The following is a 72,089-nucleotide window of genomic DNA, read 5'->3' as shown; positions in this document are numbered from 1 at the left end:
CTTGGGGTCCCAGCGGTCAGAATCCCAATGCCGGCATCCTCACAGGGTGTGGATAGCGACACCTGTCAGTAAGAATCCTAACCCTCCCTCCCTGCAACCTAAACCTAACCTCCCCCCTAGAGCCTAATCCTTACCCTCCCCCTAGTGCCTAACCGTAATCCTCCCCCTAACCCTGCTACTTACCATTGTGATGGCGTGGTCGGGATGCCGGTGCCGGGATTAGAACTGCATCCCGTAAAACTGGTTTTATATTTTGTTATATTCTTTTACTTTTTTAATCTAGTCTTCTCCAACTACGTATTTTCCCTTATAAAAGTAAACGAGGGCGGAGTGTCATGGGCATTTTTGTACCCTGAAGCACTACCCATAGAGTTGGGCATAGTCCTATTTGTTGAACAGGCCGCATCAAAAACTAAAAAAACTCTACTGTTAAACCCTATTCATGCTACTAATTTTCCATCAGTGCACACAAACATAAAACTTATCTAAAATTCTACCGTAGTGCACAGAAAATGGTAATGACTCTATTTGTCCATGTTTTTCTGGTGCCAGTTATTCTTTTTTTTCTATCAGCCCTGTCAACAGAACTATATACAAATATTATTGTCAACCCCAGCTAACTGCTGGTACAATATCTCCTATAACATGAGTGTCAGGAGGCCCTCGGCTCACATCCAGAAACTTTTTTTTCCGCTGCCGAGTAGTTAAAGTTCCACTTCTCCCTAATAAATCAACAGCCCATCTATTCCTAAGGCTCTACAATTTCCGTGGGCTTGCAGAAAAGCGTAGGGATAGCCATTATATGGCATAATTCAGAGAGGGGGGGGGAAACGTAGCTTCTAGTGACAGAATAGAAAGTAGCCTTTATTAGCAATCTTAAAACTCTGGAATATGATTTATATCTAATGTCAGTGTAATTACCAGAGGGGCAGAGGCGTGATATTAGAGATCTGGGCACTAAACTCACTTTATGATTTGTCCTATAGTTTTGCATTGTAGAATTTTCTTTCTCACTGTAGTCAGAATGGGCTGTTCCTGAAGCTAGTAATAAATATATGTGGTTACACCTAAGAAAAAATGTATTTATTCTCATATTCTACTATAATATTTTTCTTTTTTACTGTGTTTTATTTTCTTGAACTGAAGCTGTGATGGCCATCTATATATCTTTGTTTATAATAGTAGCGGACATCCTAGAAGTCACAATGGTAATTTCAGCCATATCTTCCAGCGAAATAATGCTTCTAGTAGTGGGGTGCTATTATATAGAATTAGGGGTGAGCGGGTTCGGATTTCTGAAATCCGAACCCCCCCGAGCCCCCCCGATCCGAGTCCGATCCGAATCAGGCTCGACTTTTCCCGCCTGACTCAGATCTGAAATCGAGGCAAAACGTCATCATCCCGCCTTCCGAGTCTTGCGGGTTTTGGATCCTATATAAGGTACCCGCGTCGGCGCCATTTTCTCACTCGGGTGTGGACAGTGAAGAGGGAGGGTGGGAGTTAGGGCTGTGTAGTGTAGTGTAGTGTAGTGCTGCTGTTGTCCACTACTTCAAAGTCCATAGGGGCTGGCTGTGTTGTGCTGTGCTGCTGTTGTTAATAGGGGCTGTGTCCACTACTTCAAAGTCCATAGGGGCTGGCTGGACTGTGTTGTGCAGTCAGTTCTCCATAGGGGCTGTGTCCACTCCAAAGTCCTGTGCAGTGTCCCAGTCCTAAAGAGGTGCTGTAGTGTTGTCCAGGGGGTGCTCTGTCCATCAGGGGTGCTCCCCCCAAGTGCTAAAAAAATAATATATTTTCTGTGTTTGTGAATTGTGTGCGCAGTAGCCGCACGTGCATCAACAAAGTAGTGCCAAGCGTGCGCCTGTGTCATAAGTAAAGGGCCGGCTGGCTTGACCGTTAAGGGTGCTGTAACCCCCGAAAGTACACTCCAGTCCAAACCAAAAAAAAAATTATTTTCTGTGTTTGTGAATTGTGTGCGCAGTAGCCGCACGTGCATCAACAAAGTAGTGCCAAGCGTGCGCCTGTGTCATAAGTAAAGGGCCGGCTGGCTTGACCGTTAAGGGTGCTGTAACCCCCAAAAGTACACTCCAGTCCAAACCAAAAAAAAAATTATTTTCTGTGTTTGTGAATTGTGTGCGCAGTAGCCGCATGTGCATCAACAAAGTAGTGCCAAGCGTGCGCCTGTGTCATAAGTAAAGGGCCGGCTGGCTTGACCGTTAAAGGGTGCTGTAACCCCCAAAGTACACTCCAGTCCAAACCAAAAAAAAAATTATTTTCTGTGTTTGTGAATTGTGTGCGCAGTAGCCGCATGTGCATCAACAAAGTAGTGCCAAGCGTGCGCCTGTGTCATAAGTAAAGGGCCGGCTGGCTTGACCGTTAAAGGGTGCTGTAACCCCCAAAGTACACTCCAGTCCAAACCAAAAAAAAATTATTTTCTGTGTTTGTGAATTGTGTGCGCAGTAGCCGCACGTGCATCAACAAAGTAGTGCCAAGCGTGCGCCTGTGTCATAAGTAAAGGGCCGGCTGGCTTGACCGTTAAGGGTGCTGTAACCCCCGAAAGTACACTCCAGTCCAAACCAAAAAAAAAATTATTTTCTGTGTTTGTGAATTGTGTGCGCAGTAGCCGCACGTGCATCAACAAAGTAGTGCCAAGCGTGCGCCTGTGTCATAAGTAAAGGGCCGGCTGGCTTGACCGTTAAAGGGTGCTGTAACCCCCAAAGTACACTCCAGTCCAAACCAAAAAAAATATTATTTTCTGTGTTTGTGAATTGTGTGCGCAGTAGCCGCACGTGCATCAACAAAGTAGTGCCAAGCGTGCGCCTGTGTCATAAGTAAAGGGCCGGCTGGCTTGACCGTTAAAGGGTGCTGTAACCCCCAAAGTACACTCCAGTCCAAACCAAAAAAAAATTATTTTCTGTGTTTGTGAATTGTGTGCGCAGTAGCCGCACGTGCATCAACAAAGTAGTGCCAAGCGTGCGCCTGTGTCATAAGTAAAGGGCCGGCTGGCTAGACCGTTAAAGGGTGCTGTAACCCCCGAAAGTACACTCCAGTCCAAACCAAAAAAAAAATTATTTTCTGTGTTTGTGAATTGTGTGCGCAGTAGCCGCACGTGCATCAACAAAGTAGTGCCAAGCGTGCGCCTGTGTCATAAGTAAAGGGCCAGCTGGCTTGACCGTTAAAGGGTTCTGTAACCCCCAAAGTACACTCCAAACCAAAAAAATATATATTTTCTGTGTTTGTGACTTGTGTGCACTGTGGCTGCACGTGCATCAACAAAGGAGCAGCGCCAAGCGTGCGCCTGTGTCCCATAAGTAAAGAGCCGGCTGGCTCATTTCTTAAAGGGTGGTGTAACCCACAAAGTGCACTACTCTCCAGCAAAAATAAAAAAATATTTTCTGTGTTTGTGTGCGCTTTAGCCGCACGTATATATATCAATATAACATAAATGGAGGACCAAACTTTCTCCGATAAAAATAAAATAGGGAAAGATCAAGAACCACTTCCTCCTAGTGCTGTTGCTGCTGCTGGGAGTTGTTCATCATCCCAGAGAGGAAGTAGGAACATCACTACTTTTACTAAACAATTGACCCTCCAACAGTCCCTAGCGATGAGGATGAAGTACGACAGCAGTCATCCTGAAGCAAAACGTATAACTGAGGCCTTGACTGCTATGTTGGAGTTAGACGTGCGTCCGGTATCCGACATTAGTGCAGTGGGATTTAGACAATTGATGGAGGTAGTGTGTCCTCGGTTCCAAATCCCGTCTAGATTCCACCTGCATCCTCAAAGCAGCAGCGACAAGCGTGCGTCTGTCTGTTAAAGGGTGGTGACACCCTCAAAGTGTGCTCCACAAACAATTAAAATATTGTTCTTTTTTTTTCTGTCTTTGTGAATTGTGTGGGCTGTAGCCGCACCTGCATCCTTAAAGCAGCAGCGACAAGCGTGCGTCTGTCTGTTAAAGGGTGGTGACACCCTCACAGTGTGCTACACAAACAATTAAAATATTGTTCTTTTTTTTTCGGTCTTTGTGAAATGTGTGGGCTGTAGCCGCACCTGCATCCTTAAAGCAGCAGCGACAAGCGTGCGTCTGTCTGTTAAAGGGTGGTGTAACTCTCAAAGTGCTCCAAAAAATAAAAAACTATTTTTTTAATGTGTTTGTGACTTGTGTGCGATGTAGCCGCACTTGCATCCTCAAAGCAGCAGCGACAAGCGTGCGTCTGTCTGTTAAAGGGTGGTGACACCCTCAAAGTGTGCTACACAAACAATAAAAATATTCTTCTTTTTTCTGTCTATGTGAATTGTGTGGGCTGTAGCCGCACCTGCATCCTTAAAGCAGCAGCGACAAGCGTGCGTCTGTCTGTTAAAGGGTGGTGACACCTCAAAGTGTTCTACACAAACAATTAAAATATTGTTCTTTTTTTTTCGGTCTTTGTGAAATGTGTGGGCTGTAGCCGCACCTGCATCCTTAAAGCAGCAGCGACAAGCGTGCGTCTGTCTGTTAAAGGGTGGTGTAACTCTCAAAGTGCTCCAAAAAATAAAAAACTATTTTTTTAATGTGTTTGTGACTTGTGTGCGATGTAGCCGCACTTGCATCCTCAAAGCAGCAGCGACAAGCGTGCGTCTGTCTGTTAAAGGGTGGTGACACCTCAAAGTGTGCTACACAAACAATAAAAATATTCTTCTTTTTTCTGTCTTTGTGAATTGTGTGGGCTGTAGCCGCACTTGCATCCTCAAAGCAGCAGTGACAAGCGTGCGTCTGTCTGTTAAAGGGTGGTGTAACCCTCAAAGTGTGCTCCACAAACAATAAAAATATTCTTTTTTTTTTTCTGTCTTTGTGAATTGTGTGGGCTGTAGCCGCACTTGAATCCTCAAAGCAGCAGCGACAAGCGTGCGTCTGTCTTTTAAAGGATTACATCGGTGACAGCATCCAAGTAGGCATGTCAGACAGTCCGTACCTGTACTGGCAGGAAAAAGAAGCAATTTGGAGGTCCCTGTACAAACTGGCTCTATTTTACCTGAGTTGCCCCCCCTCCAGTGTGTACTCCGAAAGAGCGTTTAGTGCAGCCGGGAACCTTGTCAGCGAAAGGCGTAGGAGGTTGCTTCCACAAAATGTGGAGAAGATGATGTTCATAAAATGAATTATCAACTCTTCCAGGGAGACCAGCCTCCAGAACGTACAGAGGGACCTGTGGTTCCAGCAGGGACGAATTAATACTCTGTGAGGATGAGGATGTACACACTGAAGAGGGTGAGGAATCGGTGGATGAGGAGGATGAGGATGACATCTTGCATCCGTAGAGCCAGTTTGTGCAGGGACAGATAAATTGCAAGCTTGTTTTGTGGGGGCCCAAACGAACCAATCATTTCAGCCACAGTTGTGTGGCAGACCCTGGCGCTGAAATGATTGGTTTGTTAAAGTGTGCATGTCCTGTTTATACAACATAAGGGTGGGTGGGAGGGCCCAAGGACAATTCCATCTTGCACCTCTTTTTTTTCTTTGCATTATGTACAGTTTGGGGCCTAGTTTTTCAATGCCATCCTGTCTGCCACTGCAGTTTCACGCCTAGATGGGTCACGTGTTTGTGCCGCCCACTCGTGTCGCTTAGCATAGTCATCCAGCTACCTCGGTGCAACCTTTTGGACATAAAAACACTATTGTGAGGTGTGAGGTATTCAGAATAGACTGGAAATGAGTGGAAATTAAGGTTATTGAGGTTAATAATAGCATAGGAGCAGAAAAACCTACAAATTCTGTGATTTTAGCTGTTTTTATGCTTTTTTTCAAAAAAATACAGATCCAAAACACAAAACCCAGAACCCAAAACACGGAAGGGTGGTTTTGGCAAAACCAATCCAGATCCAAAACACGAAGAAAGATCCAGATCCAAAACCAAAACACAAAACACGAAAAGTGGCCGGTGCACACCCCTATATAGAATGTACAATAACTTTTGTATTATGCTTCGTGCAGACCCCTGCAAGAGCGCTAATCTTGTAAGTGTATGTATACTGTACATACATACATACAATCACGGCACTATAACTATTACAGGAGCATATGTAATATTTATCTTGCATATGACCGCCCTCACACTATAAGTGGTCTTCTACCTAATTGGTTCCTGAAAATTACATCGCCGAGGATCTGGGATGGGGGTAGTGTAGTGTAGTGTGGGAGCGGGCAGCGGGAGCACTCAAAAAGAAATTGAAACCCTGCACCCAATTGAATACCAAAATTCTGGCACCTGTGGGAAAAACCCTGCAGGTGCGAGATTTTTGGTAAACTCACACCTAATTGGATACGGCCCCTAGTATACACTTTTCATGCGTGTGTGTGTATGTTAGTGTGTGTGCGTGTATAAATAAATATACATATATATATATATATATATATATATATATATACAGGGCCGGCTCCAGGGATCTGAGCACCCTGTGTCGGCCCGGTATGCTGCGCGCTGCTTACTGAATTACTGAAATTTGGGGCGTGGCCTCATTACCACAGGCCACACCTCCTAAGTGCCTACTCGATGGGTGGCGCCCCTGTTTGACCGCACTGGTCGAACACCCCTAGGGCCGGCCCTGTATATATATATATATATATATATATATTGTGGCAGTATCACCAGACATGGCGCTGGTGAGCAGCAGATTCTGTGTGGAGCAGGATAGACCTGCCCACACAGAGTAGAAATACTAAGTTTTGCCACACCTAATGGCTGCCTTGTGGAGAGAGCTCAGGTGAGGGCCAACATGTGGAAGCAGTCCAAGAATGTCAGCTACAGAGCCCAGTGTGCCTGGAGGCCATTTGGGGCCAGGGGGCCTAAGCCTAGACCTGCAGGAGGCAGGGAGGACTGAAAAACTCCAAACACTGTATACAATGAAGCAGCTAAACTGCAGACTGAGGAAGCCAGAGCCTATACCTGGAGCAGACAGGGAAGGCCACCAAGACTGACTGTGTTCATGTAGCTGTGGCAGCCAAGCCAAGCCAGGCTGGAGCCGGTGATAGACCTGCAGAGAAGCAGGCAGAGACTTTATTTGCAGCATAGCTGCCTAAAGGTAGTCAGGGGTCAAGAAGTGAGTTAGACGCCCTAAATAGGAGCTAGGCTGTTTATTGTTTTCCATTTTGATTCTTGCTGACAAGTAAAGCTCCATTTATTTGATTTTACCACGGAAGCTGTGTTTGTGGACCCTTTTTCAAGCACCTAAACACTGCACCAATCCACCCATCTACCAAGCTAATTACCCCACAACATCACTATATATATTGTAGCAGTATCACCAGAGGTGGCACTGGTGAGCAGCAGATTCTGTGTTGGGTAGAGTAGAAAAGGATTATGGGAAGATCTATAATGGCGGCCGTATGACCATAGCCCAGGTGAGGCTGCTGGTGGACACAGCCAGACAGTCCAGGTGGGGCTGCAGTGTGAATGAAGCAGACCAGGTGGTCAGGATCATACCTGCAAGGAGGCAGGCAGATCCATATACCTCTGACACTGTCCCTGTGAGAGATGGCAGCCAACAAGCTGAGAAAGCTATACCAGGCCAGGAGGCCAGTGTCCAGTCCTGCATGTGGCAGGCAGGATCACAAATCTCAGACTGTGAGAGACTTTCATGCAGATTAGCTGGTTATGTAGAGAGGGCTCAAGAAGTGAGCTAGTACCCTAAGAGAGGGTTAGGTTTGTTTATTATTTTTCTGTTTCCTCATTTCACATGCTGGAAGTAAAGCATCACTTATGTTTATTTAACTGGAATGCTACGTGTGGACTCTAATTCTGCACCTACTCACTGCACCACTGACCCCAGTCTACTGAGCTAATTAACCCCAAGTATCACATATGGTGGAGAATGCGGGCATAAAGATTCTATGCATACAGGTCTACGCAACAAGATCTGCACAGAAAGTGGATTACAGCAGCTAATGGAAATATGGATGTTTACTGCACCTGCATAGTGGGCTCAACAGTGCAAAGCTCATCAGGTTAGTGAGTGAAGATAAAATCTGTTTTGAAATATTTCATGGAAAAGTTGTATGCAGGGGCGCCGAGAGGGGAGCAGGTACAGATTACCTGTGGGGGCCCGGGTCCGGCACCACTCCCCCCCACTCAAAGCAGCCACAGAACACAGCGTGTGCTGAGCTGCAGTTGGAGACTGCTCGTGGCCGCTGAGCAGCAGCCACAGCAGTTTCCTATGCCTGTGCGAGGGGAGCGATCACACTGATCGCGCCCCCCCTGGCTTTGCGCCGGGCTGAGGGGGCTCAGAGCGCCCCCCCCTCCCCAGGGCACAGTGCCGCTTCGCGCCGCTGCAAATCTTTTTTTTAGTTTTTTTTTATGGGCAAGGGGGCATGGCCACGCCTCACGTGATTAGGCCACGCCCCCTATTACCGAGGCCCGCCACGGCTCTTGGCGGGCCTGGTTGTATGCATGTCTGAAAACCGTGCTACAAAGTTTGCTAAAAGTTGTGCACTTTCTTCAGCATTGGAAAGGTTAAAAGAAGTTGTGTGGTTTATTCTGTTGAAATCAAGCTCATCAAGACAAGGTGTGTCTAATTATGTGGCCTGGACATTTCTTTTGTAAAGAAAAGAGCAAGTGCTATGTTGATTGCTGGACAATGTAGTTACACAGAAGTGAAAGCAGGTGCTGTGTTATATTGTGTTGTAAATACATTTGAAAGTCAAGTGTTGTACAAGTGAAAGAACTGTGCTAGAGAAAAAAAAAAGTGTTTAAAATTTAAAGGGACAGACACCCAATTTATTTTGGGGAGAAAAGACTGTGGTGCTGACTTCATGGTGCTGACATCTATTCAAGCCGAACCCTGCCTCACGTCTAAATCACCAGACATGGATGACATGGTGAAGGCCTTGCGGATGGCTACAGCAGCTCCGCAAGAAGCCAACAAGCAACAGTGGGCAAAGCTCAAGTCCCAAAAAGAAAGTGGTCAGGGTATGGTGCAAGGTCCGTCCAGAAAGGACTATATCAGCCTGGAAGAATTTGACAATATGCGTAAAGGTTTGAATGAAGGTAATGCGTATTTTGCTGGGAACGTTGATAACTTAATGGAGCAATTAGCTGATGAGAGAAATGTTCATGAACAAGCCGAAAAGAAATTACGGAGTGAATTGTCCACTTTGAAAATGGCATTTGAGCAGCAAGAAATAAATAAACATGAAGTTCTTAAAGAGACAGACCTCAAATTTGCAGCTATGTCTGAACGCCTTGAGGAAGCTAAACTTTTCAGATGTGTTACAAAGTATGAGAATGATGTGCTGCTAGCAAAGAATGATGTATTACAGCAAGATATTGATGAATTGCAGCAAAAGTGTGGGGTACTTCAGCAGGTAGTGAAGGAATTGAAAGATGATGGTGTCCAGAGACATCGGAGTGATGCAGAGCGCGCACAAGTGAAAGTGGCGGATCTGGCTCTGCTGTTAAAGGAAAAAACCTCTTTAATTGTCTCCACACAAGTAAAGTTTAAAGCTTGTGAGTTGGAAAAAAGTTCTCTGGCTGAAGAGTAGTGTGAAGTAAAAGAGAAGTATCTCCAGATGCTGCAGACTCACGCTCAGTGGGAAAACGACAGTGAAGGAAAAGAGATGGAGATGGTCCGTGTTCAAGTCAACTGTAAAGAGCAAGTACAAACTCTACAAACTCTCCTGCCCCAGCGAGCCGGCTGTATATGTGATACCCCTAAAAGTGGTTACTGTCCCATTTATAAATATGTGTATGTATTCAATTAAAATACACCGTTGTTTTGATAAATAAAGTACCATTATTGTTCATGTGTGTACCCCCCCTCCTGAGGAGAGGATGGAGCGGGCTGCCCTCGCTGGACTGGGAGAGTTGATGGGCACGTGGCACTGGACGTTGGCAAGTGGCCCCTGAGAAGGGGAGAACTGTCCCTATAGAGAGCTCAGAAGAGTGAGGCAGGGAAGCGGCGCGTGCGGTCGGTGGGAAGCAGACCCGCACGCAACCGCTGGTGATATAAAGAGGACCCGCAGGGGGCGCCGGAACAAGTGTGTGCCTGAGGCGGCTGAGCAGTAAGGGTCTCCCGTGTCAGGGGCCCTTACCTCAGAGAAGCTGAGACGCAGCAAGAGCTGCCTGAGGAGAGCAGGAACCGGACTCATCACTGGGGGCGCACTGTGAGGAGCTGCCGCTGCCGTGAGATCGCTGGAGCACACAGAAGGCTACACCCGTGACCCAGAGAGGAGGAAGCTGCATCTATAGTGGAGCCGCACTACTACCTCCCCCTTCTTGTTGACTGACAGCCGGGAGCCTAAGGAGCAACCCCGGGGAGGAGATCAGAGCCATCACTTGTGGCTGAGCCGGCCTTGGAGGCGGAGCAGTGAGTACTATCACCACCCCTGTCTGGACATACACACCTCTCTGCTGTTCAGGCCAGGACAAACCCAGTGGCGTAACTATAAATTTTGCTCCCCCCTGCCAAAAATACTTCTGACGCCCCCCCATGGCATTTTGGTAAAATAATTACAGGGCAATTTGGCTCCCAGTGCAAAAGTTAAGAATGTGCCCCACCCCCCTAGACAGTTTGCAGTATTTTTCCTCCTTGTAGTAATGCCCCTTACACATTATACCACACACCGTAATGCCCCTTACACATTATTCTACACACCATAATGCCCATTACACATTATGCCGCACACTGTAATGCCTAATACCAAAGTGCCACTTACATATTTGCCCCCTGACACAATTTTATACCCCACAGTAAGGCTTCTAATTACTTTTAAATTACCTGCTCATTGTCAGGGGTCTTATACAGTGCCCCCAGTAGTGGCCCCCCTATGCAGTGCCCCTTATATAGTGCCCCAGGTAGTGGTCCCCCTATGCAGTGCCCCTTATATAATTCCCTAAGTAATAGTCCCACCAGTGCAGTGCCCCCAGCAGTAGTCCCACCAGTGCAGTACCCCCAGTAGTAGCCCCCCCAGCAATGCCCCCAGTAGTAGTCCCCACCCCCTCAGCAATGCCCCAGTAGTAGTTCCTCCCAGCAATGCCCCCAGGAGCAGTCCCCCCCAGCAGTGCACCCAGTAGTAGTCCCCCCAGCAGTACCCCTAGTAGCAATCCCACCCAGCAGTGCACCCAGTAGTAGTCCCCCCAGCAGTACTCCTAGCAGCAGTCCCACCCAGCAGTGCCTCCAGTAGTAGTCCCACCCAGCAGTGCCCCCAGTAGTCCCCCCAGCAGTGCCCCCCAGTAGTAATCCCCCCAGCAGTACCAGTAGTAATAACCCCCCAGCAATGCCCCCCAGTAGTCCCCTCCAGCAGTACCTGTAGTATTAACCCCCCCAGCAATGCCCCCAGTAGTCCCCCCCCAGTAGTACCAGTAGTAGTAACCCCCCCCAGCCATGCCCCCAGTAGTCCCCCCCAGCAGTACCAGTAATAGTAACCCCCCCAGCAATGTCCCCAGTAGTCCCCCCCAGGTGTACCAGTAGTAGTAACCCCCCTAGCAATACCCCCCAGTAGTAGTCCCCCCCCCAGCAGTACCAGTAGTAGTAACCCCCCCAGCAATGCCCCCCAGTAGTAGTCCCCCCCCAGCAGTACCAGTAGTAGTAACCCCCCCAGCAATGCCCCCCAGTAGTAGTCCCTCCCCCAGCAGTACCAGTAGTTAACCCCCCCAGCAATGCCCCCCAGTAGTAGTAACCCCCCCCCCCCCCAGCCAGACAGACACACACAAAAAAAAAGCTCCTCCGTCTGGCGTCCTCCCAGGCCGGCCCACTCTGCATGATGGGAGAGCTCTCCCATCAGCCACTGCGGGAGCCAGAAGATGCCCACCCCCGGCAGTGGGCGCAGCAGCCTATGAGAGTCTGTTTGACTCTCATCGGCTGCTAAAACAAACACACAGCAACCGGCGCCGGCGGCTGTGTGTTTGTTATACTAATATTGTAGTGCGGACGGCACTTATGTACTGTCCGCACTACCGCCCTGCCTGGGTGACTAACAGATGCTAGAGGTCCAGTAGGACCTCTAGCATCTGACTCCTCCGAGGCGGCGGCCATTTTTGGAGGGCCTATTTCTGCAGATTTCATGTGGACGGCTAGTCCGCATGGAATCTGCAGCCACAGTGCCCCACAAGCCCCTGCGCCCCCAAGCCACTGCGGGGTCTGCGGGGGCTGTAGTTACGCCACTGGACAAACCATAGTCAGCATATGGGATGCACCACAGCGCACCCCTAGAGAACTAGTTCACTGAGACTGTTAAAACAGCACTATATAGTCATAGACTGATATAGTAATTAAGGACCTCATTCAGAGCCGCTCGCTATTTGCGCTCGTTCGTTCAAAAAAAAGGGGTGGCTATTCAAATGATCCGTTCGCTCTTTGCGGTCTGTTCACGCCTATAAGTCTGAACGAGCGAGCACAACTTGCGGTCGAAATTTTGAAAAATACGCCCCCTGGCCGCTCGCATCATACGTCATGTCCGCTATTTATTAGATTAATCGAGTACATCGAACAGCGTATGAACTGCTCGCTATTCTTGTGGTTGGTGTTTCCTACCACTATATTGCGAGCAGTTCTGACTATAAAACAACCAAGTGACGTGGTCAATGATGCTGCTGTATTAATTATGCACACCCATAAAACGCCCGCTTTGACCTTTAAGCACGCCTGCGTTCTGATCTCCACTCCCCGTTTTCAAGCACCTTCCCCTGTTACCACCCACATACGCCTCATCCTGTCACTCAAAATAGCAGGCACTCGCTATATAGCGAACAAACGATTTTCGGCCGCACTGACTGGTTCGCGCATGCGTATTAAAAACCGTACGCATGCGCAGATGGTCAAACATCGCTCGGAACGAGCGTACTGCCGCTTACGAGCGGCTCTGAATCACGCCCTAAGTTCATAATCACAAGATTTGCAGTACCGGTGAGGAGTCAGCCTGAATAGATATATCCATTCAGCACAGTATAATTCTCCAGGTGATAACAACCTCAGTGTTATTGCTAAAATCCGTAGAGGACAAAAGTGAAAATAGTCAGCAGTGAATTTCCTTATCTACTGCTTGCGTTCCCACATTAACTCTGTTCATTTAACAAAGTGGCCACAGTATAGAACACTAAAGCATGAGAGCCAGGATATATAACCAAGAGGAATTGTATTCTAATAATCATCCGACAAGGATACATGTAATCTGCTAGGGATAACGTCTGACAGCTGCAAGCACAAGGTCAGGAAAATAAGGAGACAGGAAGCAATACACCTGTTCTTCAAACACAAATAAACTTTAATGCAGCCTGCAGTCTCATTAGGATTATTAGGACGGAGTGCATTTTATATGCAAGGAGTTAAAGTAAACACCCGAGCCTGTGGGTGTCGGCCTCTAGACAAGAAGGGGCTGGTTGTTTAAGGAGGTAGTGTTGTGGGGTGGGGTTAGGTTTGGTTAGCCTATAGGATTGGCAGGGGTTGGAGTTAGGCTTGGTTAGCCTATAGGATTGGCAGGGGGTGGGGTTTTCAGTGCTATTTCAGAGTTGCTGCTTGGCAGCCATTTTATAGAAATGTCTCTGGTCGGCTGTTTCCTGCCCGTGATTTATAACCCGGGCACCGTTTGCAAACATTTAATCTACTAGTCACTCACTTGCATGCAGAAGTGACAAGAAACTATTGTTTGTTTTGTGCACAAAATAATAGAGTAATATTTTATCTAGTATTGATATTTGCCAGTTTGCATATCTATTGATTAACCCTTCTTCTAGTATTCGGATCCGAGATTCCAGATTTCCAGCCATAATAAAAAAACGGATCAGAGGGTCTCATTCAGAAGCGAGTCGATGGTACCCAAATGCGCATGCGCGAGACCCGGCGAGCGACGGGGAAGCCGTCGCTCCGGGTCTCGCACCAAAGGGGGCGTGCTGTCGATGGTGAGTGACAGCACGCCCCCTTTGGTGGGCGTGCCGGGGACGTGGCTGCCAGACAGAGGCGTTCCCATGGGAACACCTTCCGTCTGGAGCCGGCCCCACTGACATCACTAGTGATGTCAGTGGGAGTGATTTTGGCTCTGATAGAGCCAAAATCACTCCAGGGCTTGTGGCAACGAGACCCTACCGCAGGGTCTCGTCGCAAGCCCGATGGTCGCGATGGTCTTGACCATCGCGACCATCGTAATGGACGCTCGCATAATCTGTGGGTGGTAACCCACAGCTATGCGAGCGTCCAAGAGGCCGCTCCAATTTTAGGTAGCCCGGCCCTGATTCAGAGCGAGCGCTCTGGTCAGAGCGTCCGGCTCTGAATCAGGCCCAGAGTATTTCCATTCTCTAAAAAAGTGTCAATTCTATTGCGATGTAATTGTTTAAATGTAAAGTTGTTATTGAACATTTGTCTTGTACCGTATATATTCTTTTTGGAACAAATACTAATTGTGTGAGTACCCTATTGCCTGTATCTACTACTTACCAACTGGATGAATTCAAGTCTTATCAAGACACATCAGGTATAGTGTTGCTCAGTAAGGGAACTCCCCAACACTACACTCAGAGATCAGTACACCCTTAGAGGGGTGTCACATATAAACCCCGACAGCAGCAGGGGGGCCGGTGACGGGATTCGCGCTGAATTGTGTCATCATATGCCCGCCCCCTGCATCACAATGCCATTAATCTCGCCATTAATTGCGCTGTATGCTCCAGGCCATGCCCCCTTTTCGCCGCAACACGCAGCCCATGTGGTTGCCCGACAGCTCCCTCCCAGAAGGAGGGAGCCAAATGTCGGCAACCATGGTGTAAATATGCTTCCCTCTGACCTCACATAGCTTGCTGTTCTGTGGACACGACCGTACATCCCGAATCTACAGCCTCAGGGCCTGATTCAGCAAGGAACGTAGCCGCGATTTCGCACACGCCCAGTCGATTGTTTCACACTGCGCATGCGTATGCATAGCAGTGCGCGTGCGCGAACCGGCCGCTGTGACCGGGTAGCGATCGCCAGGAGCACGCAGTCTGAGCACACATTGATTGGCAGGAAGTGACCTTTGGAGGTGGTGACGGGAGGTGGTCGGTGAAACGCAGCCGTGCCAGGGCGTTTGAACGCCGTTACAGGGGTGTACATAATTAAGCCCCTGCAACGGATGCTCTAGATGCACACAGGAAGCGTCTTAAATCCTGAGTGAGGTCAGGTCAAACACTATTATGCTAATGAGTTTGATGGTTCTCGATGTTACCGTAGTGATGGGCGTCTGGTTAATGTGCTGCGGAGTCATTGCGATTGGGTTCATTACCATATTTTCACAGCGGCCGTGTGCGTGCATATGCAGACTTGCGTTCCGTGCTGAATCAGGCCCTCAGTCTCAAGAGGAGAAGCATTACCCGTATATGTGTGTGCTCATTACAATGCATGCACATCGCTAAATTAGGCAAAATACGCTGGCCTGTGTCTCAGCATCAAAGTGTTACTGCTACAGATCTGCTCGAGGCACACTTGCTGACTATTACATTTTCCTCCCTGGGAGAAGCCCGGGGAGGTGAAGCAGATGGGCGGAGTTGGGGCGGGGCCGACTGGGTTGCGTCGTTAAGCCCCACCCCCTCACAAGAATTCACCGTGAGTATGCATATTTCAAATAGCGGTGGGACTAAATGGTGTGATTCTCATAGAATTCTATCATTAGGCCCCACCCCCAATGCTCAGAACGCCGATCCCCGCTAATCTTCTCCCCATTCTGCCCACTAGGAAGTGGGCAAAATGCAGGAGAAGTGCTTACCCTTCCAGGGGTGCTGAAAAATCGGGAGCCTCCCGCTAATTTCGGAAGGGTAGGCATGTATGGTTCTAGCTAGTCAGATATATAATAAATCAGTGGTCAAAATTGAAATTTTTAAGTGGGGGGTATGGAAATAGGTAGGCAAGCCCAAATCCTGAGCACCCATGATATCTCCATACCCTCACAGCGCAACCCTCCCTTACCCTCACAGCACAACCCTACCCTACCCTCACAGTGAACCCCTCATAGCGCACCCCTCCCCTATCCTCACAGCGCACCCCTCCCCTACCCTCACAGCGCAACCCTCCCCTACACTCACAGCACAAGCCTACCCTACCCTCACAGCACAACCCTACCCTCACAGCGACCCCCTCATAGCGCACCCCTCCCATACACTCACAGCGTACCCCTCCCCTACCCTCACAGCACACACCTAACCTTCCCTCACAGCACATGACTCACCTCACAGCATGCAGCCCAAAGCTCACTTCCCCACCAGCCAATGATTGGCAGCCAATTATGGGCAGGCATATAGCACACTTTGAGCACTGCAATAAATGCTATTGGGAACCACTTATCTAGTGGTAATAGAACAATGACCCCTCACAGCACATCCCTCCCCTATCCTCACAGCGCACACCTAACCTTCCCTCACAGTGCACACCTAACCTTCCCTCACAGTGCACACCTTACCTCAGAGCAGGCAGCCCAAAGCTCCCTTCCCCTCAGAGTCCTCACTCCTTTTCAGAGGCATTTTCAATTTGGTGCAGGCCACCAGCCAATGACAGGTCGCGGACTGGCAGCCAATTAAGGGTGCCACGTGACGGCCCCTGCCTGGCTTCCGGGCTGCGCGCAATGATTGGCTGGCGACCGGCATACAATTTCAAATGCCGCTGGTTGCCCCTGATTGGCCGCCGGCCTGTGAGCCGTCATTTGCTCTCGGCCAGGGCCAAATTAAAACTAGGAATGGCCATCGGTATGGCTACCATCAATGGTTACTATCGATGGCAAAATAGAAAGTGGCTATCGATGGTAACCAACTATGCAATGGATGACCATCGATGGCTTCACCTGTTCCATGACTGACTGGCCCGTGGCACAATCAGAACCAGGGGGCGTGGCTTCGCAGGTGTCAGAGGACGGAACTATGCTCCGTTTCCCGGCACCTTGGAAAAATAAATAAATATACGGTTATGTTCTTCCATCTATGGAGGGAGACCATCTGGTTCTCCCCCATCGATGAGAAAAACATTTGCCATCGGCCATAAACAATCGATGATTATGAATCATCGATGGTTCCTAATTAAAACAGACACCCGTAGCTGCTTGTTTACTGGTGCTGCGACAGTGACATTGTAATACAATGTAACATAGTAAAATATCAATTTAATCAGCTATTTGCCCAGCGAGCCACGTATTTTATTTGTATTTGTTTTGGAATTTGCATGGATGAATATCCTGGAGAATCATTGAGCTTTGTCTGAAAAAAAAAAAAATCCATTCCATTGATGGTTGGAGCTGTCAGTCTTTCCGTGCCGAAGGGGTGAGCATCTCATTGCACTGCACTCTCTTTACTGCCGGCGGGTATCACAACAAAGTGTAAATCTTCGCCCCCCCCCCTCCTCATTGCTGAGCACATCGTCATTCCAACAATGTGTTCAGGAATCCTTCACATGTAACTAAAGCGTACGAGCGCTCAATACGAGCACACACGTCTCCTGCATTTCCAGATATTGCTGTTAATTATTCCATTTGCATATTGCAAGAATAAAAGTTCAGCGGTGTGAAGACAGCGAACACTTATCAGTCCTGACAGTGAGACCCGACAAACAGTGACAGTTGTCTCTGCTATAAGAGCCGTGCTCTAGCAACGTGGAAGGATATGTTAAACACCATTAAACAGCATAGTTCCTTAGCAGAAATATCTCTTGGGTAGTGATATCTCCTATTTAAGAGCCGTGTTATGACAAGCATGACAGATTTGATAGCGATCTGTTCCGACTCATGACATTGCTGAAATTAAGTTAGATAGGATCAGTATAGTCCTTTGAAAAGACTCCACTGAGCCTACAAATTATTATTGCTGCTAATATCTGGAATTATCATTGACATAGATGAAGATTGGTAAGACCATGTAACTGCAAGGTGAACTTGTCGTTGAAGTTGGCCAGTGTCACTGACCTGGACTCTGTGCCGATTGCTTATTCTGTAGTTGTCCGTGCTACGTACTGTATGCTGCTGCTGTAATATGATGGTATGGATATAACAGTGGCATAACAATAGCATAGGAATAGCAGAGGCAGCAAGCAATATATTACCCAAGGGACCAGCTGCTACTCATGTATGTTACTCAGGCTCACAAGAGACACAGAGGAGTTCAATCATGACTAAAGAGATGGGGCAGGCAGAAAATAATAATTTGGTACAGAAACCGATTAAGACCCTATGGCGCAATAGGCGACATACTGTTCGGGGGCCCTTCTTCCCTCCATTTGTTAAAATAGAGAACATAAAACCTAGTTACAGGAATCTGGGCCCCTATCCGGGAGCCTAGATTGACTCATGAATGTCCCAGCTCTGATTCTGTGAGAGAACAGAACAGAGAAGACACCTTGGGGGAGAGGTACTAAGCCGTGGAGAGAGATAAAGTACCAGCCAATCAGCTCCTCACTGTCATTTTGCAGGTTGTAACAGTTTGAAAAAAGGCAGTTAGGAGCTGATTGGTTGGTACTTTGGGTCTTTTTCAGCGTTGGATGGAATTGCTAAGCAGCGCGCGAGCAGCTTATCTATTCCGCCTGTGCAGATATGGTAAGGCATCACTAGGCATCACGCCTCCTGCTGCATTACGTGTCCGAGTTGCGTTGTCCAACGCAGCATCGAATAATCTGTGGAACATATGCCGGCTAAGGTGACCTATGGGGTCACGCTGCCGGCCGCCGCAGATGAGAGGAAGAAGCAAGGAAATCTGCGTCAGTCGACAGAGATCCTGGCCTCTTCCCTCCCCCTCAACGGTGGCGACACACGGAACGGGGGAGGTGTCTGCACAGATTCCCGGTGCACTGTTGAATGAGGGCCTTTATCTCTCTCCACTTTGTCACTCTCCAAGGCTTGGTACATCTCCCCCCTTGTGTGAATCAGTTGTGACAGAAGGAGGTGTTTGTGGGTAGTACTGATGGTGGGGGAAAGTGAAAAGGATCCCAGGTCATAGTTTTCCCCTGGGTCTATTAGCTACGCCACTGGGATATATTACATGTAGAAACAAAATGACTATCATCACCAGCAGGGACGGTTCCTGCAGCTTTCCTGGAAGTTGGGTTACGCTCATCTCCATTAGCTTGTAGTCCCGATGCATGAGCTCAGCGCATTTGGCTGTGCAGATGACTGGCTCCTTCAGCAGCTTCATTGACACATGTTCAGCTTCAGCAGACACCAGGCCGTCCTTCCAGGTCTATTTGAAACTATTTTTAGGCCTGAACATTGACAATCTCTTCACCCACATAGTTTCCTGATACTATACTTGTCCTACTGGTCTACGCCGATTGCTGACTACAGGTGCCCTTTAGAACCAATACATGTTGACTGCTTCCTGGCCTGGAGGAGTGGGTGATTTGTAGACCCCCATGTGAAAGCACTGCATGTGGCTCAATGTCCGAGTGATTGAGCCATGTTACTGTTAGGTTATTTGAGAGGAAGAGGACAAGGGTCTGGGTTAGTCTGTAACAGACTAACAGAGGGGGTGAGTCAGCTTGGGATGGAATTGCAAAGCTGCACCCAGACTATAGATATATGATGTATGCACACAGGCTATAGATATGATGTATGCACACAGGCTATAGAAATTATGTATGCACACAGGCTATAGATATATGATGTATGCACACAGGCTATAGAAATGATGTATGCACACAGGCTATAGATATGATGTATGCACACAGGCTATAGATATGATGTATGCACACAGGCTATAGAAATGATGTATGCACACAGGCTATAGAAATGATGTATGCACACAGGCTATAGATATATGATGTATGCACACAGGCTATAGATATGATGTATGCACACAGGCTATAGATACTATATATGATGTATGCACCCAGGCTATAGATATATGATGTATGCACACAGGCTATAGATATGATGTATGCACACAGGCTATAGAAATGATGTATGCACACAGGCTATAGATACTGTATATGATGTATGCACACAGGCTATAGATATATGATGTATGCACTAGGGATGAGCGGGTTCGGATTTCAGAAATCCGAACCCCCCCGAGCCACCCCGATCCGAGTCAGGCTCGACTTTTCCCGCCTGACTCGGATCTGAAATCGAGGCAAAACGTCATCATCCCGCCTTCCGGGTCTCGCGGGTTTTGGATCCTATATAAGGTACCCACGTCTGCGCCATTTTCTCACTTGGCTGTGGACAGTGAAGAGGGAGGGTGGGAGTTAGGGCTGGCTGGGCTGTGTAGTGTAGTGTAGTGTAGTGCAGAGTAGTGTTGTGCTGTGCTGTGTTGTGCTTTGCTGTGCTGCTGTTGTCCATAGGGGCTGTGTCCACTACTTCAAAGTCCATAGGGGCTGGCTGTGTTGTGCTGTGCTGCTGTTGTTAATAGGGGCTGTGTCCACTACTTCAAAGTCCATAGGGGCTGGCTGGACTGTGTTGTGCAGTCAGTTCTCCATAGGGGCTGTGTCCACTCCAAAGTCCTGTGCAGTGTCCCAGTCCAAAAGGGGTGCTGTAGTGTTGTCCAGGGGGTACTCTGTCCATCAGGGGTGCTCCCCCCAAGTGCTAAAAAAATAATATTTTTTCTGTGTTTGTGAATTGTGTGCGCAGTAGCCGCACGTGCATCAACAAAGTAGTGCCAAGCGTGCGCCTGTGTCATAAGTAAAGGGCCGGCTGGCTTGACCGTTAAAGGGTGCTGTAACCCCCAAAGTACACTCCAGTCCAAACCAAATAAAAAAATATTTTCTGTGTTTGTGAATTGTGTGCGCAGTAGCCGCACGTGCATCAACAAAGTAGTGCCAAGCGTGCGCCTGTGTCATAAGTAAAGGGCCGGCTGGCTTGACCGTTAAACGGTGCTGTAACCCCCAAAGTACACTCCAGTCCAAACCAAAAAAAAAAATATTTTCTGTGTTTGTGAATTGTGTGTGCAGTAGCCACATGTGCATCAACAAAGTAGTGCCAAGCGTGCACCTGTGTCATAAGTAAAGGGCCGGCTGGCTTGACCGTTAAAGGGTGCTGTAACCCCCAAAGTACACTCTAGTCCAAACCAAATAAAAAAATATTTTCTGTGTTTGTGAACTGTGTGCGCAGTAGCCGCACGTGCATCAACAAAGTAGTGCCAAGCGTGCGCCTGTGTCATAAGCAAAGGGCCGGCTGGCTTGACCGTTAAAGGGTGCTGTAACCCCCAAAGTACACTCCAGTCCAAACCAAATAAAAAAATATTTTCTGTGTTTGTGAATTGTGTGCACAGTAGCCGCACGTGCATCAACAAAGTAGTGCCAAGCGTGCGCCTGTGTCATAAGTAAAGGGCCGGCTGGCTTGACCGTTAAAGGGTGCTGTAACCCCCAAAGTACACTCCAGTCCAAACCGAAAAAAAAAATATTTTCTGTGTTTGTGAATTGTGTGCGCAGTAGCCGCACGTGCATCAACAAAGTAGTGCCAAGCGTGCGCCTGTGTCATAAGTAAAGGGCCGGCTGGCTTGACCGTTAAAGGGTGCTGTAACCCCCAAAGTACACTCCAAACCAAAAAATATATATTTTCTGTGTTTGTGAATTGTGTGCACTGTGGCTGCACGTGCATCAACAAAGGAGCAGCGCCAAGCGTGCGCCTGTATCCCATAAGTAAAGAGCCGGCTGGCTCATTTCTTAAAGGGTGGTGTAACCCACAAAGTGCACTACTCTCCAGCAAAAATAAAAAAAAAATTTCTGTGTTTGTGTGCGCCTTTGCCGCACGTATATATCAATATAACATAAATGGAGGACCAAACTTTCTCCGATAAAAATAAAATAGGGAAAGATCAAGAACCACTTCCTCCTAGTGCTGTTGCTGCTGCTGGGAGTTGTTCATCATCCCAGAGAGGAAGTAGGAACACCACTACTTTTACTAAACAATTGACCCTCCAACAGTCCCTAGCGATGAGGATGAAGTACGACAGCAGTCATCCTGAAGCAAAATGTATAACTGAGGCCTTGACTGCTATGTTGGTGTTAGACGTGCGTCCGGTATCCGCCATTAGTGCAGTGGGATTTAGACAATTGATGGAGGTAGTGTGTCCCCGGTTCCAAATCCCGTCTAGATTCCACCTGCATCCTTAAAGCAGCAGCGACAAGCGTGCGTCTGTCTGTTAAAGGGTGGTGTAACCCTCAAAGTGCGCTCCACAAACAATAAAAATATTCTTCTTTTTATTCTGTCTTTGTGAAATGTGTGGGCTGTAGCCGCACCTGCATCCTCAAAGCAGCAGCGACAAGCGTGCGTCTGTCTGTTAAAGGGTGGTGTAACCCTCAAAGTGCGCTCCACAAACAATAAAAATATTCTTCTTTTTTTTCTGTCTTTGCGAAATGTGTGGGCTGTAGCCGCACCTGCATCCTCAAAGCAGCAGCGACAAGCGTGCATCTGTCTGTTAAAGGGTGGTGTAACCCTCAAAGTGCGCTCCACAAACAATAAAAAAATTCTTCTTTTTTTTTCTGTCTTTGTGAATTGTGTGGGCTGTAGCCGCACCTGCATCCTCAAAGCAGCAGCGACAAGCGTGCGTCTGTCTGTTAAAGGGTGGTGTAACCCTCAGAGTGCGCTCCACAAATGATAAAAATATTCTTCTTTTTTTTCTGTCTTTGTGAAATGTGTGGGCTGTAGCCGCACCTGCATCCTCAAAGCAGCAGCGACAAGCGTGCGTCTGTCTGTTAAAGGGTGGTGTAACCCTCAAAGTGCGCTCCACAAACAATAAAAAAATTCTTTTTTTTTCCGTCTTTGTGAAATGTGTGGGCTGTAGCCGCACTTGCATCCTCAAAGCAGCAGCGACAAGCGTGCGTCTGTCTGTTAAAGGGTGGTGTAACCCTCAAAGTGCGCTCCACAAACAATAAAAATATTCTTCTATTTTTTCTGTCTTTGTGAAATGTGTGGGCTGTAGCCGCACTTGCATCCTCAAAGCAGCAGCGAGAAGCGTGCGCCTGTCTGTTAAAGGGTGGTGTAGCCCTCAAAGTGCGCTCCACAAACAATAAAAATATTCTTCTTTTTTTTCTGTCTTTGTGAAATTTCTGGGCTGTAGCCGCACCTGCATCCTTAAAGCAGCAGCGACAAGCGTTCGTCTGTCTGTTAAAGGGTGGTGTAACCCTCAAAGTGCGCTCCACAAACAATAAAAAAATTCTTCTTTTTTTTTCTGTCTTTGTGAAATGTGTGGGCTGTAGCCGCACTTGCATCCTCAAAGCAGCAGCCACAAGCGTGCGTCTGTCTGTTAAAGGGTGGTGTAACCCTCAAAGTGCGCTCCACAAACAATAAAAAAATTCTTCTTTTTTTTTTCTGTCTTTGTGAAATGTGTGGGCTGTAGCCGCACTTGCATCCTCAAAGCAGCAGCGAGAAGCGTGCATCTGTCTGTTAAAGGGTGGTGTAGCCCTCAAAGTGCGCTCCACAAACAATAAAAATATTCTTCTTTTTTTTCTGTCTTTGTGAAATGTGTGGGCTGTAGCCGCACTTGCATCCTCAAAGCAGCAGCGACAAGCGTGTGTCTGTCTGTTAAAGGGTGGTGTAACCCTCAAAGTGCGCTCCACAAACAATAAAAATATTCTTCTTTTTTTTTCTGTCTTTGTGAAATGTGTGGGCTGTAGCCGCACTTGCATCCTCAAAGCAGCAGCCACAAGCATGCGTCTGTCTGTTAAAGGGTGGTGTAACCCTCAAAGTGCGCTCCACAAACAATAAAAATATTCTTTTTTTTTCTGTCTTTGTGAAATGTGTGGGCTGTAGCCGCACCTGCATCCTTAAAGCAGCAGCGACAAGCGTGCGTCTGTCTGTTAAAGGATTACATCGGTGACAGCATCCAAGTAGGCATGTCAGACAGTCCATACCTGTACTGGCAGGAAAAAGAAGCAATTTGGAGGTCCCTGTACAAACTGGCTTTATTTTACCTGAGTTGCCCCCCCTCCAGTGTGTACTCCGAAAGAGTGTTTAGTGCAGCCAGGAACCTTGTCAGCGAAAGGCGTAGGAGGTTGCTTCCACAAAATGTGGAGAAGATGATGTTCATAAAATGAATTATCAACTCTTCCAGGGAGACCAGCCTCCAGAACGTACAGAGGGACCTGTGGTTGTGGATTCCAGCGGGGACGAATTAATACTCTGTGAGGATGAGGATGTACACAACACTGAAGAGGGTGAGGAATCGGTGGATGAGGAGGATGAGGACGACATCTTGCCTCCGTAGAGCCAGTTTGTGCAGGGACAGATTAATTGCCAGCTTGTTTTGTGGGGGCCCAAACGAACCAATAATTTCAGCCACAGTCGTGTGGCAGACCCTGGCGCTGAAATGTTTGGTTTGTTAAAGTGTGCATGTCCTGTTTATACAACATAAGGGTGGGTGGGAGGGCCCAAGGACAATTCCATCTTGCACCTCTTTTTTTTCTTTGCATTATGTACTGTTTGGGGTCTAGTTTTTCAAACTGCCATCCTGTCTGCCACTGCAGTGTCACTCCTAGATGGACCACGTGTTTGTGCCGCCCACTCGTATCTCTTAGCATAGTCATCCAGCTACCTCGGTGCAACCTTTTGGATATAAAAACACTATTGTGAGGTGTGAGGTGTTCAGAATAGACTGGAAATGAGTGGAAATTAAGGTTATTGAGGTTAATAATAGCATAGGAGCAGAAAAACCCACAAATTCTGTGATTTTAGCTGTTTTTATGCTTTTTTAAAAAAAAATACAGATCCAAAACACAAAACCCAGAACCCAAAACACGGAAGGGTGGTTTTTGGCAAAAACCAATCCAGATCCAAAACACGAAGAAAGATCCAGATCCAAAACCAAAACACAAAACACGAAAAGTGGCCGGTGCACACCCCTAGTATGCACCCAGGCTATAGATATATGATGTATGCACACAGGGTATAGATATGATGTATGCACACAGGCTATAGAAATGATTTATGCACACAGGCTATAGATACTGTATATGATGTATGCACACAGGCTATAGATATGATATATGCACACAAGCAGCTTTGCAATTCTGTCCTTGCAATTATAGTAATCCCACGGGAGGCCTCACGCCTCCTCCAGGCATTACTTATCCGAGCTGCGTTGTACCGCATAGCATTGGATAATCTGCGGGAACATCGGCCGGCTAAGTGACCCATGTGGACAAGCAAACCTGCGGCCGCAGTTGAGAGAAAGAGTCCAGGAAATCTCCGACAGCCGACGGAGATCCTGGCCTCTTCCCTCCCCCCCAAAGGCGGCGACACACCTCCGTTTTGGGAAATGGAGGCCATTGCCGCCCCCTCCCCGCCCACACTTGGTAGCACACTGTCAATCAATGACAGTCTGCGTGTGGGATCGCAGACCCGTTCTGCAGATGTGCAGAATGGGTCAGGGGTCTCCGTAGATTCCCCGACCATCGGGCACTGCTGAATCAGGCAAGAGTCTGCACTCAATAGGACACTTTTATAGGATTTTGAAGGATGATGGAAGACGGGCGATGTGTTTAAAGTTTGATGATCTCTGTAGTGATCTCAGGGTCTGATTGAGAGACGGACGCAATTCCGATATTTACACAGAACAAGCGATTGTTTGCTACCGCGCATGCACAAATACAGCTCTGCATACGCACCGCGATTGTTTTGTGACTACGTTCTTACAGGGGAACCATTCGCAAAGTGAATGACAGGTAGTCAATGTTTGGGGGTGGTAACGGGTGCGTGGTTAGAAGAACGCAGGCGTGTCTGACTGTTTAAACTCCATTTTATGGGCGTGTATAAATCAGCCATTGCGTTTCCCTGTGCAGCATGAGAGCTCTTTGCGTGTCAGGGGAGCTGCAGTGTTTGCGGCTGGTCAGACTCGCCTAAAGGTGCGTACACATACACACTGGGCGATAAAGTGGACGACTGAACGATAACAATATCTTTATCGTTCAGTCGTCCACTTTATCGTCCATTTTTAACCCCAAAAAGATGAACGATAACGACGACGCGCGTTCCCGCGGGTCGTTCGTCATTATCGTTCATCGGGCTGACATGCAGGCCAACCCGACGATCTCGTCAAGTTGCTGCATGTCAGGGAATGGGGGAGAGAGCCCGGCGCTGAATGATATCGTTAATGATATCGTTCAGCGGCTGTGCTCAATGTCATGAACGACATTGAGCACAGCCTGCCGGGGACAACACTAGACGATATCGCTCAGGGAGCATATCGTGTAGTGTGTACCCACCATTACATGCTGTGTGACTGCCTGCTGTGCGTCCATGTTACCGATGTTTAGGCTGTGGCATGTCGTCAGGCGGATATGAGAAGGCAGCAGTGGGCGTCCAAAATGCCGGCTGTGCTTTGGAAGGCATTAGCATATTTTAGCAACTGCGATCCATGAGAGAACGCAGCTGCGATTGCTGTAGCGTCAGTCTCCGAATCAGACCCTCAATCAGAATAGTGAGGATAACAGATTAATAACATTTAAACGAAGGGAGGTATGAGCTGGTGGAAGCAGTGATATTTAAAAAAAAAAGCTGTGTTAATGGTTATGACAAAACTTACAACGGTGAAACAGTGTGATATTTTATTACAGATCATTTACAGCTAATTAGGATGTAGCAGTTTTAATTAAATAAATAACATATGCAGCACTCCAACTAACACCTACCTCAGTCTTACACGGTGTGAGCTTTATAAAAAGAAAAAGTAGTCAGTCTGTAGACAGATATAAAGTGAGTTCTTGCTCGCTCTTAAATAGGACAAACTAGGCCCCCTAATCTTTGACATTAAAAGTATGAACACCTAAAAAAAACCACCTAAACAGACTTAGGGGTAAATTTACTAAAGTGAGAGTTTTTAGAAGTGGAGATGTTGCCAAAAGCATTCAATCAGATTCTAGCTATTACCTTCTAGAAGGTGCTAGTGAAATGTTAAGTAGAATCTGATTGGTTGCTATGGACAACATCTCCATCTCTAAAAACTCTCACTTTAGTAATTAAGAGGGAGATGTACTAAAGGGGAAAATGCTGTAAAACCCCCGAAAATGCAGTTTTCGAGAGTTTTACCGCATTCCTCGTATGCACTAAGCGATGCATTCTGCTGCTTCGCGTCCCTAGGCAACGCCACCTTCGGGTGGCGTTACCCAATAGAAGCCTATGGGCTTCTTAACTCGACACTCCTGACTCCCATGAGCCCCGCGGCCCGTGTCTTTCTGCGCATGGGTGTTCAATTCGGAAGTCCCCCTGCCCGGCAGCATCGCAAAGGACAGCTCTTATTGGGAGAGCTGTCCTTTGCGAAATCCTTAGCACACACCACGGTAATGAACCGCGGTATGTACGCAAAGTCAGGGGGGAGGTACCGCATCGTGCATCTCCCCCTATACCCCTTACTGTTCAGGTATACGCTATCAGTATACTCGCTCTACTTAGGTGGCATCACTCAGTTTGAAAATGCTCTTTTATTTTGTGCTAAATTGCCAATTTTAACAGAATCATTGCTCCATGATGGTCTGTGAATTCTGTGGTGGGTTGTGGTTGGGGTAGGACTGGGAATACTTAGATTCTGCAGGTAAAATGTGCAACGTTTCGTGTCAAATGAAGATAATATATAGCTGAACAGTTCTGAAAATTTGGCTCATCTCTATTACCAGAGTGTCTCACTGAGCTGTCATTTAGGTGACATCGCTAATTAACCACCAGTGTAAATGTCAACATAGAAGTCTCCAAACATTTTTGCCATTGCCGCTTTTCCTTGCTGGTATACGTGGCAGCAACCGATCACTTCAAATTGCTTTAAGTAAGTACTATAGGGGGAGATGTGCCAAGCCTTGGAGAGAGATAAAGCGGAATAGTTGCCCATAGCAACCAATCAGCTTCTGTCATTTCAAAACGTGTGCTAGATAAATCACAGTTAGAAGCTGCTTTGTGCAACTTCTCCACTTTATCTTTCAAAGGCTTCATACATCTACTCCTATGAGCGGATTGCAACTCTAGTCGTGGGCTGAGTGTTGGTTATGGGGGTGTGATACGACATGCCAGCAGTCAGAGTGCCGCCCATCGAAAGACCGACAATGGCATACTGATCATCAGCATGCCGACAGGGGCTCCATAAGTACACTATCCTTCCCCTCTTCAACCCCCAACCCTCCCTTTCTGTACCCTAACCCTCCCCCCTTAGTACCTAACCCTCCCCACTAGTGCCTAAACCTAACCCTCCCCCCTTAGTACCTAACCTTCCCCCCTTAGTGCCTAAACCTAACCCTACCCCCTTAGTGCCTAAGCCTAACCCTCCCCCCTTAGTGCCTAAACCTAACCCTCCCCTCTTAGTGCCTAAACCTAATCGTCCCACCTTAGTGCCTAAACCTAACCCCCCCTGTGGAGCCTAAACCTACCCCCCCTGTCCACAGCCTAACCCTGCCCTCTCCCCCGGAGCCTAACCCTAAGCCCCCCCCCGTGGTGCCTGAACCTAACCCTCCCCCCTTAGTGCCTAAACCTAACCCTCCCCTCTTAGTGCCTAAACCTAACCCTCCCCCGTTAGTGCCTAAACCTAATCCTCCCGCCTTAGTGCCTAAACTTAACCTCCCCCTGTGGAGCCTAAACCTACCCCCCCTGTCCAAAGCCTAACCCTGCCCTCTCCCCCGGAGCCTAACCCTAAGCCCCCTGTGGTGCCTGAACCTAATCTCTCCACCACGGCGTAACAGTATCCTTACCTGCTATACCAACGTTCAGGGTGCCGGCTGTCAGATTGTTCAGGCGTCAAGATCTCAAACCATGTCGGGATTCCAATGCTGGTCTTCTGCCCGTGGTTCAGGATTCAGGCGTCGGGATTTCGATGCCCTGGCATCCCGAACGGCGGCATAATAACTACATCCCGGTTAGGGACATTGGGGAATACTATAAGGTGCCTAGATTGGGCATTATAGCATCTATGTAGACATCGGGGCTACCCTTTGGAAATATTGGGGGCAATGTTTTAAGACTAGTGGAGAGAAGTTGTGCAAAGCAACCAATCAGCTTCTAACTCATTTATCCACAACAATCTTTGAAATGACAGTTAGACACTGATTGGTAGCTGCATCTACTCCCCTTTATCTCTCTCCAAGTCTAGATATATCTCCCCTATGTATTGTCAGGGGTGCTGAGAAGGAGACAGGTACAAGGTAACTGCACCTAGGCCTGTTTGGATGTCTGGGCCTGCCAAGGGGCTGCAGTGGCCCCTCATTTATATGTCGGGTACAGTATTCGAAATAGAGGGTGTTTATGCCCCCACATGCTTAGTTAGTCCCCCTGATTCCAGGGGCCCAAGATCTCTAAATTCAGCCCTGGGTAATGTTTACATATTGGGGGCAGTACATTGGGGTTAGCCAGGGGTGTATAGCAGGTGAAGCTTGAGCTCCAGGCACCGGCAGGGATAGAAGGCGCCACATGTTGAAAAGAGATCAGTATCACTCAGCTCCATGGCTGCAATCAGAAATTGTGAGGTCCGGGACTGACAAAATAAGAAGGCCCCCCTCTGGGGGCGGAGCTGTGGATAATGTGGGTGGACCTACAGTGGGGGTGGGTTTATTATAACCTGTCAGTCTATCATATAACATATGATACCCTAGCACTGACACTAACATATACCCCAACCCCCTTCCTCTCACGCACATATACCCCAACCACCTTACACACACATATATACCCAGCCCTGTCCCAGCCACCTCTCTCACACACATATACCCAAAGCACCTACCTCTCACACATACCCCAGCCACCTACCTCTCACACACATATACCTCAACCACCTCACACACACATATATACCCAGCCCTGTCCCAGCCACCTCTCTCACACACATATACCCAAAGCACCTACCTCTCTTACTTTAAGTTCCTGCCCCAGTGACCTCCTAACCGACGGAATACCGAAGGTAAGTATCGGGGTGTTAGAGGGGCTTCAGTTTAGGGTGTGGGGTTAGGGTTAGGCACTGGGGGTTAGGGTTAGGCAGTAAGGGGGAGGGTTAGGGTTAGGCACTAAGGGGGGAGGGTTAGGATTAGGCACTAGGGGGAGGGTTAGGGTTAGGCACTAAGGGGGAGGGTTAGGATTAGGCACTAGGGGGAGGGTTAGGGTTAGGCACTAAGGGGGGAGGGTTAGGATTAGGCACTAGGGGGAGGGTTAGGGTTAGGCACTAAGGGGGGAGGGTTAGGGATAGGCACTAAGGGGGGAGGGTTAGGCACTAATAGGAGGGGGACATTAGGTTCAGGCACTAGGGGGGGGGAGGCTAGGTTTAGGCACCAAAAAGGGGGGTTAGGTTTAGGGTAGGGAGAGGGGAAGGGTTAGCATACCGACCAACAAGTATCGGTATGTTAACTCTTTCGAGATGCCGGCGTCGAGATTCTAACAGCTGGAATCCCGAGCGCCAGCATCTCATACCGATTCCGTTGTTACAAGGCATCAGAAATGTTCCACAAAGTTCCTGAATGGTCCCTCTCATGGTTGGAGGCTAACTTTGCAAAATATTGATTATCTTTACTTTTATAGAGGAATGTATTAAATAAAAGAATTATCACGATTGGATGGAAGACTAGACGAGATTGATGGTCATTTGAGCTGATGATATGACATTCACACCCAATCCAAGACACCCTCATCTACCAGGAACACCCAGTATAGAGCTAGAAATATTAGAGATGTGGATGAGGGTTCCCATCCCCTTTATATCATTACAATTGTGAAATTGCTTCATATTCAGAATATAATAGCAGTTCTTTAATGTCATTAAATATTGGCAAAAGTGAAACCATCTCATTAGATCATAATTATTTTTTGTGAATTACTCTGTATAAATGTCACCTAGACATTGTGAATAATTGTGGATCACCCTGAAATTAAACTAAGCATCAAAAATGAAAAAGCATTTTATACAAGTAAGTGTAACTGAATATTTTATGGTGACTGATTTTTATCCCTTCCACAGTCCATTTTTGCAGCCTGCCTGATTTCATGGCTTCACTCAAAGCGACTAATACTACGCTATATATATATATATATATATATATATATATATATATATATATATAAACTGGTTGGGTACAAGATGCGGGAACCTAACCCTTCCCCGCAACCTAAACCTAAAACTCACCCTTAACCCTACCCCTCCCCATAACCGCACTACTTAACGTTGGGGTGCCGACGGTCGGGATGCCGACGTTCGGGATGCTAGCACCATGATTCTGACTGGTGCCGGGATTCCAGTGCCGATATCACAACCACTGGGATTTAAACTACATCCCTGTATGACAAGAGACAAGGAAAATGACTGGATAATACTTTGCTATGTTTAATAGAATTATTTATTTTATTGACCAACGTTAAAAATGGTACATTATGGATTGAGGGGAAAGCGCCATAATTATTTAAAATTCTCACTGAGGGGTTAGTGCCTTAAGATGGAAGAATGAGGAATATTGTGCGGGTGAAAAGTTTTGGGGGTATATTTACTAAAGTGAGAGTTTTTAGAAATGGAGATGTTGCCCATAGCAACCTATCAGATTCTACTTAACCTTTAACTAGCACCATCTAGAAGATAATAGCTAGAATCTGATTGGTTGCTAGGGGCAACATCTCCACTTCTAAAAACTCTCACTTTAGTAAATGTATCCCTTGGTCCTTAGATGGGTGTATTACGTTTTTTACTGAATATGGATGCCATTAATGCGTCCAATTCTTCTGCTACTGTACATGCAAAATCCTTTTGTATAGTAAATAATGTCATTTTAAAAAAAATTATATTTCAGGAGAGATTTGTTATTTAACAAAACACATTGAAATAAATGATAGATAATGCATTAAAAAAATTCTATTGTAATAGCATAAACTTGGTTCCTAATCACTTCACTATGCTGCCAATTTAAAAGCAATTTTACCGCTACTGGGCAAAAAATTGAGACATTCCCAAGGATAGTTATAATAAAGTACTTTACGATATAAAAGTTAGAATTTTTCTAATATCATCCCATGGAAAATGGAACAATAAGTAGCCACTTTCAGTAGTCTTTGTATTACTGGCTTTAGATTGCAACAATCAGCGGAATGTTAGTATCTCATTATCTGCAATTGATTTCGAATCTTAATGTGTTACTGAAAGTCCATTGTGTATGGAAAGATTTCTATTATTTCCCGTACTTTGTACAGTAAGCTCAGCGCGGGATTTCCAAATACAAACTCCCGCTGTGTTCATGCATTATGTGGTTTAAATGTCTTCAGATGGGTTTATCACCCTGTTATTGAAAATTTATTAAATATGTTGTTCCCCATTAATAAAATACATTAGTCTAGTGGGTTAGCTTCAAGTCACCAGGCACGAGTCTGCAATAAAGACCAACAGGGGTTTTAATGTGGGAAAAACACAGCATAGCACATCACACGGGAATAGGAGTGTAACAGTATTTGTTATATTGGGCTCTATTTATTATCATTATTTTTACTAAAATAAAGTGAAAAAGGGTGTTTTCACACCCTTTTCACATTATTTTAGTTTCACCTAAACTTACTACAGGGCACTTGGAGTAGAATTCGTAAAATTGTACTCCAACCCCTAAGTAGCACTTATTTTTAGTAATCAGGTCACATTTCCCATAATTGTAATGGGAAATGTGATCTGTGTGCAAGTTACTAAAAATACCTGGGGAGGCCCTGTGACAATAACGCCACCTGGAGGTGGTGTTATCCAGAGTCTCCCCCGGTTACCGAGCTCCTGCTCCGCTCTAACATGCAGAACAGAGCCCGGGGCCGGCCCCAGTGATCAGCTGTGTGGTCTAAACAGACCACACGCTGATACACTGCAAAAAAAAAAAAATAGTCAAAAAAAAAATTAACTTACGTTAGGGACTGGAGTTTGGGGCTCCGGTGATGTCCTCCCTCTGCTCAGGTGGTCTCCCATACTGCACTGCAGCCCGGTCATCAGGTGACCGGGTCCCAGTGCAGTATGGGATGTCAGCTGACCGGAGTTATGGAGAACGTCACCGGAGCCCGGATCATGCAGGTAAGTGCAATTAAGGGAGGGGGGGTCGCGGGGGGTCCGCGATCATGGGGGGTGGGGCTTAGCACCACGGGGCGGGGCTTAGCACCGGCGGTGTAGCAGCAGCGGCCGGTCAGCGCATGCACGAGCACTTGTCACGGTAATTTTTGCAAAAATACCAAGATAAGGCTGCGGAGGGGATTCGCAGGGACAGAGCTTTATCGCAAGCTCTGTCCCTGCAAGGGATTTTTAGTAACTCCCTGTGATATTGCCTGAATATCACACTACAATCTGCATTCCCAATGCGGATTGTAGTAAATAGAGCCCATAATCTACTATGGTGTTGGTCTAGCACAGGCGTGCCGGACAGCTTACACATGGTGGCCCCCTAGTGGTGAAAATAAAGGAAGGTGCCCCCTCCCTGCCATCGCTGGGCCAGATGAGGTGCGCCTGGTGGCCCCGCTGGCTGCGACCCCCAGATGGGGGAGGGGATATAGCCCAGAGGACAATCGCCCATTGCAGCACTATAATTAGCAGCTGGAACCCCAAAAAGCCAACACAACATAAGGGTAAGATCCCCATTATTTATATACTTTGTACACTCCAAAGGCTGAGCGATCCTGCTCCTACAGTAACCTGCCCATATAAAGGCTGGTTGGATGTACAGGGACCTTTGGTCGGCTATTGCAAGAGAGCTTTTATGATCCAGCGTAACATAACGTTTGGGATTCCATTGGAACAATGGGTATATAATACAGAGGGAAGGAATATAGTAATAGAGGAGTATATAGGTACATATGGGCAGGGCACACAGTAATGGGCAAATATAGGTGCAGGGAGACGGTATATAGTAATAGCACACATCACACCGGAGGAGAAGGGTCTGAAAATACAGTGAGCGGCCACAGCTGCGGATTCAAAAGTACATCACATCAATCCATGAGGAGAAAGAAATAGGGGAAGATGTATTAATGAGAGATGGAAGGAATACTGGAAAGGGGGAGATGGGAGAAATGCTGGGAATAGGGAGAAATGGGAATAATGCTGGGAATAGGGAGAGATGGGAGGAATGCTGGGAATAGGGAGAGATGGGAATAATGCTGGGAATAGGGAGAGATGGGAGGAGTGCTGGGAATAGGGATAGATGGGAGGAATACTGGGAAGGGGGAGCTGGGAGGAATGCTGGGAATAGTGAGAGATGGGAGGAATGCTGGGAATAGTGAGAGATGGGAGGAATGCTGGGAATAGGGATAGATGGGAGGAATGCTGGGAATAGGGAGAGATGGGAGGAATGCTGGGAATAGGGAGAGTTGGGAGGAATGCTGGGAATAGGGAGAGATGGGAGGAATGCTGGGAATAGGGAGAGATGGGAGGAATGCTGGGAATAGGGAGAGATGGGAGGAATGTTGGGAATAGGGAGAGATGGGAGGAATGCTGGGAATAGGGAGAGATGGGAGGAATACTGGGAAGGGGGAGATGGGAGGAAGAATAGGGGGAGATGGGAGGGATACTGGGAATAGGGAGAGATGGAAGGAATACTGGGAAGAATAGGGAGAGATGGGAGGAATACTGGGAAGAATAGGGAGAGATGGGAGGAATATTGGGAATAATATGACTGGAGATGGGAAGAATACTGAGAAGAATAGGGAGAGATGGGAGACATACTGGGAATAATTTGGGGGAGATTAGAAGAATACTGGGAAGAATAGGGAGAGAAAGGGAAAAATACTGGGAAGAATTGGTAGTAGATGGAAATAATAGTGTGAAGAATAGGGAGAGTCGGAGGTATACTGAGAAGAACAGGAAGAGATGGGAGGCATAGTGTGAAGATTGGGAAAAAAGGTGACACAGGAGGAATAGGAGGGAGAGATGGTCAGGTGGAGGAAGAGAGGGGTAAAAACCTGCACAATAAATAGTGACTGGGGGAATTATGGGTCCAAAATACAAGTACTCATTCAGTGCAGAAGTATGGGTCAAAACATCTTACACAAACAAAGTACCGAGGAGCTCATTCAGACCCGCTAGATGCGTTCTTTCGCTCCCCGCGTATGAAAATTCAGCAAAGTGACGGCACAGCAGACAATCGCACGGCAAGCCATAAGCATGCCCACTATGTCTGGCCATGAGATCGCTTTGTGTATGCAGACGCCCACCAGCCTGTCTTAAGACGCCCACTAACGCACGTCTTCTCCAGGAACATCGGGTACCATCGGAAGTGAATGCAGCGCTTGAGGTTGACTATACCCTGCCGCAAGCACTGCGATCACTTGAGTGTAAAAAACATGTATGTAGAAAATATGGTACCAGCGTCTCAGTTTCCTCGGCCATTCTGTAAGACCATAGAGTTACTCTGATGATCGATTATCAAAGGATCTGAGACCAACACTGTGTATTTGTGTGCAGTTGTTTGGATCTGCGAGTCCTCCAGTGGGCATCTCAATACATTTCCAGGCGGCTGTAGCATTAGCCTATTTGTGCATGGTAGCTGCGTACAAAATCGCAGCTGCTAATGCATTAGAGTCCACATCTGAATCTAGCCCTATGCCCTCTGTATTATACTCTATACACTTCAATAAGCTTGTTTGACGTCATCTCTTTTCTACTGATTGTAAACCTTCCAACTATTACCAGCTTGCACAGAGTTGGACACCTGGGATATGTGAGTGACAAGGTCTAGACTTTGTTAGCCAGGGGTTTACCTCAACACTAACCACAGTGTACCCCAAATATTTAGTCTCTCTCTTCCCTAAAGCCCACTTTTTGAGGGTGGCCTTGAACCTCTGACAATTTACCAATAGTTTGCTTCCCTGCCTGGGTAACAACAGCAAAAACTTATCGCCTGGTGCAAAGACACAACACGCACTTGTTTTATGTTTCTGCAGCGGCTTTTGTGCCTGTTATATTTTCAACAGATTCTCGTTGGCTAACTAACTAAATCCAGGTGATTACACATATTTCAAATTTATTCTCTCATCCTACAGTGCTGCCCTGTCCCTCTCCAAACAATCATATTTCAAGAACCTCATCTCCTCCCAGTCCTCAAACCCCCCGGCGTCTCTTTGCCACTTTCAACTCCCCCCTCCTCGCCTCCCCTCCTCGCTCTTTGCCCTTGACTTTGCCACCTACTTTACATCTAGAATTGACTCCATATGTTAGGACATCTTATCCCATCAGACCCTCAGCACTCCTGCCCCTCCTTTCCCTGACCACCTCTCCCCTTCTGTTTCACCAACTTTGACATCCTTTTCCCCCATTTCTGGAGAGGAAGTGATGGCCCTATTCCGGTCCTCCCCTCCTTCCACCTCCCCCATTGACCATATTCCTTCCCGTCTCCTCTGTTAGCTGTCTCCTTCTGCCTGTTCCCATCTTACTCACCTCCTTGATCCTAACATACTCTCCAACTACCGACCCATCTCTCTTCTCCCTTTTGCTTCCAAACTCCTTGAACGTATTGTTTATAACCGCCTTACGTGTATAAATCATGTCCTTGTCCTGCACTGTAATGTACTGTAAGTTACTTGTTTCTTGTTCACTTATTAGTTTTATGTACTATGTAAGGCGCTGCGGAACACTTTTGACGCCATATAAATAAAGGATAATAATTTTAATAATAATATAAATATCTCCCTTTTAATTATCTCCCTTTACTGACTGCTTCTCCAAAGACTGCTGAAAAAGCTTGGGGATGCCCTGAGGCTTTCTCCCATAAAGGAGCTCAAATGGCAAAAGACTAGTAGACGCCTGTAGTAGGGGAGGAGTCTATCCCATTGTTTCTCGGAATCAATAAAATGTTTTAACACCGATTATACAGTGGTATTGAAACACTTGGCTTAGACTATCTGTTTGTGGATGATAGATAGATGTTCTCACCGAGGTCACATTCAGAAGCTTCAGGAACCCTTCTACCAATCGGGACATAAAATTGTAACCCTGGTCCCAAAGGATCTTCTTTGGCAAACTCACCTGAAAGAATTGTAACTTAGTGAAAACCACTTTGCCCATAACAACATGCTGGAGAAATGCCTCTGGATACCAGGTGGTATAGTTTACGAACACCAAAATAAACTTGTACCTTTTAGAGAATGGCTCAACAAGATTGCCATCTCTGGGACTCAAGAAAAACCAAGTCACATTTTGAGGATTTCTTTATTTGTGCACAAGTGAATTAATCCGTCAGATAATTCGCACTAGAGATATGCGCGAGCCCCCAATTTTGGTTTTGGATCCGGATTCACTTTCTTGTTTTTGTTTCGCAAACCACCCTCAAGTGTTTTGGTTTTGGATTCGGATAAAAATTGATAAAACAGCTAAAATGTGCAAATCCAAAACCTGAGTTCGGTTTTCAAATCCGAGTTCCAAACCGGCAATAGATCTGAATCCGGGCTCTGTTCAAACCGGGTCATAAAAGTGAATCCGGACCTTTCCCTGGCTCTAATCAGAAACCCCTAAATTCAGGTGTGTTCGGATTTCAGAAATCCGAATCTGCACATCTGTAATTAGCACTGATTAAAGTTTTGTTTGAAATTTAAAAAGTGACAGTTTTTTTATTGTCATTTTGTTTACTTTTTTTTTTTTTATTTTTTTTTTCTCAAACATTGCTTGGTAAGTTTTACTATAAAACACAAAACAGATTCTGTGAGACTTCCAATTGTCAGGATTTCCTAATATTAGAGATGAGCAAAGGCAATTTCTTAAGAGTTGCAAAATTCCAGTGATACAATTATTGACTTTCTCTTTACTGTGCAATACCGTTCCACACTGTATGGGAACACATTTGCTAAATTATAGTCTGCAAATAGAGCTAGGATGATGACAGTTTATAGATTCTGCTGTACCGTGTGTTTGGAGTATCATTTAGAGCATTTACTGTAATATAATATTCCACTGTCGAAATGCGCACAATTTCATGGCCAAATGTGTATTGAGGCACATACTGTAGTTTGTAGAACACTTTTGAAACTTTTAGTTCTATGTACCCAATATGCTGTTAGCCTTGTTTCTACTTCTTATTTATATATTTATCGTTTTTTTTTCTAAGGGGGCTACAGTAGAAATAATTGTATTTTGTTCAATATTGAAAATATCTGTTTTAATTAATATATTACATTAACAAGATGTAACAGGTGAAGTAAATGCAAACGAACTCAAACTAAGTCTATTAAATTCAACTCTTTTATACAGTTCATCTATAGAAACATTTAAAAACACTTTTCTATAAATTAACTGTTGGAAGCAATTTCAATTGTAGTCTGGTAGCAGATGGCCAGCTTAACAAGATGCAACTGATTCGTATAGAGGTGTTACGTCTTGACGTATAGAATTTTGTCAGATGCAGCTGGTTTCCATAGGGATAAATAGGGTTGTTATAAAGGGAAGTAGTTGAAATGCCGGCTGTCGGGATAATGGCGTTGAGAATGTCGGCGCTGGATTCCTAACATCAGTCAGAATTCTGGTGGTAAGTATTGGGGTTGGGGGGCAGTTAGGGTTAGGGGCTAGGGGCTAGTGGGAGGGTTAGACACTAGAGGGGGAGGGATAGGCACTAGGGTGGAGGGTTAGATTTGGGCACTAAGGGAGAGGTTAAGTTTAGGGTGCGGGGAGGGAGGGCCGTTGTCAGCATCGGGATTCTGACTAATGGCGGCTCCAGAGGTGTGGCTGCAGCACAGTACAATAATCCTTATTTAACAAATTAGTGAGAACAAATAATTACACATCTAGATAATCTCACAATGAACATTAGATTTTAAATACTATAGCGCCACCCAAGGGCGTATTAACGCCCGAGTGGGTCAGTGTGCAGCGGGCACCCTCCTCTGAGCAGCGGACATTCCCTCAGTTGCACATCGTGCATCGTGCACCAGACAGCAAGTTTCTCCTCCATGGCGCCATCCTCCCAGTGATATTTGGCAAGATGGTGGCAGAGCCTTTGCTTTCACTGCGTGGCACCATCTACACAAAGCTGTCATTGGGAAGTTGGTGCTTGGGAGGAAGAGGGACCCTTGCTATAGTCTGGGACAGGGTTTGCAATGCGGGGGCCCCCAGGACCCAAGGGCCCATGTGCACTGCACACCTTGTACTCTTTATAAAAATATGCCTATGGCTCTACCTCTGTATTACATCATGAGATATTAAAAAAGGAAATAACAACAATTAGAATGTCTGTAGAGTCATATTTACACATATTAGAATTTAGAATATCATATATTATATTTTAGTAATAGGTCAGGGGCCAAGAGTTCCATTAATAGGAGTAAGAACAGAAACCAATCAAATGTTCAGAGACAGGGTTTACAATTCAATTTAAATAAGCACCTGTAGTTGACTGATGTCTCAAACATTGTTTCAATATAAAAAAATGAATATTCTAAAAACATATACAGCATTTCAATTCAAGTATAAAGAGTTTAAAATATACAAATACATATCTACATACATATGTGGCTAACATCCTTATAAAATGCTCCGTTAATTACCAGACCTGTATCTGCAAAGCAATGGGTCCTGTGGAGAAAAATACTATCTCTTACCGGATTTCTAGTGTCAGGTTGTGGCCTAGGATTGGCCGTTACTCACCACGGCGCTGGCTTCCCCTGGTCCCTTGGGTGGTCAGATGCCAGCTGTGGCGGCGTGTGATGCACTGAGTATTATACCTAGAGCCATGTAGACATCCGTGTGCTGCGCTGCACCTTGGTTGCTATGGTAGCCGTCATGGATGCAGCCATGACAGTTCACATCACCTGACTGACCTTGACCCAATGGTGGCATGGTGTTGGTCAGCTGACGCTGTCCACCAATAACCTGCTACCTTAGAGTATAAAGCCAGTCCCCAGACAGAAGGAAGTTGCCTGTGCAACGTTGTCGCTACCCTGTGTATTACTGATACCCCGTTCCAGGTCCCCTATGTGATCTCCTTGAGAATCAAGTGCCAATTCCCTGTGCAACAATGCGTCCTAACATCTTGCCTGTGTGCGAATCAAGTGCCAACTCCCTGTGCAACAGTGCATCCTAACATCTTGCCTGTGTGCGATAAAAGTGCCAACTCCTTGTGCAACAGTGCGTCGTAACACCTTGCCTGTGTGCGATACAAGTGCCAACTCCTTGTGCAACAGTGCGTCGTAACACCTTGCCTGTGTGCAATACAAGTGCCAACTCCTTGTGCAACAGTGCGTCCTAACACCTTGCCTGTGTGCGATACAAGTGCCAACTCCTTGTGCAACAGTGCGTCGTAACACCTTGCCTGTGTGCAATACAAGTGCCAACTCCTTGTGCAACAGTGCGTCCTAACACCTTGCCTGTGTGCGATACAAGTGCCAACTCCTTGAGCAACAGAGCGTCCTAACACCATGCCTGTGTGCATTGTTCTACCACCTGCTGATGCAACTGTGCGTCTTTCACCACTCCTCCAGTGTAAGCTGCTAGTGCCATACTGTGTCCAGACAGTGCTTCAAGCACTTACTCATTGTGCAACAGATTGTCCTAACACCTTGCCTGAGTGTGTTGTTTTGCCATCTGCTGACACAATTGTGCGTCTTTCACCACTCCTCCAGTGTAGAGCTGCTAGTGCCATACTGTAACCAACAGTGCCTCAAGCACTTACCCCTTACTCATACGAGTACTAGTTCTCTGTACTTCTTGTAGAAGTATACCTTCAGGGCCACCGGTTATTTGTCTCCATTCCCACAGTATCAGACACCTGTCCAAAAGGGCCGCGACCTGCCAGCTGGGTGCAGCCTAAATACCCATATCCCACTTGGAGGGGCCACTGGTGAACACCTCCCAGTTGGTTAGACTCCGTGCTTTGGACAGGTCTCGCCAACATTTGATACTCGTGGATGAGGAGGTCATATATCCAGGCCCCACGCCTACGGTTCCTATCTTATCCAGGGACCTCAGCTTCCATCCGCTCAGTAGGGGATTCCTAGACTTGGGAGTATATTTACTAAAGTCTGAGTTTTTAGAAGTGGAGATATTGCCCATAGCAACTAATCAGATTCGACTTCACATTTATTTAGCACCTTCTAGAAGATAACTAGAATTTGATTGGCTGCTATGGGCAATATCTCCCCGTCTAAAAACCCGCACTAAATATACCCCTTGCAATCTTCAGCTCTTTATAAATTCCTGAGTAGCGTGACAAAAGTAAAGAGGTATAGTCACCAGTATAGCCATTTGAACAAAAATGGTGACTCTTGCCTCATCAGACCCTCCATCGCCACTGGAGAGTGAAGCATGAAATAGCACCTAACAATACAGTCACTAATTTGAAACAACTGAAATATCTTAGTTTCATTCAGTCAGGCGCAAGTGCAAATCGCAATTTGCAAATTTTTTTTTTGGCATCTGCAAATCTCGAGGTGCGACTCCCTCTCTCTCTCCTTGCCTACAACCCAAAGCTGGATTAAGGCTTTGAGGGTTCCAGGTACTGTAACTTAAAAATTGGGGCCTTCAAGGGAAACATTTGGGAGATGGGGATTGGGTCTGCATACGCAAGCCTTGGGCATGGACATGGAAAGGGGGCATGGACACGGAAAGGGGGCATGGCCACACATCACGCCCCCATTTAATTTTTACGTTTGGGGCATGCACATTGCTTCCCCAGCTTCTTTGTGTTCTTTCTTCACTGAAATCGGTTGACTTCAGGGTGCCCTCGATTATTTTGTGTACCATGTGATAGCAATTGGCTGGCACCTTATCACTTTTCACTCTTCACTTTTCACTTCTCCTAATACTGCTTAGTAAATAGACCCCTAAGAGTGATGGGTCACAGAGAAGGGGGGTTCTGGGGGAATGTGTCCTGGGCCACTCTCCCTCAAGGACCCACGCTCATTCATTATTTCAGCTGAACTGCCTTGTGGGCAGAAAATGAGTAGAAGGGGGCGGGGCTACCCAGCAGAGGAAACATCACTGACTCCTGTAATGGAGATAAGGAGGGGGGGGGGGGTGGGGTGGAGATGTAACAGTCCTATCAGTGACAACTACCAATTTATAAGGTATGAGGGACATTGTATTGTATTGCCCCAGTCTGTGTCTGTTTAGATATGTGTTTATGTGGCCTATTTACTAAGCCTTGGATGGAGATACAGTCGACGGAGATAAGGTGCCAACTAACCAGCTCCTAACTGTCATTTTTCAAACACAGCCTGTAACATGGCAGTGAGCTGATTGGCTGGTACTTTACCTCCATTCACTTTATCTCCACCCAAGGCTTAGTAAATAGGCCCCTATGTAACTGAATGTGTGTATATATATATATATATATATATATATATATATCAGTCTGTTTAGATACAGTATGTGTCTGTGCAACTGTACATGTGTGTCTGTATAACTCAGTTCATATGTGTCAGGGATTGTGTTATGCTCGTATGACCTGAAGAAACTCCAGTACTGGGAATAGGGGTTGGTGGAGATGCATTATTTTAGTGTGCATGTGCAGGGGCGCCGAGAGGGGGGACAGGTGCTATTTGCCCGGACTTGCTAGAGGGGCCCGGCAGGGGCCCAGGTCTGGCTCCGCTCTCCCCTTCCCTTCCTCACTCCTCCCTCCCACACAGCAGCCCAGCTGGGCTGCAGTGGGAGACTGCTCGCAGCAGTCTCTTATGCCTGTGGGGGGGAGAGATCACACTGATCGTGCCCCCCTCTGGCTTTGCGCCGGGCTGAGGGGCTCACAGCACCCCCTCCCCAGCACGCAGTGCTGCTTCGCGACGCTGAAATAACACGTTTTTATTTATTATTTTTGTCTAAAGGGGCGTGGTCAAGCCTCCCACGATTAGGCCACGCCCCCTGTCACCTGGGCCCAGCTCAGCTCTCGTCGGCCCTATAATAAGCGCTGTTCCGAATTGTAATGAGGATAAGAATGCCCTGGTATAGATAGCATTTGCAAAAACATACTCTATTTCACAAATAAAACATATTTTTTGTAGCTTTTAGGCATCCTGCCTGGAAAGAAGAGTATCCAAAGTCTCAAAGCGACAAACATTCGGGCTGAAATAACGGCATAAAGTATCTGTAAGTTGCATGGTAGAGAATGGGGTTCCTAACATGTTAATTAAAAACTTTTTCCTGCAGACTCCAGCATGTTTTCTCCCTGCAGGAGAATAACGGTTAAAGTCTTAACAGCAGAATTGATACTTTCTGCATTCATTTCAATGTACAGTAATCTAATTATCTGTACGAAAGGAATGTATGCATGTTGGTTTTAATATAATATAAGATGCTGGCAAATTTCAAGATGCAATTTTCCTGTGGCGTATTTTATTTGTGTGAAACCAAACAACTTGCTGATCCCTCGGAGACCCAGTTGTAATTATATTGTCTTGCTATGAACAGCAATTTTGGAAAACATCTCAATGGCTGCTTCTCTTTTTAAAACGCGATCACATGGAAAAACGATCTATATGAATTATCCACAACACAGTAGATTGCTATGCTTGGATATGGCAAATTAAATCAAAGTTATTCAACTCGGAGGAGGCTTAATGTTGACAAAAGTTGCGTATTTCACAGATGGTTGGAGGAACAGCAAATTATTTTTGTCATATATCATATGCTCTTTTTACTGGGCAATATTCTCTCCAGTGAGATTCCCAAATATTCAATATATTTTTTCAGTTAACTGCTGTACAGTTACATTTTTACAACCCTATACAGGCTTGTAAACATTTGCATTCTGAAATTAAAAATGACTTTTCCAAGTTAGTTTACATTTAGAAAGGGAGGATGAAGGGTTCAACGACTACACCATATCTGTGTCTATGTGCTCCCATGATGCATTTTACAAATATCATCATGGAATCCCCAGATTAGCCATTACAATTGGGGAGGATCCCAAAAGGCTTGGCTATTCTCTTGGCAGTCTGGTAGAGCTCCCCAAATATTTGGGAGTCTTCTGTACATTCCAACAGAGCAGTAAAGTGTGGGTTCAAGTTGACCTGACATTTCTGGGGACATCTCAACTGTCTTTTTTTTACAACTGAAGATCACTTTTTGGGGTAGACATATGAAAGAGCGGGCTGACCTAGCCACCGATCAATTGTGGCCTTGACTAATAGTTTTAAAATGTCAATAGGAATAAATGCGAAACAAGCCTGATTTAGCTTTTACACCTAAAGCCATTAGAAAATAGCACCTAAAAATAAGCTTCATCTAATTTTTATATTCTCGTGTCACAAAATGCAGTCTTAATTTTTGTGCTGCTCTGTGGATTTAGGCCCTGAATCAGAGCCGGACGCTCTTTGTGAGTGCTCGCTCTGAATCAGGGGGGCCTGTTGGTTTTTGTGGCCGGCTTCCTGGCCTCTTGCTAAGCTGTGGGTGACCACCCACAGCTTTATTGGGCGGCCAGGTGATGGTCGCGATGGTTGCGGCCATCGCGACCATCGGGCTTGCGACAAGACCCTTGTGGTAGGGTCTCATCCACCGCAAGCCCCAGTGACCTTCCTGCTCAAATAGAGCAGGAAGCTCACTACTGACATCACGAGTGATGTCAGTAGGGCCGCCCACAAATGGTATGACCAGCCACCCCCCCTCCCCGCCTACAAAACGGGGCGATCTGTCGATCAACATCGGCAGCCGCCCCATTTGTAGCGAGCCCTGGAGCGAGTGAATTTCTCACTTGCTATGGGGCTTGCGCACGGTGCGTGCGCAGTGCCCCACCATCAACCTGCTTGCGAGCGCATAGCACTTGCGAGCGGGTCTGAATGAGGCCCTTAGCACAGTGGTGGGCCTGCTCCGCCCTTAGGGGCTATGTCACGGATCTCCTTCACAAAGGTACAAACATCTGCTCCTCTTCAGCTGTCATCTCGTCCCACAAAACAATTTGCTGTGTTGGAAACGTAGGCGCACCCATGCAGATCGAGGTGCGTGACATCACCAAAGAGGATGTTGCGCTGTGCTCACCCATTTCAGGGCTGTAGAATGCAGAGGTTAACCTGTCAATAAAAGCCAGGCACACCCCCGTAGGAGAGTGAAGTTTAGCCATAATACTGTACTTATGATTAAATAAATGTATTATACAATATACTATTAGATTAGATAGAGAGACAGAGATGTCTACATCTTTCTAGCTACACAATCACAGGAGGATAATGCAGGATAAAAATAAAACACAGCATTATACAGTAGTCCTGAGTATAGAGACGTAAGTTGAAATGTTTGACCTAACTTATATTGTACGCAGAATCTATTCCATAAATGTTACATTGTTAGCTGGATTCAGAACACTAAAGGTCTTAAAGAAGGAGATGAGCATGTACGTTCGCTATAAAAATGAATTATGTTTTGTGCAATGAGCCAAGGAGAATTCCTGCTCTACATTTTTTTTTTTTGCCTATGACTTTATGTTGTTTGTAAATCAAGATTAACGAGGAGCCACTACAGTTAGCTCCACTGGATAATAAATCGAATTGCTGTGCTGTGTTGCACCACACGTATGAGATCTGTAGAGTGTTAGCATAATAGATATCAAATCAGATTTTATCTCTTAGGCGGGTATTGGATTCATGTCTGTTTCTCGCCATTATTGCTATTGGGGATCAGTGAATGATATCACTGTAGCCTGCCTTCCTGCTCTCTTGCAAAATTCCCACCGGCGTTGCTGTTGGTTTTTGAAAGGTCGTTATCTTTCACTGAACACTTTCCAATTATTGGCCTGAAAAGGCATCATGATTCCTCAAAGGCATCAACATCTCCTTTATTACATGTATTTTTCTTACCCAGGCAGGAGGAGAGAAGCCTGTTTTGGAAGGAATTATAACTATTTAACAAAGAAGGAGAGGTTATTCCAGAATAAAGAATTCAGGACATGAATAAAACATGATATCAGCCTCACAGGTCGATGCATTTTCACATCTAGGATGTATTGAAATTGAAATTGAAAAACATGTATTCCATATAAACCTAATCATACTAAGTGAGCTGTGAATCAACTTCTGGCCACACCCATTCTGTAGTAGGGATGGACATTGACCATCGACAGTAACTATCGATGTTCTACTACCGGTGGCTGATGGATTTTACATCGATGCTCCTCCACCATGCTTGGTGATACTGTAAGTGGCATTGATTTTTTTTCATTTATTTTTTTAAGCAATGGAGTCCAGCCAAGTTCGCACTGCTCTTCCCAGCACACTACAGGGCACCAATCAGAGCTCAGCTCATGCCTCTCTAACCTTTTGTGGTGTCTCATGGGACTTACCCAGCAATGCACTGCACTTGTTCACTCAGTGTGCCCCGATGCTCAATCCTTACATGTAGCTGGCACCTCTCTCAGATGTTGGGGGGGGGGCAGTTGACCCCTTGCTCCCCCAGTTCCAGCACCTATGTCTCTCTAAGTGATAACTTTGGATTAGCGTGTGAAGGCTAACGGCAAGGGGTGTGTGACACCTCCAACAGGATGTAAATGAACTGCCATCATCCCCTCCCCCGGGACATAGACTTAAACACATAACCACATGCATGCATTGAAGCTTGAAGAAAAGGCTGTATCCCAGTTATCTTAAACATGAAGCCCAACAGCTTCTCACCATAATAAGTTGCCGAACCTTCATTAGAGACCACTGAAAATGCAAATGAGCCTTAGCTGTACTTCAAAGGCTGCCTACTTTGCCAGCATGTCCTATTTTCCAATATAATTAGCTATTTCAGAAGTCTGTGCCAAAAACAAGTTGATGTTAAACATGTTGTTGTAACAGTAATTAATTCACAGGTTACTGTAAATGGAAAATAAGTCAAGAGAATGGAAGCAAAACATGTCACACCCCTTACCACTCTCAAAAGTCCGGACTGGACTCCCCGAAATAAGTAAAATATTCCATCCAAAATGGCTGGACCTATTTCTAGATGAATTATCATTGCGCTTAGACTTGGGATTTTCTCACGATTTGACCTCAAGAAACAGTCAGAAGGCCCCAGATTAATTATATCTGCAATGTTAAAGTACATATACGGCTTTTAGCAGCAGGATATATTTCATTAACTGCCAGACTGTACCCAGTTTAAACATGTTTTTTTTTAAGGTGGGGTTAGAGGTTTTCCTATTTCCCTTTGTACTGCTAAAGAAGGCTAGTACTAGGTAATTAAATATTTTTTTATTCATTGCAGTGGGAAACTACAAGTCCCAGCTTTTTTTGGTGCCAGAGCAAGCTGGCAAAGTATAATTCTTCAAGTGCTAGTGTAGTGTGGCAGCCATGATTAAGCCATGCTGGGACTTGTTTTAGTAAATCTCTGCCCTAGGCATACCTGCCTACTCTTCCAGGAATGTCTGGGAAACTCCTGAATCCTGAATCTTGGATGGCTCTCTCGGGTGCCCAGAAAAGTGGGCAGCTCTCCTGGAGGCCACATGTGGCATCCCACTTCCTGAGTTTGGCTTGATAACACGATTCACACTGCCCTCTGCTTTACAATTGCGGAAATCACAACATTATATTTCAGGTTGGGGCCGTGATGAAGTGAGCATGGCGTCACACCCCCGCACCGCAACTTGGCTCAGTGTCATACCCCCGACTTCGCCATAGTTGCTGAAAACATATGTAACTATGGCCCTAATGTATGAGAAAGAGCCCTGGTGTTATTGGTACCAGGGCTGGTAATATCCAGGAGCAGGCCTGCATGCATTTTTGCAGACCCAACTCCCCTGGGAAAACCACGGCAAATGGCCTTGGTCTTTTTGGAATCAAGGTAGGGGGGGCCCTCATACTGCAGATAGCCCTCTATGGTTTACCAGCCTGGCAAAGCCCAGTGCTGGTTATCCTGAAAGCGACATTGCTGGTTATTCTTTTGTAACATGCACACCTAAAAAATTGGTCTCAAGGGCCCAGTGAGGTTGGATGTCTGGGAATTGCAATACCAAATATATTCACAAGATTAAAATAGAATAGAAATGTAGACTACACGACAACACCAGGAACATTAGAGAATATGTAGAACTGAAATTCCTCATCTACAAGGGCATAAAGCATGTTTTATGGCTAATGAAAGTCGTGCAGGAAATGTTGTCATGTAACGTTGTGAATATGATGTTAGCTGAGCCACTGGCAAAGTGCTAGCTGGTGAGTGGCCATGGCCACATGGGGGAGCCACTGCACCTCTATAGCTGGCTACACACCATACAATGGAGCAACCCAACAATGGTGCAATGCAATATAATGCAAGATAATGATACCTCGTGTGCGCCGCACACACTGCACGAGCCGGTGTATGATGACACAATGTGACGTTGCATGCTACTTGTTCATTGGATCATCCCATCTACCATTCAGAACAGCAGATAAAACGATGTGGTGAAAGACCTCCGTGAATGACAGACCGGACGTACAAACCAGACGACGTGTTTGATATATTGTTCTGATCCGCGTCAGAACTATATATGGTACAATACATCATATATTGTGCTCAACTCAATGAGGCACAGGCCCCAGGACACCCCTGGTGTTTTGAAACTGCCCCTCCTCTCGGTGCCCCTGATTATAAAAATCATTGTAGAGCCACAAACATTTCTGTAATATAGTAAAATACCAAGGTTAGACAATCGCCTATTTCTGTGCTGAAAACCGTTCAGTTGGTGGTAAAGTTTCCAACTTTTTATCTACATTGGAACAAGAATTGGCTGGTTGGGTTGGGTAAACCACACGTTTGATTTAACCGACAAGTTGGAACAACCGTTTTTTGCATTTTCAGATAGTTATCGTTCAGAACCATCCAGTTTAAGGTAGGGATGTGCGCCGACCCCCGAGTTTTGGTTTTGGATCTGGATCTCCCCTGGTTTTGGATCTGGATTGGTTTTGCCAAACCCTCACCTCCGTGTTTTGTTTTTTCGGGTTTTGGTTTTTTCTTAAAAAAAGCTAACATCACATAAAATGGGCCTTTTTTGTTCCTACAGTATTAATAACCTCAATAACATTTATTTCCACTCGTTTCCAGTCAATTTTGACAACCTTGCAGCTCACAATATTGATTTTTTTTTCCATCTAGTTAAAGGGCCAAAAGGTTGCATCCAGCTTGCTGGCTCAAAACTGATTGATATAATTATTAATAGAGTTGAGGACTGTGCAAAGATGATGGTTGGGATACCCTTGAGGATTGAAGAATTGACAGTTGATAGTTGGTGCAGCCCCTGGCTGTAAAATTGATAATAAATTAATTTTAAAAAAACAATTCATTGGTGCAGCCCCGGGCTTTACAGTTGTCGTTGTCCTTGTCCTCGTCATCCCCATCAGTGTGTACATCCTCTTCTACACACAATTTTAATTCGTCCCCGCTGGAATCCACCATAGGCGCCTCTGTAATTTTTTTATGTAATTGTTGGTAGAGGTCTTCCTCGTGGAATTTGTAATTCATTTTAATGAACATTTTCAGGAAGTAACCTCCTACGCCGATCATTGACAAGGTTGCCAGCTGCACTGAAAACTCACTGGAGGGTGGGCAACTTACACACTGGAGGGTGGGCAACTTAAGTAATGCAAAGCCAGTTTGTGTATGGGACTCCAAATTGCCTCTTTTTCCTGCCAGTCACTGAAAGGGACTGTCTGACATGCTAGGATGTTATCTCTGAAATAGTCCTCCAACATTCTGTGAATGGAGACAGTATCACACATAGTCATGGTAGAAGACATGTCACTAGTAGGCAGTTCTCCCAGGCCCAACCAGATGTAATTTTTTGGTGAACGATCTGCATAACCAGTAGGCATTCTGTAAGGAAAATAGAGTTTTTTCCTGGCAGCTGCAGAATCTGAAGGAGATGATGGCGTTTCACGTGCGGCTGCAGCTGACAATTTTTTTACCAACAGCTCTTTGCATAGTTTCAGATTTTGGTCTGTTGAAAAAAAAACTCACAAGGTAGGACTTAAACCTAGGATCCAGAATGGTCACCAAAATATATTTTTCAGATTTCAATAGATTGACGACTCTTGGATCCTGGTGAAGTGAATCAAGGGCTTGATCCACCAGTCCGACATACCTTGCGCAATCGCTCCGTTTCAGTTCCTCCTTCAATTTCTCCAGCTTTCTTTGCAAAAGTCTGATGAGGGGCATGACTTGACTCAAGCTAGCAATGTCTGAACTAACTTCACGTGTGGCAAGTTCAAAGAGTTTGAGAACCTTGCACAACATGGAAATTATTATCCACTGAGCTTGAGCAAGGTGAATTCCCCCCCACGGCCTATGTCATAGGCTGTTGTATAGCCCTGGATAGCCTTTTGCTGTTCCTCCATCTGCTGAAGCCTATAGAGGGTAGAATTCCACAGAGTTGCTACCTCTTGCTTCAGCTGATGGAAGGGCAAATTTAACAGTACCTGCTGGTCATGCAATCTTCGACAAGAGTTTGCCGAATGTCTAAAATGTCCGGATATTTTGCGGGCCACCGAGAGCATCTCCTGCACGCCCCTGTCTTTTTAAAAAAAATGTTGCACCACCAAATTAATTGTGTGAGCAAATCATGGGACATGTTGGAATTCGCCCACATGTAATGCTCTCACAATATTGGTGGCATTGTCCGAAATCACAAATCCCAAGGAGAGTCCAAGTGGGGTAAGCCATTTAGTAATGATTTCCCTGAGTTTTTCTAAGAGGTTCTCAGCGGTATGCCTCTTAGTGAAACCAGTTATACAAAGAGTAGCCTGCTTCTGTATAAGCTGCCTTTTGGTAGATGTTGCTGCTGCTGTTGCTGTTGTAGGCAATACACCAACCAGTGGGCTGTCACAGTCATGTAATACTTAGTTTGCACTGTCCCACTTGTGCACATATCAGTGGTCAAGTGGACAGTGGGTACAACGGCATTTCTGAGGACATTAATAAGGTTTCTTTTAATGTCCTTGTATAGACTTGGAATTGCTGTTCTAGCGAAATGTGGAATCTAGAAGGGATCTGGTAGCAAGGACACGGGACCTCTATTAACTGTTGAAAACCCACTGCAGTAATGGCAGATACTGGATGCACATCTAATACCAGCATAGCTGTTATGGCGTCAGTAATATGCTGTGCAACTGTGTGTTGCCCTTGCAAACGATTGTTAATTGATTTTTGGAGGATACACTACAAGTAGTCTCCCTCCTGGTCCCCTTATGGAATGAAGATCCACTCACAGCAACAGCAGCAGCAACAGGCATAGTCATAAAGGATCCTTCTGAGGAATCACGGATAGGAGAGGAGTCAATCATGCTTCGAATAACAACATTAGATGCAGCAGGACTACTCCCGATGACTAATGAGGAAGTTGATGATGCAAGTGTTGATGTTGGAGATCAAAGGCGCTTGGATCCCACAGAGAGGGGCAGGTAGGTGACACTGGACATGTTACATTTTGAGTTTTGGAACTTGCGACATACACTTTGATATTTTATGAATGCGCTCCAAGTGACATAACAAGGAGGAGGTTCCTTGGTGGTTTAGGTCCCTCCTTCTACTCACTCTTGCTTGACAATGGTTACATATGGCTTGACTACTGTTGTCCGGATTGGGGTAGAAATAATTCCACACGTGAGAAGTGGATTTTTTTGTCTTTGCCCCAGCATGACAAAAATGGGCTATGGCTTTTTCAATCCATGGGCAACAGATGTTGCCTTACTTAAACAAAGGACATCCCCAGCATCAACATCCTCATCACCAGCATCTTCATCATCAACATCCTCATCATCCTTAGCGCCTTCAACTACCAAAATATCCTCCTCCATGTGCAATTCCACAGAAGCATCCTAACTGACTACGTCTGCAAGATGTTGACTGTCCTTCCCCACATTTACAGAGGGTACACAAATGTTGGAACTTGAAGGATCCTCCAGTACACTAGTATTTAGGTCTGGCTCATACATGGCAACTGCGGACACACTTGCACTCTCCTCGGGGATTTGTGATTTCGATTTCTCAGGGCACATAGTTGGTTTTTCCGGAGCTGTCTTACTCTTCTTAACAACTTTCAATTTTTTAATGGTACCACCACCACTACTACTACAAGCAGAAGGGCTATGAGAACCAGCAGTCATCATAAATAAAGGCCAAGGGCTTATCCTTTTCTTGCCACTTTGTGTAGTGAATGGCATATTGCCAATTTTTTGTTCATCTAAAGGCAACTTGCCGTTCAATTTTTTTTTTCTTTACTACAGTAAAAGTAGCTTTACCATATCCATGGCGTGACTTAAGCCCTGAGGCATGGGCCTTCATATAGGACAAGGAAGTTGACGGCTCTGCATTATCCTGATGACTGCTGGCGGCAGCTACAACATATGGTTCTTGGCCTTGCTCTCCTGTCATGTGACAACCTTCATATTTTCTGCGGTCTTGCAGCTGTGTCACAAGCACCAATAGTGTAGCCAAGGTGCGGTTACAAAATCACACACATGCAGTCGTGTGCACACAGAAAAAAAATATACAAAAGACACTATTTTTTTTTTCGGGTCCAGAACTTGGTCCCGGTGCACAGATTGATGACGACTGGAGTCGGGCAGCACTAGGTTGCAACTTCCATTGCTGGCTGTATCTTGTTCTTGTGCGGCTAAGCCTAACACGCACACACTCAGAAAATAAATAGACAAAAGACACTATTTTCTTGTGGGTTTTTTTGGGTCCAGAACTTGGGCCCAGAGCACAGATTGATGACGACTGGAGTCGGTTGCAACTTGCGTTGCTGCTGTATCTTTTGCGGCTAAGCCTAACATGCACACACACACACAGAAAATAAATAGACAAAAGACACTATTTTCTTGTGGTTTTTTTCGGGTCCAGAACTTGGGCCCAGAGCACAGATTGATGACGACTGGAGTCGGGCAGCACTAGGTTGCGTTGCTGTATCTTGTGCAGCTAAGCCTAACACGCACTCACAAAAAAAAAAAAAAAGACAATTTTTTTTTTCATTTTCGGGTCCAGAACAGACAGCACAACACCAGCCCAGATGGATCAGCACCAGCCCAAATGGACTCAGCAGACAGCACAGCACCATCCCAGATGGATCAGCAACAGCACCAGCCTAGATGGACACAGCAGACAGCACAGCAGTGACAGCACCAGCTGGATCAGCAGTGCATCAGCACAGGATACAGCAGACAGCACAGCACCAGCATAGGTAAGTAGTACTACCTCTCCCAGCCCTACACTACCCACCCTCCCTGTTCAGTCTCCACAGCTGGAGTGAAATGGTGGCCGCCGCATGGTCCCTTATATACAAAGAGATGAAAGCTCGCGAGCTGCGAGATTTCGTCTCTATGGTTTTGCCTCGGTTTGAGATCCGAGGCCGGTAGGGGAACCAAACGCACGTTTGGTTCTCGTCCCGGATCTCAAAATTTGGGTGGGTTCGGATCTCTGAGATCTGAACCCACTCATCTCTAGTTTAAGGTAGATATTCAACCAAAACCAGCATTGTATATACCAGCTGTATTGATGGTAAACTTATATAGTATACATTTTGTCTACTAATAATTATACTATACAAAAAGCAATGAGCAAAGCTGCTGTTTGTGACTGAGAAAGTTAAAACTTAATTTTAAATGGCATAAGTGATCCTTCCTGCAATCAGCAAATCTATTAATTTGCAAATTATCAATAAAATATGTTGAATACCAACATATAATGGAAATGCTTATGTATGATTTGATTATAGATTTTTATTGACAAAAAAGTTTGATTTACTATATATTTTTATTTATTTACATTTAAAGAGATGACTGCAAACATCAGGCAGCACTAGGTGTTGGTGACAGCACTGGGAGCTGGAGGTAGATGAGTTTTGCAGGCAGTGCTGGGTGTTGGTGGTACTGTAGCACTGGGTGTTGGTGACAAGGATATCCATGCTTGAACCCAGATGGATAAATCAAATTGACTGCTGTACTAATTAAGTCACCTGTGATTAAGCATGGATATCCTTAAACCTGGACTGTAATGGCGGAGTTTGGGAACCTCTGACTTAAGCGGATTTAAGAGTTCACTCTGTATTCCACACCCAGTGAGAGGCCTCTCTGTAAGTAATAGTGCTGGAGAGAGGTGCATCAGCTCCCATATCTGTTTAGGATAAACAATAGAATAGAAGCACCTTTAATGTAAGGCCATTACCATATGGCATACTTGCCAACCCTCCCGATTTGGTCGGGAGCCTCCAAAATGACGCGATTCACGCTGAATTGCGTCATTTTGGCTCCGCCCCCTGCTTCACAATGCCTGTAATATCGGCATTGTGTAGCGGGGGCGGGGCCACGTGATCATGCCATTTTGGCCCCTCCCACAAACACACATCATTTGGCCGTCCCCACCTCCTCGCGATGGCCACGCCCCCTGTAATGCCGATCTGGCAAATCCCTCCCGGAAGGGTCTGCAGTATGGTAATGGCCTTACAATTGAATTCTTCTAAATACTGTACTCTCACTTTAGTCAATTAAATTTACCCCTTAATATCTTTGTGCTGGTTAAGTGGCAGTTTGGAGGCCACTAACTAACTATGTTTTTTTTAATGTCCCTGTACAGGTTGGGAAATGCTTTTTCATGTGGAAAGGACTACTAGAAGTCTTCCTGGTCCCCTTCTGGGATGAGAAAATCCACTCCCAGCAGCAGGCATGGCGCTCAAGGATTCTTCTGGGGCAAAGAGTGATGTGAATGAGTAAAATATTTTTTTGTAAATGCCTCCTCCCCTCCCCTTATCCCTCATAAATTTACTTCAGAATAAAAAAATGGAATAAAATTTACTACCAAACCCTTCCTCTCCCTGCCTTCAACTACATACATACTCCAAGGCCTCTCTTAAATAATAAAAACATTTGTTTCCTGTTGTGCCATGTTGGCAGTAGAACTGCCATGTTTTTGTGCCACCCATTGCTGCCGCAAATCTTAGTCAGCAAGCTAGCTTGGTGCAAATTTTGGGCCTAAAAACAAAACACGGAGGTGAGTTTTTGGCAAACCAATCTAGATCCAAAACCAGGGGAGATCCAGATCCAAAACCAAAACACGGGGGTCGGTGCATATCTCTAATTAGGATTATCTACTTAAAGGTATAAGGCGTACCCTTGAAAATGTGCTAAGTAAATACTTTATAGTACTTCTTCAGTGGGGGTGACTCGGACGCACTGAGCAGATAAACCTGATATAAGCAACGTAATGTATGTGCACCTCCTCCACCGTCAGGGACCTCTATGTACTCGGCAGGGAAATGCTGGTACATCTCATGGTTAGGGTTATCTCACATCTCTAATGTTCTCTCATGCAATGCTTATACCTGATGCGTGTTCTCTCTCTGGGATGTACATACTGGCAGGGACCACCAAAGGGGAAGATGTATGAAGCCTTCTTGCCCGTAGCAATCTGCCTATCATTTCATAGAATGTACCTGATAAATGCTAGCTAGAAGCTGATTGGTTGCTATAGAAAACTTCTCCATGTTTCCAGTCCTACACTCTTTAGGAGGCTTCATTAATCTCCTTAATCAGAGGCAGATGTAGCATGTTAGGGGAGTGTCGGGGGAGAGTCACTGAAAGTGGTTGCCTAGAGACGCTGAATTGCTCACACTGGAGGATGTACTAAGATGAAATGCAACTTGCATAGGGCTGGTGCAAGTTTTGATGGTACGGCCGATGGTGGCATCTTAACTGGCTCACCAAGTGGTATTGCAGCGTCTCTAGATGCAAAAAGTAGGCGTCTCAGTCCTTGCACATTTTGACGCACAGCTGTACATCCTGCAAGAGGTTAGTAGTGGCTGCAACTGCCACCAACTCGGAATCAGGCCCTATAAGGAGGGACAATACTCTCTACAGACCCCGTCCCCATTAGGGCTGCTTCCAAAAATTTCATGGGCTTATTTTCCATCCCAATCTGCCCGACTCTGACCAGCAGTGATCAAAAAGCCGGCATCACCCCTACCCAGCATGGCTGCAGGGCACCCGTTAACCTCCATGGAAGCAGGAGCCGCTGTTCCAGGAAGCAAGTCGTGGTTACTGTGTTGTCCAGCTGGCAGCACCTTACCTCCTCCTTCCGGCTGTTGCTGTGTCCCGATCACTGTGACCAGTCCGGAAGGAATACCTGACATACTATAACAGTGTGGGGGCAGTGCCATGGCAGGATGGCGTTAATAAGTCATAATAATGCCAAAGTTACTGTTGAACATTTTGCATGGTATGTGTCTTGTGTTTCCACTTACCAAATCAATGCTGCAACTTTCTCCCACATCTTCCTCCTCATCTTTGTGTGGTTTCGCCCAGGTACCTTGTTTCCTCCCATGAGTTGGGTACGCAACCCTAGCACATGCAATGCCGACTTTCAGAATCCCCACCCTGTAATCTTGATAGTGGAAATCCTGACGCATGCAGGTAAGTATCCTAACCCTACCCCTAACCTTAACCCACCTTTCCTGTAGCTTAACCCTAACTCTCCCCTCCCGAATCCGAACAACTCTCCCCCCCACAGTAGCCTAACTGCAACCCTCTCCCCTACAGCCTAACCCCAACTCTACCCCATGCAGCCTATGCCTTACCCTCCACTTAGTACATAACCCAAACCCCAACCCCTAAACCTAACCCTGATTCTGACTCCCGTCAGGATTCCGGTGCCGGGATTCTGAGCAGAGGCAATGTGTGCTCCAGGATGTTGACTACAGTCCCCTCCTACAGTCCAAAAACCTACTACAGTATATATTAGTGTGTTTGTGGGGTGGGAAATGTAGACCATACAATCCCTAGGGCATAAGCACGTCTTGCTGTAAGGGAAAGGCAGCTTGCTAAAGGTGTAGACCTCAAGTTGTAAAGGTCTCATCATCTCTTTACTGCTACTGCCCTAACATAGATCTTATGAGATGTAAGAATAATGTTACATATGGAATACCATAAAATAAGGATACAATAAAATTCAGTTATGAAATGTAATGAATTGAAACCACTAAAATCACCAAAGATGTTTATTTAATTGGTAAGATGTTAATTTGATAAGTGGCCGATGGTGTTATTGGACAATGCAGCAAGGTGACGGCCTCGGCCCAAGCGGATCTTTTCATCACCTTCTATGGTCACATTCCAGATGGACGACAGAACGTGCGCTACAACGAGCTGTAGTCTTGATCTAAAGGGAATTCAATTAAAGATTCAGATCATCAATTCATAGGAAGAATTAAACATTTATGTTTTAACAATAGTGAGAATACTCTAAAAATAACAACCAATGACAGGGAAATTGTATCCAGAATACAAGTCCCCCAAAAAATTCTAACGAAAAGTATGTAATAACAAAGGGACAGATTCACTGCTGATCGCAACTGTGATTACGCACGCAATCGGCCGATTGTTATGCTCTGTGCATGTGTGTGCATCGCAGTGCGCATGTACAAACTATCCACTGCGATCGGGACTGAGATCACAGTGATTACGCAGACAGATCGCAGAGTGATTGATAGAAAGTGCCATTTGGGGGTGGTGATGGGAGGGTGGTCGCCAAAATGCAGGTGTGCCAGTATGTTTGAACGCTGTTGCACTGGCATGCATAAGTTATCCACTGCAATGCCATACACAGCTTGGACTCTCACTGCGTGCGCTGAGGTTAGCAATTCCAGAGTAAGGTCAGAGCTTGTGCAGGTGTGTGTGCGTGAGGCTGCGATAGTACTCAATGTTACTGATGGATTCGCAGTCTTGCTAAACATTACGGATGTGTGTAAGGTAAAGTGGGCGTCCTTATGCAGTGCTGCTATGGATTATGCAGAGATCGCAATAGATCGCAATGGATTAGGAGATCTTTGCAGCCGCGATCCGTATTGAATCACGCACAAAGTGTAAGTAATCATAGTTTCAGTCATGTAAAAAAAGTATTTTTTTTATCCCAACTTTTAATTTGCAATCAATGGGATTGTGTTATACAGTATATGGCATCCAATGGGATTGTGTTATACAGTATATGTAATCCAATGGGATTGTGTTATACAGTATATGTAATCCAATGGGATTGTGTTATACAGTATATGAAATCCAATGGGATTGTGTTATACAGTATATGTAATCCAATGGGATTGTGTTATACAGTATATTAAATCCAATGGGATTGTGTTATACAGTATATGGCATCCAATGGGATTGTGTTATGCAGTATATGGAATCCAATGGGATTGTGTTATACCGTATATGGAATCCAATGGGATTGTGTTATACAGTATATGTAATCCAATAGGATTGTGTTATACAGTATATGGAATCCAATGGGATTGTGTAATACAGTATATGTAATCCAATAGGATTTTGTTATACAGTATATGGAATCCAATGGGAAAATATTTTTTAATTTGTCATTTAAGGGGATCTTCTTACTTTCTTTTATACAACACATACATAATTGAGTATCTGATTTATATGCTAGCCACCAGATTGGGGTCTGCTTAGTATACTGACCACCAGATTGGGGTCTGATTAGTATACTGGTCACCAGATTGGGGTCTTCTTAGTATACTGGCCACCAGATTGGGGTTTGCTTAGTATACTGGCCACCAAATTGGGGTCTGCTTAGTCTACTGGCCACCAGATTGGGGTCTGCTTAGTCTACTGACCACCAGATTGGGGTCTGCTTAGTATACTGGCCACCAGATTGGGGTCTGCTTAGTCTACTGACCACCAGATTGGGGTCTGCTTAGTATACTGGCCACCAGATTGGATTCCTTATACATGCAGATAATCTCCAGTTTGGGATATCTTGTTTGGATACAGGATTTTTTTTCCAAATTGAGCATTTGTGAGCTCATCACTACATCTGGGGGCTCTCCTGAGTATTTGGGACACTATCCCTATTAGATCTTGCTGTATAAAATTGTCTTTTAAACCCTATGTAGTGGCTAAATGTGGATATGGTGTACTCATTTACATATTATATAACTATACTTGTGTGTACTGAAGAATTGTTATTAATATACTAAAATCTGCTTTATATATATATATATTTTTTTTTATTTGCAATACACGTGCTAATATAGTTAGTTTTAAATGAAGCGGTCCTGCATAGTATTTACCAGAATTGACTCTTTTTAATATAGTAGCCAAAAGGAAGGAGGGCCCTGCTAGGGAGAGATTACATTCAAAAGGGAAAAGATTGAAGCAGTGGCACAAGGGGGTGACATGAAAAGGGTAAGGGTGTGGGAAGGAGGTGGGAAGGGTAACTACTCTCATAACCTCAAGGGCAGTATTAATTAATAAGAAATAAAGGAGCATATTTTACTATAAGGATAGCATCATTCTATAACATTATAATGAATGACTAGATATATTATATGTTATTGGAATTTATCAGTTTTTCCTGTTGTATCTGGAGGTTTTCCATGCTTATTCACATTTCTTAGTTGTATACTGTATATTTAGCTGATATAATGGACCTGTCCACTGCTGGACACAATAAATGTAAGACTGACAATTATTTTTATTTCATTTACAACTATAATGGACTATGGCCCTCATTCAGAGCCGTTCGCTATTTGCGTTCGTTCGTTCAAAAGCAAGGGGTGGCTATTCAAATGATCCGTTCGCACATTGCAGTCTGTTCACACCTCTAAGTCTGAACGAGTGAGCAAAACATACGCTCTTTTATTTGTTAAAAACGCCCCCTGGCCGCTCGCACCATACGTCATGTCCGCTATTTATTAGATTAATCGAGTACATCGAACAGGATATGAACTGCTCGCTATTCTTGTGGTTGGTTTTTTCAACCGCTATTTTGCGAGCAGCTCTGAGTTAAAAAAAAACAAGTGACGTGGTCAATGACGCTGCTATATTAATTATGCACACCCATAAAACGCCCGTTTTGACCTTTAAGCACGCCTGCGTTCTGATCTCCACTCTCCGTTTTCAAGCACCTTCCCCTGTTACCACCCACATACGCCTCATTCTGTCACTCAAAATAACAGGCACTCGCTATATTGCGTACAAACGATTTTCAGCCGCACTGACTGGTTCGCGCATGCGTACTAAAAACCGTACGCATGCGCAGATGTGCGAACATCGCTCGGAACGAGCGTACTGCCGCTAGCGAGTGGCCCTGAATGAGGGCCTATGTTTCTGCTAGGTAATTTTCATTACAAGAAACGTATTTTTCCTTTCTCCAAATTGTGTATAAATTGTGATACACGAGGAGTAATATGAGATGCAAATGTCAGTGTAATAAGAAATATATTGGTATGACAAAGAGATGTATAAATGGGATGTAGTTTAAATCCTGGTAGTCGGGATGCCAGGGCTCAGAATCCTGGTGCCGACATCCTGGCGGTAAGTAGTGGGGTTATAAGGAGGGTAAGGGGTTAGGTTTAGGCACTAGGGGTGGTTTAGGGTTAGGCACAAGGGGGAGGTTTAGGCACAAGGGGGAGGGTTAGGCACTGGGGTGGGATTAGGGTTAGGCACTGTGGGGGGAGGGCTAGGTTTGGGCACTAGGGGGGAGGTTAGGCACTGGGGGTGGGATTAGGGTTATGCACTTGGTGGGAGGGTTAAGCACTGGGGGGTTAGGGTTAGGCACTGAGGGGAGGGCTAGGTTTAGGCACTAGGGGGGAGGTTAGGCTAAGAGTGACAGGTGTGAGTATCCTAACCCTGTCTGGATGCCGAAGTCAGGATTCTGACGCTGGGATCCTGAGTGCCGGGTTATATATGGGTTGTATAAATGCAAAGTCATAAGGAAAGTAAAAGTAGACATAATAACACTAAGAGCACTTACGGTATTGCCAGATGTTTCCTTGGCATTGCCAGATATTTCCTTGGCATAGAGATCATGGGGGGCAATTTATGCCGCAAACCCCTAAAAGAGAAAACAGACACCATAATACCTAAATGACTCCATGAGAACATTCTACAACTTAATGAGGCTGATTCACGTCATTGGGACATTGTCTTCCTCATTTTATACTCTTCAGTACTTCTATATTATTATACAGAAAATAAATATATAACAATGACATTTTAAGTAAAATGTAATATGTTCCATGATAGTTACTGAGATGCAAAACAGGAGATATGGTAAGAACTTACCTTTGTTATCTCTGTTTCTACGAAGTCCATAGGGTCCACAGGGTTGACCTTGGGGTATAGGTTGGGAACCAAATCCGGGCACCACGCAGTTAAAGCTTTTAGCTCCCAGGATGCACTTGGGTCCACTCTCCCTATAACCCCACCCCCAAGCCAGAGGCTCCTCAGTTTGTAAGTAGCCAAAGGCCGGAGGAGGAGAGAAAAAGAGAGAAGGAAGACTGGAACACACAAGAAACCATACTCACAGAAATGGGAGACGGAAAACCGGTGACCAGCCACACAGCCCATATGAAGCCAGGTGCGTCAGGGCGGGTGCCCTGTGGACCCTATGGACTTCGTAGAAACAGAGATAACAAAGGTAAGTTCTTACCATATCTCCTGTTTTCTACTTCAGGGTCCATAGGGGGTCCACAGGGTTGACCTTGGGGATGTCCCAAAGCAGTTTAACCAAGGGTGGGGACGCTCCTGTGCTGAGAGGAGAATCCGCCGCCAAAAAGGAAGCATCCTGAGAGGCAAAGGAAACCAATGCCTAGAACCTTAAAAAGGTGCGGACAGAAGACCACGTGGTCACCTAGTAAGGCAAAACAGCCAAGGCGCCACAGCGAGCCACTCACGAGGGTTACATGGCCCGAGAAAAAACAAGCATCAACAACAGAAAGGCCTACCCATGGGTAGGCCCCTTAAGAAGACATACGAGGCCATCCAGCCAATATTTGGCTATAGGCCGGCCATCCTTTCCTGTTAAAACCAGAAATCTCAGACCACCAATAAGGAGTCCGATTTCCGTAAGGAACTTGAACGGAACACATAAATCCACAGAGGCCGGACCACAGTCAATGAGGCCACACCAGCCGAGAGGACTGGGGACTGAATGGCCGTACCATAAGTTCCAGAATAATATGGAACCTAAAAATCACTAAGAAGAAACACAGGGTGAGAGCAACTCACACCCTGACATGATGCCCTCTAGAAGAGGGAGCCACATGAGAACGCTCCCAATTCCAACACTCACCTGGTTGATATAAACACCCTAAGACAAAGAGAGAGAGCCAAAGCAAGAGACCATGTAATGGCTATCACAACCAGCGGTTCCATTGACTGTCCCCGGAGGGAACGAAGAACCTCTACTAACTCCCAAGGAGTCCCTAGGGAGGACAAATGGAGGCATAATCCAGAAAACACACCAAAGGATGAACTGGATACCAGAGTGGAGCAATTCCATATCTTAATCATACTGACAGTGTAGAGATCCGCACTGTCAGGAAGGCCAGGCCGAGGGTGAAACCCAAGCCAGCCGGAAGGAATGCCAGAATATCTGGAAATTCTGGACACCGGAGGATCGTATCGACAGGTATAATACCATAAGAATTATGGCTGCCACAGTTTGTGGTAGGTCCCAGCAAAAGCTGATCCATGTGCTCTAATCACTCCAACGATGACAAAGCCAGGGAAGCCGTAAGAGCACTGTAGGAACGCAGTCAAAGATAAACGACCCAGGTCCAAGGCAAACCCAAGGACCCTGAGACAACAGGTCTGGGCAGTGAAGCATCAGGAATGGAGTATCGATGGAGAGACTCCGAAAAACCAAGTACCCCTGACATCTGGGGCAATCAGGAGCCACCCGCAGGAAAGCATCTCCGTCTCGATTGAAACACTTCCCTCGAGGAAGAATGGACACCGGAGAACACAGGTACGCAAATTGGAAGGACCACTTCACCGACAAAGAGTCACTGAAGGTTGCTTCAGAATCCCCAGATTTGTACTGGAACACCATAGTGTGATAGAGTCAGAAGGCCATGAGGGTCACCTCAGGAGGGCCCCCCCCTGCTCACCAGGAGATGAAACCTCTCTTGGGGAAGAGACTAGTCCCCGGGATGCACGTCGTGACGGCTGAGGACTCCCGCTTCCAAATGGAGAGCACCTGAAATGAACGCTGTCAAGATGGTTGGGAGGAGACCCTCGGACAATGTCCGAATGTATGACATACCTGACATTGCCAGCCAATGAACAGTATTGCTAAAAAGGAAGCCACTGTTCTGACCCTGTCGGACTGAACTTTTTCAGGGTCACCGGGAAACAAGGGCTATGCCAGAGTGAAGGCCCAAGACAGGCTAAAGTTCCAACAAGTTAATTGACAGGGTGGAATCGACAGACATCCAACTGCACTGAAATGGATGCGAACCAGACACTGTCCTTAGCAAAGAATACCCTGGACGAGATGGCCATAGTCACCCGAAAAGGGACCGACTTGCCTCCCGGGAGAGCATCATCGTTTGAACAGTGATCAGACAGAAAAAACTTGTTCCATCTGGAGATAAGAAAATTATGGAAAGGCCTGGAATGGAACTAAGCCCATTCCACCCTTCCAAAGGCAGACACTGAATAGTGGACCATGCATCCCAGAGTGTAAAGACATATGTTGACTGCGCAGACATCCATGTACTCCTAATGGAAGAGTGGAGATACCGTCTTACGCCAGAAGAATTCTCAGATTCTGAGAATCCAGCAGGCTCCTAGGTGAAGAATACCTAGAGAGGGATGCAGGGAGGACTTTTTCCCCATTGATTAAACGTCTGCACCCTGCAGAAGCCACAGTCAACCTGACCCAGATGTAAAATACCCCGGTGATCCTGCTAAGAGCAGGAGGCCATCCAGGTACAGGAGCATTGGGATATACTGAGCAGAAGAACTGTCAGAAAATCCAAAACGCTGGTAAACCCCTGTGGGGCTGAGAACAGTCCCAACAGGCAGAGCCCGAAAAATTGTAAGTGCTGTGATACAGCAAACCTCAGTCCATGCTGAGGCAAGGTCTCTGTAAGTACCCGTAGGCACGCGTCCTGTATATCCAGTGATACCATAAAGTTCCCAGGTTCCAAACATAGTATGATGGAGCATAGGGATTGCCTCCTGAGCCCAGGTAGCTTTAGGAACTGGTTCAGGGAATTGAGACAGAGAATAGGCCAAAGAGGACCATTCAGCCACCGCACCAGAAAGAAAGCAGAACAACCAGTCCCTCGCTGAGAAAGTGGGGATGGCCCAATTAGCTCCGCTTACCGCAACAACTGTATAGCTTTCTGGATTTGTAAGGCCCTGTTCAGGTCCGAATAAGGGCCTGCGTACCATCACATGGAAATAGGCCGCCTGAGCAAAGAGAGGGCGTACCCTCCTACCCACGTAGCCGCGGCAACTTGACACTACTACCGGGCGAACTGAGAAAATCGCCATCTCCCAGTGGTAGGCCTGTCTCGTCAGGCTGAAGATATATCCGTAGGTTCAGAAGCAGGATCGGCTGGCAGTCCAGGCCTGCTCGGTACTGGATATGTCGGCCCTTGTAAAGGCCGACAGTCTATGAAAAAAACAGACCTTTAGGCTGACCCAGAGGACAAAAAGACTTAATAGACTTAGTCTGAGGCCCTGTAGTGGGCATAGCTGAAGGCGGTAAATTTGTACTGCCACTGTCAAGGTCAGGACCCAACAAGATCTACTCTATAGATGGTATCTGCACCTCTGCATTCCCAGAGCGCAGCCATAGGGTATTACGGAGGATACAGTCGCAGCCGGAACTCTGAAAGTTAGGAGACTGGTATCCAATATAGGCATGTCCACCTATGACAACTGAAAATATTACGTGAGCGACCAAATACATTTGAACCCCAGACGTGTTGGAGGGGAAAAAACATTACAAATGCATCAGCTCAGTATGCAATAGTATTAACCAACCATGCTACAGCCATGGTAGGATGGGTAACAACCCCTGAAAGCGAGTATACTGATTTCAGGCAGAGTTACCACCTACGGATCGGAAGAATCCGACCACAAAGGAATGGGATGTGTAGTAACGTCTGTAATCAGACGAGTAACACGCCCATCCACCCCAGGAGGGGCTCATGATGACCCCCAAGGAATTTGGGACAGGAGGCCAAACACTGTTGTAATACCTCGTATCTGGCAACAGCCAGAGTCCTGCCATGCGATCCACCCGCTAGTCAGCAACAGGGAACCAGAAGGCACGTAACACTGAGGGTGTATGATACAGGTGCAGGTCAACATTCACACTAACCAATGGACCTGCTACCAGCCCGAAAGCAGGGATAATAATACCTGAAATAGGCTTCCCCCCGTGTAAGAGGGAAAGAGCCCAAAACAGTATCCAGTTCACGGCAGAGCCAACTGGGAAGTAACCACAGGGCGTCAACCACGCCAATTTGCATTTCGTAGAAAACGACATCCACCCAGGGTGGCTGTTGTGGTAATCCCTGCAAGGGGAATGACAGACTATTGTGGCACCAGGGAGAATTCATATACTCGAAAAACCCCTGCAGGGAGCTATAGTCTGTGTCACAGGGGAAGAGTGCAAGAAACTGCGAGATACCCTGAGATGAAAAGGGCAGTATGGTGAAGTAACCCCAAATGAGGTACAACAATAGGGCCCGCCCGGCGATCCACAATTGAGAGGATCCCGAGAAACAAACCGCCCAAGGGGGTCGTGAAAGGGGCCGGCACCCGATGACGACACATACAGAACCCTTTAAGAGTTAAATCCTCCGCACTAACACCTGCAGCACATGGCTTGCAGGATAGTAAAAATGGGTGCAGTATAACGCTCTATCTCCTGGTCAGACATATCTGACCAAGCATTGCGATCAAGCAGCGCTATACTGGCCCTGACTGAAACTAAAAATTAGCTGCAGGGACCCATTTTCAGCGTATGCAACACACAGTTCCACTCAAAATATGGCAATGTGCAGCACGCAACAGTATGTGACAAACCTCACAAATATTAACAAGTATATAAATGTGAGGTCTCAGAACCACCCTAAGTACAGCTGTATTAGGGCAGATAAGGAAAAGGGATAGATATACACTGACAGGTGAGAGAATGAAGTACAGACAGTCAGCACTAGCATAAGTCACATGCAATGCAGATATATACACATAAACATGTCATATAATATACTGCACTATTACACTGCATGCAACTTACTCAGATTCAGTGTCTGGGAAGGCTACAGCGCTGTGTACACTGACCTAGTGGTGAGGTACGCAGGAGGACTGAACCAACTGCCATCTCCAGAGATTTCTGCTGCACCACAGAGAAAATCGCCGCTGGAGACCTCAGAAGAAGTGTGGCCTGCGGAGGAAGCAGCTCAGCGACGCCAGACTATGGATACTGAAAGGCGCGCTGAGCTGAGGGGAGGAGCCGCTCTAACAGGGAAGGCTGTCTCCCCTGGCCGGCTATTAACCCCCGGGACGCCGGCTCCCTGCACCGAACACTAAGTCCCTGGTGGTCTAGTGGACACACGGGGTATGGGGGGGCCCGCCGCCACTGCCGGCGCCTCCGGTCTGTCCCCAGAGACCGGAGGCACAGGACTGCATTTCAAATGCGCGGATCACCGCAAGCGGTGACCCGCGCCTTACCTGCTCCCTGTGGATCCGGCAGCAGTCCTGGGCGCCGCAGAGTCCGGCTAGTACAGACTCTGGGGTCCCGCTGAGATCCCCAGATCTGTACTGGCGTCTCAGCGCCAGCGGGGTGACGGAGCGGCAGCTTAGATGTCCTATGGACAGTCTGACGCTGCCGCTCTGAAGAATCCAAAGTAAAAATAAAAAAACTTTGTCCTTTAGAAAAAATAAAGCTTAGGAGCTGCTAATCAGCTCCCCACTGCACTAAACGGTGACCCGACTCTGGCCGGGCACCAACTTAAACTGAGGAGCCTCTGGCTTGGGGGTGGGGTTATAGGGAGAGTGGACCCAAGTGCATCCTGGGAGCTAAAAGCTTTAACTGCGTGGTGCCCGGATTTGGTTCCCAACCTATACCCCAAGGTCAACCCTGTGGACCCCCTATTGACCCTGAAGTAGAAATTAATATATGAATGGGATCCATAACTAGATATTATGGCAGAGCCGTAACTAGACATTGTGGTGCCCTGTGCGAGAAGAAGCATTGGCGCGCCCCCCCCTCCTCCCCACCATGCCATATTTTGATATTACTGTTAATTTGCAACACTGGAGGGGCCATGGCAAATGTTATTGTACCAGTCTGATCCTGGGGCTCTTGGCTGTTAATATTGTTTGCCCCCATTTTGTGTGTATAAATGCTGGGAGGTATGTACAGAGGGCCTGATTCAGAATGGATCGCAGTTGCTAGTAAGCACGCAATCAGCCGATTGCTGCATTCTGTGCATGCGTACGCATCACAGTGTGTAAGCCGGCCACTGCGATCGGTACTGTGATCATAGAGGCTACGCAGACCCATCACAGAGTGACTGACAGTGGTGCTGGGTGCTGTGCTGTGATCTTTGCTGTGAGGGATGCTGTGCTGGGAGAGGGATGCTGTGCTGGGAGAGGGGTGCTGGGTGCTGTGCTGTGATCTGTGCTGTGAGGGGTGCTGTGCTGGGAGAGGGAATCTGGGAGAGAGGTGCTGGGTCCTGTGCTGGCTAAGAGGTGATGTGTGCTGTGCTATAATCTGTGATGTGCTGGGAGAGGATTGCTGTGTTTTGCGAGAGGGGTGATGGGTGTTGTGATCTGTGCTCTGTGAGGGGAGCTGTGCTGGGTGAGGGGTGCTGTGCTGTGTGAGGGGTGCTGTGCTGTGTGAGGGGTGCTGTGCTCTGTGAGGGGAGCTGTGCTGTGTGAGGGGTGCTGTGCTGGGAGATGCGTGCTGTGCTGTAATCTGTGCTGTGAGGGGCAGGACCATAACTAGGGTAGTGCAACCTGTGCCATGGCACAGGGCACCGCAGGGCAGGGGGCGCTGTTTGGGCCTGTCAGTTTTCTGTTTATTATCATTCTCACTTGTACTGTAGCTTCCTCTTATTTTATTTGCAGCATCTACTGGCCTCCCCTATCTTCCCTGGCTCTTCCCCATGAAGCCATTCCCATTTGTTAGGTGCATTATGCCCCTAATTGAAAAATAGGAGGGGGCGCCAATGCTCTTTCTTGCACAGGGCACCAAAAAGTCTAGTTACGGCTCTGGTGAGGGGTACTGTGCTGGGTGAGGGTGCTGTGCTGTGATGAGTAAGGGGTGCTGTGCAGTGAGGGAAGAGGAGTGCTGTGAGAGGAGAATGTGCCCTAAATTCTGAGGTGGGGGTATAAGGAACTTTCCCCTAAAACCTGTCCTTTTTTACAGCAGTATGCTGTGAGGTGGAAGCCTGTGATTATCAGCTGGGGGCACCAGACAAAATCTTGCCATGGGCACCAAATTGGTTAGGGCCGACTCTGCCGGCCCTGTCACGCTCCCGTTGTGTCCTGCACTCCCAAGTTCCAACTTCCAACAAACAGCGTCTCTTGTAACTGTGGGAGCTGAGGGTAGACATCATGACATCTCTCCCATCCCTGCAGACGGGTCAGGAGGCGGAGCAACCAGAGAGTGACAGGTAGGGCTAAAGCTACAGTAAAGTAACCGAGTGCAACGCTACTAATACATAGCAGTGGGCACACAGTCGCAAACAGAGATTTTGTCGGGCAGCCAGTTGTGCTCACAGGACATGTTGCCCTCTGTGCAGAGGCAGCCGCTGCACCACCCTAGTTACGGCCCTGTTATTGTATATGATTAACTTTTAAACAGAACTAGCTAAAAATATTTCATAATAATCTATTCTTATCTAAAGTACGTACGTGCATCTCATAAGAACAATGTCCCTGGAACTGAGCCTGTTGTCCTTCCAGTCCGGTCCTATGGAAAAGAATACAGAAATAATACAGTTACTATTGTGTCTGGGATATGATTTGCATCAGTTATTCAGTGGATTATAGATTGTAAGCATAAACCACTATTAGTTCCTATTGTTCCCAGGTCAGTCACTTCCTTTGCCTAATCTACATTCCAGTCCTATGCAATATACACCACTCCATTACAGCATACCCCAAGGCAGCCTTTTTATTTATATTTATAAATATTGCACAGCTGTAAAGACCAGCATATGTACACACGCCCAACTAGCCCAGCATGATAACTACAATTTGCATTGCTGCAATAAGCTGTGAGACAGATTGTTAGTCCAAAACTATGATAAACAGACCCTTCAAACTTTTAATTACATGGTATAGGAATACCTGGAGGACGAGTCTCAGCTGGACATTGGTTGCTCTGGCGCCTTCAGGGATCTTATGTGCCAGACTCAGATGGTGCGCCTTCACCTGCAGGAGGAAAGGTAAACAGCAGAGAGTTAGTTACTGGGCACCGGCACACTCAGAGCACACAGGGAGACAGGAGATTATGGATGGGTAACCTATGTGTCCTCACACAGACATGTAATATCACAGATGTAGCTTTTATGCCTGATTGAGCCTGTAGTATATATATATATCGAATATATTTTAATTGGCAGCTTAATTTCTAATAGAATTTCAGTATTTAATTCTATAATACTACAATAGATGACTAGATATATGATATATCATTGGAATATATTTGTTTTACTAGTTTTATCTGGAGGTTTTCATGCCTTTGTTCACATTTCTTAGTTTTACATATTTATCTTATCTTATTGGCAGCAATTCAATTCAGCACGCTGATAAGTTGTAGAATGCCGGTGCTCGCGACTTAACATGGGTGTTTAGTCATGAGAACCGGCATTCTCTGAATAAGGTGCCGGCCGCGAGGCTGTTAGTGCACTTTTGTCGGGTTTCTCCTCACACCCCCAGGAGGGTGCGAGGACAAATCCTTTAGTCGGGCCAAACATCAGGCTGAAGTGATTAGCTCTGGGAGCTCCCTCCTGGGGCTATTCATCATCGCTTTGAATTGAATCACGGACATGGACTTGTCCACTACCAATTATTTTTATTTAATTTACAATTATAATGGACTATGTTTTCCAAGATCATTTGTATTACAAGTAACCTATTTATCCTTTCTCATTTTGTGTATAAATTGTGACTCTTGTGGAGTAATATAAGATGTAAATGTCAGTGTAATAAGCAATACATGTATGACAAAGAGATATATAAATACAAGGACATAAGGAAAACACTGAACAATGACACTGAAAGCACTTACCTCAGGTATTGCCAGGTGTTTTCTTGGCATAGGGACCATGACCTCAGGTACTGCCAGGTGTTTTCTTGTTATGGGGACCATGGCCACAGGTACTGCCAGGTGTTTTCTTGGTATGGGGACCATGGCCTCAGGTACTGCCAGGTGTTTTCTTGGTATGGGGACCATGGCCTCAGGTACTGCCAGGTGTTTCCTTGGTATGGGGACCATGGCCTCAGGTACTGCCAGGTGTTTTCTTGACATAGGGGCTGCATGGGGTAGTTTATGCAGCAAAGCCCTAAAAACAGAAAACAGACACATTTGAACCTAAAGGACTCCAAGAGAATATAACAATAGCTAAGATTAGTACAATATAATAATGTACCCATAGCTAGATATTATGGTGTATTATGATTAACATTTATATAGTAAAAGCTAAACAATACTTCATAACAATCTATTCTTATCTATAAATTACACTAATTTTACTCATTTTCCATTTCTATCCATAAATCACAGTGTTACATATTGCTCATGTGATATCTGCACAAAGTACTTACACAGAGCGTCTCATAGGACCAATGATACTGGAACTGGGCACTTTGTCCTTATGATCCTTATGGGCTGGCTCTATGGGAAAGAATACAGAAATAGTACAGTTACTACTATGTCTGGAATATGTTTTGCTTCAGTTAGTCAATGGATTATAGTTTGGAAGTGTAAACCCCTATTTGTTCCTATTGTTCCTGGGTTAGTTGCTTCCTTTGCCTAATCTACAACTGTAAAGACCAGCATATGTACACACCTCCTTTCCATCCCAGCATGGTAACTTGTGGTGCAACTACAATATGTATTGCTGCGATAAGTGGTGATGCAGATTGTTAGTGCACAACTATGATAAACAGACCCCTCAATCTTTTCTTTACAAGAAACAAGAATACCTGGAGGACGAGGGTCTTTCAGCTGCAGTTTGTCTGCTCTTGTTGCCTCAAGAATTTTGTGGGGGGCACAAAGATGGTCCCTCTCCACCTGCAGGAGGAAGGGTAAACAGCAGAGAGTTAGTTACTGGGCACTGCACAATCAGATAAACAGGGAGACAGGAGATTATAGACTCATGATGTTAATTATCGGGGTTCAAACGGACCCTGATAATTAATATTCTGATTCGCCGCAGCTACCAGAGCAATTCATCATTGCTACAGCGCGGTGACAGCTGATGCGATATCAGGTGTCCCTGCAAGCGCTTCACTTCTCCTTTTTGGAGCAGTGAAACTTTTCACTGCTCCTGTCGGAACAGTGACAGGAGTGCACATGCGTGACCTACAGGTCACACATGTGCACAGGAGCCCCAATGTCTGGTGGAAGGGGCCAGACAGGGGTGGAAGGATCCTAAAGGATTCCTCATTGTAACTCAGACCTCCTTCCCATAGGGAAGAAGTGGGTTGCGATCCCGGAGCAGGAGCATTCACCATCTAAAAATGGCGAATACTCCCGCAGTCAAGCTCCGAAAATATTATATTTTTGGAGCTTGAGGAATTATGTCCCCATACTAGCGTATTGGGACAGCGGGCCATTCCGCAAGATGAAGGTAAGTAAGCGATATCTGTGATACTAGTGTATGGGGACAGCGGGCCATTCCGCCAGAGGAAGGTAAGCAGGAGATATCTGTGATACTAGTGTATGGGGACAGCAGGCCATTCCGCCAGAGGAAGGTAAGCAGGAGATATCTGTGATACTAGTGTATGGGGACAGCGGGCCATTCCGCAAGAGGAAGGTAAGCAGGAGATATCTGTGATACTAGTGTATGGGGACAGCGGGCCATTCCGCAAGAGGAAGGTAAGCAGGAGATATCTGTGATACTAGTGTATGGGGACAGCGGGCTATTCCACAAGAGGAAGGTAAGTAGGAGATATCTGTGATACTAGTGTATGGGGACAGCGGGCCATTCCGCCAGAGGAAGGTAAGTAGGAGATATCTGTGATACTAGTGTATGGGGACAGCGGCCCATTCCGCCAGAGGAAGGTAAGTAGGAGATATCTATGATGAATGGCCGATAACTTAATTCTTACAATTACCAGTGAAAATGTGCATTTTGAATGTTCATGTTTGTTTTATAAATATAATAAGGGGGAAATTTAATAAACATAATTATCTAATTTTCCAGCATAAAAGTTGGAAAATGTGATATTGATGTTTTCTCCATAAATAAGCGTAGTGAAAAGTATGGAGAGATCACTGATGTCACAGACTTCTCACTGTTTCCTAAACACACTCTCTCTACCATAGAATTTAATGGGGATTTTCTCCTGGAGATATTTATATAAGCTGGAGAAGAGA

The sequence above is a fragment of the Taudactylus pleione genome, unplaced genomic scaffold, assembly GCF_031769625.1.
Source record: "Taudactylus pleione unplaced genomic scaffold, aTauple2 ptg000135l, whole genome shotgun sequence".
NCBI lineage: Eukaryota > Metazoa > Chordata > Amphibia > Anura > Myobatrachidae > Taudactylus > Taudactylus pleione.
The sequence above is the reverse complement of the archived record's forward strand: the minus strand, read 5'-3'. Positions refer to the sequence as shown.